The 70,562-nt window shown below is 31.6% G+C and overlaps 6 protein-coding genes across 10 annotated transcripts; 3 read left to right on the top strand and 3 right to left on the bottom strand.

The window, feature by feature from the left end:
• Positions 1–2,297: 2,297 nt before the first annotated feature.
• LOC109804175 (HAD superfamily, subfamily IIIB acid phosphatase) lies at positions 2,298–6,626 on the top strand. The gene is made up of 3 exons (XM_020365961.3): positions 2,298–2,754; positions 5,967–6,176; positions 6,261–6,626. Exons 1-3 carry the CDS (start codon positions 2,390–2,392, stop codon positions 6,436–6,438), a joined length of 753 nt encoding a protein of 250 aa, XP_020221550.1. The 5' UTR covers positions 2,298–2,389; the 3' UTR covers positions 6,439–6,626.
• Positions 6,627–7,246: 620 nt separating this feature from the next.
• Positions 7,247–8,970, bottom strand: LOC109804174 (Leucine-rich repeat (LRR) family protein). Its single transcript, XM_020365960.3, has one exon. The coding sequence runs from the start codon at positions 8,704–8,706 to the stop codon at positions 7,432–7,434; it is 1,275 nt and encodes a 424-aa protein (XP_020221549.1). The 5' UTR covers positions 8,707–8,970; the 3' UTR covers positions 7,247–7,431.
• Positions 8,971–18,875: 9,905 nt separating this feature from the next.
• On the bottom strand, positions 18,876–25,752 carry NAC075 (NAC domain containing protein 75). 5 transcript variants are annotated; one of them, XM_083072178.1, is made up of 7 exons: positions 25,734–25,752; positions 24,074–24,365; positions 23,573–23,750; positions 22,585–23,162; positions 21,281–21,571; positions 20,205–20,300; positions 18,876–19,589 (listed from the first exon to the last, which is right to left on the bottom strand). In XM_083072178.1, the coding sequence occupies exons 2-7, from the start codon at positions 24,197–24,199 to the stop codon at positions 19,500–19,502; spliced, it is 1,359 nt and encodes a 452-aa protein (XP_082928304.1). In that variant the 5' UTR covers positions 24,200–24,365; positions 25,734–25,752; the 3' UTR covers positions 18,876–19,499. The 5 variants fall into 5 exon arrangements, with proteins under 5 accessions (XP_082928304.1, XP_020220271.1, XP_020220273.1 ...); XM_020364682.3 differs by lacking the exon at positions 25,734–25,752 and adding an exon at positions 24,749–25,110; XM_020364684.3 differs by lacking the exon at positions 25,734–25,752 and adding an exon at positions 24,749–25,110 and having other exon boundaries at positions 24,074–24,340.
• A 12,286-nt stretch (positions 25,753–38,038) lies between these two features.
• Positions 38,039–42,776, top strand: PFK1 (phosphofructokinase 1). Its single transcript, XM_020365959.3, has 13 exons — positions 38,039–38,567; positions 39,113–39,159; positions 39,276–39,315; positions 39,538–39,600; positions 39,693–39,830; positions 40,195–40,353; positions 40,440–40,493; positions 40,620–40,688; positions 40,781–40,910; positions 41,049–41,314; positions 41,731–41,779; positions 41,881–42,035; positions 42,379–42,776. Exons 1-13 carry the CDS (start codon positions 38,340–38,342, stop codon positions 42,568–42,570), a joined length of 1,590 nt encoding a protein of 529 aa, XP_020221548.1. The 5' UTR covers positions 38,039–38,339; the 3' UTR covers positions 42,571–42,776.
• Positions 42,777–46,675: 3,899 nt separating this feature from the next.
• On the top strand, positions 46,676–48,336 carry LOC109804018 (SNARE-like superfamily protein). The gene is made up of 4 exons (XM_020365755.2): positions 46,676–46,868; positions 46,989–47,075; positions 47,850–47,918; positions 48,020–48,336. The coding sequence occupies exons 1-4, from the start codon at positions 46,728–46,730 to the stop codon at positions 48,152–48,154; spliced, it is 432 nt and encodes a 143-aa protein (XP_020221344.1). The 5' UTR covers positions 46,676–46,727; the 3' UTR covers positions 48,155–48,336.
• A 4,520-nt stretch (positions 48,337–52,856) lies between these two features.
• On the bottom strand, positions 52,857–57,510 carry GGT4 (gamma-glutamyl transpeptidase 4). The gene is made up of 7 exons (XM_020366136.3): positions 56,971–57,510; positions 55,919–56,256; positions 54,914–55,432; positions 54,223–54,458; positions 53,782–54,046; positions 53,367–53,504; positions 52,857–53,296 (listed from the first exon to the last, which is right to left on the bottom strand). Exons 1-7 carry the CDS (start codon positions 57,056–57,058, stop codon positions 53,024–53,026), a joined length of 1,857 nt encoding a protein of 618 aa, XP_020221725.1. The 5' UTR covers positions 57,059–57,510; the 3' UTR covers positions 52,857–53,023.
• Between the last annotated feature and the right edge of the window lie 13,052 nt (positions 57,511–70,562).

Below are 70,562 nucleotides of genomic sequence, written 5' to 3'. Positions count from 1 at the left end.
TCTCTCTCTCTCTCTCTCTCTCTCTCTCTCTCTCTCTCTCTCTCTCTCTCTCTCTCTCTCTCTCTCTCTCTCTCTCTCTCTCTCTCTCTCTCTCTCTCTCTCTCTCTCTCTCTCTCTCTCTCTCTCTCTCTCTCTCTCTCTCTCTCTCTCTCTCTCTCTCTCTCTCCTTAGTAGGTGAATCTTGTTCAAGTGAATATGAATAATATAAATTATTAAGTACAAAATGTAGTTTAAAAATTACTAAGTTGGTAATTTAATTTTCAAGAATTATGTATTTAATTAATATATTTTAAATTTTTTTTAATTTTTGATAAATTATGAGATAAAATAATTAAATTAAACTGCCTATTAGTATTTATGTAAAATATATAATTAAATTTAATTATTTTGTTACATAGTTTATTGAAAATTAAAAAAATTTTAAAAAACGTCTGAAATTGAATACGTAATTTTTGAAAATTAAATTACTAATTTAACAACTTTAAACTACATCTTGTATTTAATAATTCACTTTATTTACATTCATATAAATAAGAACTTTTATTCATATAGGGAAGAGTATATATATATATATATATATATATTAATACTTTTTAATAATAGAGAAAATATAGATAGATTTAGATAACACTATACTAATATTTTAGAGTAATAAAAATAATAATCGGAAAAATACATAATATAAGTAAATATTTTTCCATTTTATATAAAATCCAGAAAAATCTTATAAAATTTAAACCAAAATAAGGAAGTTTAAAAATCAGAATAAAAATCAGAAAACATTATACTTCTACGTAACGAAAAACAAGTTTATCAATAAATATGATATAAAAATAATTTTTTTTGTTATTATAATTTTATTTAATTTACTTTTAAAAATATAAACAACTGTAATACTATAAACAAACTACGTAATTTTATACAGTAAAAATTATTTTAATACATAGATAAAAATACAATACTGATAAATATAGAATTTATAAATATATATTCTAAGTATAGTTGTTCAGTAATTAAACCTACCACAACTTGAATTAAGAGAATTGGTTCTATAGTTCAAATTACTGTTTAAATGAATATAAACTTTTCCATGTTAAAACTGAAATTCCTATATGATATCATTAACCCCATTGGTAGGACCAAAAGATCGTTCTTAATTAATAAATATTTCAGTTACTTATAAGGTATTTAAAACATGGTTAGCAAAAATATATAAATATCAATATTTATTATTTTGCTTAAACTCCATTAAATGTTAAGATTGACCCATATGATTATAACTATTTTTTTTTAATATCTTGTAAATAGTAAGTCAAAACCATTATTTTACAAAACATTGGAGGCACCAATGAAAAATACTTTGTTGGCATTTTGATGGACAATTAACAGGGGCATACAAATCAACAATTTTTAAATATTTGGGGACATATAAATTGAGGGAAAATTACTTGGGACAATATTTATAAAAAATAAATGTTTATAAACATAAAGTGCAATTAAACTTCTATTAAATATGTCATGTCATTAATTTTTTTTTTAAGAAACAAATTAATTAATTTCTGAGCACGAAATAAATATGGTAATATTCAATATCTGCTAGAATGAAATACAAATTTTATATTTGTTGAGTGAGAAAATGAAAATAGATATAAGGTACAACATATATAGCTCTATCACTATTCACTATTAATTGATAGATTTTTTTAAAAAAAATTTAATGACAATTCTTCATCGGTAGTTAAAACTTAAAATTAAAGATTTAATTTAATAAGACACTTTAAAACAGATAAAAATATTAACATACCATGTTACCATAATAAAAAAAAATTATTATATCATAGTTTTCAGTCAGTTACTAAATAAATTTTTAATGACAAAATTTTAAAATTACAAATTTCTTTCTAAAGTGCTTTTAACTATACAATTTTAACTAAATCTGAAAAAACTATTCAGACTTACATATTAATTTAACATTTTAAAAATCGTTTAAATGTTCCCCTTTCATTAGTTTCATTTAAATTATTGTAATTTTGTTTTCACCTATACACTTCCTCAACGACTACTCTCGTAATTGGACGGAAAAGATAAAAACATAACGAGTTTGAAAATTAAGAAATTTAATTAAAACTTTTGTTAAAATAAAAAAACCAAATTAAGATAATTAATAAATAGGGAATTAAATAAGTAATTATACTATTTTAGTTATGATTTAATAAGAATAAAAAAATACTAAAAATAAAAAATGGTTTCGTCCAATCATTGTCCACTAAACTTGACATAAAACGTGACATATTCCACAAACGAACATCTTCTTCGTCGGTTTTCATCATCTAATTTTCAAAAGTCGCCGGAGAGCGGAACCGTTCGGAGGCTTCTCAGTTTTCCGGCGATGGATTCCGGCGCGTGGTTGCTGTTCCTTCTGTCGGCCTCGACGATCGGCCACCTCCGTTCGGAACCGATGCTGAGGCTGCCGTCGGAGAAGGAAATCCCTAGCGATTACTGCGATAGTTGGAGGCTGGCGGTGGAGACGAACAATGCCGGCGCGTGGGAGCGCGTGCCGCCGAGTTGCGTGGGGTTTGTGGCGGAGTACATGAGCGGAAAGCGGTATCGGAGGGACTGCGACGTTGTCGGGAAACTGTCGTCGGCGTTCGCGAGAAGCGTGGAATTGGTCGGAGACGGAAGAGACGCGTGGGTGTTCGACATCGACGAGACGCTGCTTTCCAATCTGCCTTACTACCAAGAGATCGGATTCGGGTAAGTTTGTTAGCATTTTGCAGCTGTTAGATTTTGATTGAATTGGAATAGATTCGTTCATTCGTTTATTAGGGTCCCACTGTTTGCCATCTATCATCGTTCAAATAATTAGTGATATTGTTAATTATTAATTATATATAAACAAAAATATTGAACACCCAAGCGCGGGAATCAACAGGTATAGCATTGTTCTTATTTACTTAATGATCAACTTAGATAGAATTTGTTGTTCCTTGATTAATCATCTCAAGTTTGAACCTGGGTAATTATAATTGCATTAGATATTTAGAGAATTTTGTTGTACATAGTTTTATGAGCCTTGAGCATGATGATATTTATTTTATTAAAGAATTACAATGATATCAACAAAGTTACGATCTACTACCTGTGCATACTTTCCTAAACTCATCATTAAGTGAACCTAGCGGTTTATCTTTGGAAGAAGAAAATAAAAATAAAAATGTTGTTTATATATATATATATATATATATATATATATATATATATATATATGAGGAGAGTTCAAACGACACCGGTGTAACTTTTACTAAGTGTTACACCGCTCAATAACTTTATATTAAATATGAATTTTGTAAATTCAACCGTTAGATTAAAAGTTCTTTCCTCTTAGATCATATATACAAAATTTTATATTAATCCAAGATGATTCGATACTTCATTCTTATAAAACAAAATTGACGTAATATATTTATTTTAAAATATACTAAAATATGAACACTTTGATTACCCTCAAGTTGTTGTTCGATTTTAACAAAATTTGATATACACATATAAAGTGATATGAACTTTCAATCTAATGGTTGGATTTACAAAATTCATATTTAATATAAAGTTATTGAGCGGTGTAACACTTAATAAAAGTTACACCGGTGTCGTTTGAACCCTCCTCTATATATATATATATATATGAAAGGTTCAAACTACACTGATATAATTTTTACTAAGTATTATATTATTAAATAATTTTATATTAAATGTGAATTTTATAAATTTAACCGTTGAATTATAACTTCATATCACTTTATATGTTTATATCAGATTTTAACAAAATTTGAATAACAATTTGAAGATAATCAAAATGTTCAAATTTTATTATATTTTGAAATGTATATATTATGACAACTTTATTTTATAAGAATGAAGTATCAAATTCTCTTGGATTAATATAAAATTTTGAATATATGATCTAAGAGTAAAGAACTTTCAATTTAACAGTTGGATTTATAAAATTCACATTTAATATAAAATTATTAAACGGTGTAATAATTAGTAAAAATTGCGTTTAAATCCTCATATATATATATATATATATATATATATATATATATATATATATATATATATATATATATCGAGAAAACTAGTTTATATATACAAGAAATGTAAGTTTTTTTTTTTCCAAGTATATACTCTTTTGAGTTAGTTTGAATTTATTAGAAATTAGTATTTTAGTCTACATAATGTACATACTAAATATTTATTAAATGTAACTAAAACTTATAATAAATTATATATAAATAAATATTATGTCTAAATATATAAATTATATTTAAAATTATATAAATAGATATTTTTAAACATATACATTGTATTTTAAATTTACAATAAATAATATATATTGTAGCAAATATTATTTTTATTTATTTTAAATTTATTTTAAAAATATTGAAATTTAACTAATAAATAGTTATAATAAATAAAAACCTAATTAGGTAAGAGGTTAAAAAAAAATCCTAAAAATTCTTTTATAAAAAAAAAATTCGTAAAAACACTCTCACGTAAGATATAGGTCATGTTTAATATATAGAGATTGATTATAAATTTTTTTGAGTCTTATTTTTTATTTATCTATGATTTTGTAATTTTTAATAAATTTTAACCAAAGAGTGCGTTGCTCTGAAAATTTTTTGTTATGATAAAAAAATAAGAACTATAAATCTAGAGTGTATAACCATAAATGATTAGGAGGTGATATGTTTATATTGTTCCATTAAATGGTGATATGTGACTTTAGGAATTTTATTTTTAAGATTTAACACATAAAAAATGTTTTCTTTAGTCTTGGTCTATTTGTTATAGGACTAAAAAGAAAAAAAAATGGTATAAATTATAAAAAAAATATTTTTAATTATAGAAATTAAAAGGTATAGTTCATAAAATTATATGAAAAAAATGAGTATTTAATCATAAAATAAATCTAGATAACTTAAATAAGTATTTTCAAAAGCATCTTTGGTTTGTATTTTAAAACAGCTTTTAATTAATGGTGCAATGAGAATCTTTTAATGTATAAAAAATGGTTTGACGCTTAATTATTTGATAAAAATAATTGAGATGCAGGAACAGGATCATTGTATTGAATAAGTATTTATGTGTAAGGTACTCTTATAACTGAAGAAGAAAACTTCTCAAAAAAAAAAAAAAAAAACTGAAGAAGAAATAGATTAAATTGTAATTTGTTTTAATAAGTTATCTTGAATTTTCTTTTGAAATAAGTTAAAACAGTTTATCAATGTATCGTAAACTTTTTTAAACATTTACACAAATTCTTATATCATAATAAATCTAGATAACTGTAAATAAGTTTTTTCACATGCATCTTTGATTTGTATTTTAAAACAGGTTGCAATGAGAATCTTTTGTTGAAAAGTTGCTTTTGAATAAAAGTTTTGATGGGATATTATCAAATCCGATTACACATCAAAGGAACCAAATCCTAATCAAATCTTTGATGTATAACACTTGAGCAACTAGCTTTTAAGAAAAGGAAATTTGAGTGTAACTGTTTAGAAGATGGCTTTCTACAATTGTAATTTTATAAGGGTTGTGTTGTTTTGACGGATTGATTTCATTGTCCAAAGGATGACTGAAAATCTGCAGTAAGGTAGAATTGAAATTAGGAAGGGCAGTTTATCAAATATCAATGGCTCTCACATCAATGGAATTTGGGGGACTAATGAATAGATGCTATTTAATGCGCTTGTTTTTACTAGTGGGAAGTTAATTTTAGCAGGAAGGCATGTGTTCTTTCTTTCAATTGCCTAAATGAGTGAGTGAAACACAAGGTAAAAAGACCTCACAATGACGCTGGTTAAAATCTAAAATTGATTTTCTCAATCAACACAGTAATTGTTTATGTGAATTTCTTTAACTTGATTATGGGTTTCTGTTTCTAACTTTGGACTCTGCAGATTTGAGCTCTTCAATGAGACTTCCTTTGATAATTGGGTGAAGTTAGCTGCAGCCCCAGCTTTGCCATCCAGTTTCAGTTTGTATAACGAGCTTCAGGAATTGGGCTTCACGGTATTTCTCTTAACTGGGAGGAGTGAATATCAAAGGAATGCCACGGAGACAAACCTTCTACTTTCAGGGTACAAAAATTGGGAGAGGCTCTTCTTGAGGTATATAAAATATTGGTTCTTGGAAATATATATGTCTTGTTCTGTTAAATAAATTTCACCTGAAATTCCTTGTTAATGAAACAGAGGGTCTTCTGATCAAGGCAAACCAGCTAGTACTTACAAGTCTGAGAAGAGAGCAGAGTTGGAGAGCGAAGGCTATAGGATCCATGGGAACTCTGGGGATCAGTGGAGTGATTTAGGGGGTTATGCAGTGGCCGCACGGTCTTTTAAAATCCCAAACCCAATGTATTATATTCCTTAGAATAGAAAATGGCTTCTCAGAATTCTGTATTTTTGTTCATGATTGCCTGTTGTAGTGCCTGTCCATGATTTTTCATGTTAATATCATGCTTGTTACAACAGGGATTCTGAGTGGTACTAGTTTTTATGTGTTGCAGTTTGCATGTTTCGAGGAATAGTTCTAAATATTTTTAACTCAACATTTTCATACTAACTGTCTTCCTAAACTAAAAAAAAAGTATTGAATTTTTTTTCTTTTCAATATTTTCAAGTTATTACATATATTTACTTTTTCTTTTAGTATCTTCATTTAAATATCAGCTGAATTTACAAGAGGATATAACATTACTTTGTTTTGGGCTTTAGAAGGATTTCACCAAACAGCAATAAATTGTTTAAACTTCAAGCTATTAGGTTGATCACACAACGGCATTTCTGATGCATAATCTATGCAGTAAGCATATTTATCACTGCATTAATACACCTGTCTAATAATTGTTTATCTTTAAGTATAACCAATCCGCAGTGTACAGTCTATTTCCAATGCTATCCCCACTTGTATGATTGAAGTTGAATTCAGACAGGCGAATCTTTCCAAGTAATTTAGATATAATGTTGTGATGCAACCTAGTGCATTACAGTGGTGTCAAATTTTACTGTTCAGAAGCAATCAAGTAGGGCCTTGTCGAATGCGGTTAATGAAGTTGTTGAAGGAATAATTGGAGAACCCGTGATAAACCAGTACGAATTAAAGTAACCAAAATCAAAGAAACATGTCACGGGAAATATAAACTAACCTATCCATCTTTTATGATGCGGATCAAGGTAGATACTAGAAGCATCACAAATAATTTCCTTTAAAACATAGGCATGTATTAACCGTGCTCGCCAAGTATAACTACGAATATGCACAAGGAATCTTTGAAGAATTAAATTAGCAGGATGTGAATTAAGATTGGTAGCAGTAATTAATGGAACAGCCATGACCAACCTGTAACTAATAATGCAATTACCATCAAGGGGATGATGAATTGGGATCAATGTGCTTAGACTTACTTACAGCCATTGAACCACAAACAAGAGGCCTTGGTGTGGGGATTCTGAGACAACTTAGGCTACCACCTGGGACGACAGAGCACTCAGGTTGAGGTCTCTGCATGTCCCTCCCAGGAATGCAATTTAGTGAGAAATCAAAACCAACATTCCTAAAGAAAAGCCTTGAGCATTGCTGGCTGAACCCAGAAAAGAAATTGTAAGCAACAGTTAGATTTGCAAGGCTTCTCAAAGAACAGACTACATCTGATAACTCCCCAGAAAGCTTGTTATGTGCCACATTGAGAACTTCTATGTCTTGCAGGCAAGATAGTGTGTCTGGCAAATGACCCGTGAGTGAGTTGAAGCTCACATCCAGAACTTGCATCTCTGTGAATAGCCCTACTCCCTCGGGAATGCAACCAATTAACTGGTTATTGAGGAACAGAATCTCCTTTATTTTGGAACCCATGAAGCCCAAACTTGCTGGGATGTTTCCACTCAACTTGTTGTTGGCCAGGTTTATCACTGAGGCTGGGGAACCACCCAAGTTTTGTGGAATTTCACCTTCAAATTGATTGTTATTGAGGAATATTGCATCCAGATTCTTGCTGAAAAGTTCCTGAGGGAGGGCCCCAGAGAAGTAGTTGAATCTGAGGTCCAAGTAGATGAGGCCTGGCATGTACAAAGTAGCAGCAGGGAAAGGACCTGAAAGCTGGTTATTGCTGAGGTCTAACTCTTCCAGAAACACCAGGTCTCTGAATGCATCAGGAACAGTGCCAGTGAATCTGTTACTGTTGAGGTGGAAAAGAGACAAATCAGTGAGTAGAGAGAGCTCTTTGACAAGAGTTCCTTGCAGATTTGCATGGTTGAGATCTATGCCTGCAACAACTGGGAAAGCTGATGCATCCATTTCATCTTGAGGATTTGCACAAAAGACCCCTTTGTAGGAACACACATTAGGACCAACCCAACTTTCTAAAATCTTAAGAGGGTCTTCAGTGATTGCACATTTCCATGCCTGAAGTGCTGTGTAAGCTCCTTCAGGCTTTGGCACTGAAGATCCAGGTGGCTCAGGGCTGTTAATCCCTCCTCCAACCCAGACCACTCCACCACCTCCACCACCACCACCACCATTTCCATTGCCAACACCAACACCTACACCTACACCACCACCAACACTGAAGGCAGCTTTTGTCGTACTTGAGTGGAGAACGAGGAGGAGAAAAGCCAGAACCAGAATGCAGCTATTCTCCATTTTTGGCTGAAGATACCAAGATGCTTATTCAAGGGTGCTATGCTTCTTAGCTAACTAAGCTTGTCCAAAATCCAAATAAGGTTGCAGCATTGAAGAGAGAGAGTGGTGAACTGGTGGGGTTGATTACCCTTGAATGTTATGTTTCTCATCTTATTCACCATTTTCTTTTTAGTTTATGTAATGACTTTGTTTGAGGCATAGCTTTGTACACCTTTTTCTGTACAGATGTTGACTTCCTTTAAATTAAAATTTCTGTGTCAAAACAGTGGTGAGGTGAGAAGGTATGACTAATCACCACAACTTCTATGCTGCTTATTATTAGTAGCGACAGACAAACAACCGATCTTTCAGATGTTGCTGTCTTATTTAGTATTTACAGAGCTGAATAACAATAAATAGATAATTAACGATGAAAAATAACAATAAATATATAGATAATTAACGATGGATAGAATTTCACACTTTTTATTTTCTTTATTTTTTTTTAATGTCATGTCACTTATTATATTTGTATTTCACTTCTCTCTCTAGCGTCAATAATGTCCAAAAATCTGTTTTCTACATAAATACTCTCAATCTTATATTCATAGTACTTAAACTTAAGAGTATTACGATTATGCAGTCTTGTTAAATATTTAAAAATAAAGTTTTTTGGACTATGATAATCTTAACAAATTCGACTATGATTGTCTTATGTAAAAATATATCTGGTTTATGTATATGTGCGGCATTTCTTGTTAAAAGATCTGTTAATTTAATACTGTTGGCAGTATGATGAAAAACCAGGATAGTGGTGAAGGTTGCACATGTTATCTAAACAAGATTTTGGTTATTGTAATTTAAGAAGGTTAATAGCATTAGTGAAAGCTGCTTGACACTTGTTAGTACAAGAAAAAAGGGGTCAAGATGATGTGTATGAGCATTAGAGCATAATATAGGAAAGTTGACACACTTTCTTCCTTTTGGAAACCCTGCAACATTTAAGAAACCTGATCCTGTCAATCTCATTTTGTACCAAGCAATAAGGAGAAAACAAAAAGATGAAAAATACAAAGTACTTTAACCGAGGGGCTGGTAGAGGGTATTTAATTTGTGATGGTTGCCAGTTGGTAGCTACTAGCTACCAATTGTCCGTGCCTGCTCCATTGCTTCATAAGAATTTTTTAGAAACTCTAACAATTTTCCATTTACTTTTAGAATATCCTTGTTTTTTCTCCTAATCAAACCATGCCTAACAAATATCTCGTTATTGCTATTCCCGCATAATAATGAAAAATTTAACATAACAAAGAGACATAATACTTTCTAATTCTCGAGTTGTCATCGTGACAAATTAGTTTATTGAAAGTTTTGATTTTTTACTAATATCCTATTTGATAATTAAAGTCTTAAATTGAGTTAGATATTATTAGATTTTGATTAATTATTAAGTAGATATTAATGCTTAGTTTGAGAATTTTAAGAATTTTAAATATGTCATTAATTTATGATAATCATAGAAGTGTCATTTATTATTTATTATATTTATTTACATGAAATTGAAATAACAACCAAATTAAACCTTTCCTAAATTATGGAGGAAAATTTAAACAATCAAAATAGTTTGACTAAAGGGCACAACATCATGATCATGCGACATACACAGTACAATACAAAAACTTTCCCAACAGTGGCCGGATTTTATGTTTTCAAATGATTTTGTGAGTGAAGTAATGCCTTCCAACTTCCAAATTTGTATGAACTGAAATTTGTAAAGTTGAAAAAAAGTTCGTGACATTCAGTGTTCAGTTCCCTAGCTTGCTTATCTAAATGATGAGGACATGCTCCAGCAACCAATCATTAGACTGAGCAACTTTGGTGTTAAAACTGCAGAGGGAGAAAGCTAGCGCACGCCATTTCAAAAGCAACTACCTTCCAACTTCCATGGCTGGTTCATATGTTCCAATTATGTAACAAAGAAAATCCCAAAAAGATAATGGATTAAAGGGAAAGATTCCTCTTGTTCATCTCTTGCACAACATAAGTTGAATTTTCAAAGCATGGCCACCACACTTCATGTATACTTTATAATGGTATAGTGCTATTCACATACTCAAATGAAGAGAGTGAACAAGTCTAACACATGAACATAAATTTTGCATTCATAACAAAATAAAATTAAGGTAAAGTTTGTTTTTTATCCCTCAAAATTTTCAAAATTGATGTTAGTCCGTACATTTTTTTTAAAAAAATAGTTTTGGTTTCTTATCTTTTAAACTACAATTTTTTTTTCTCCATAAGTTAGGTCAAAGTAAAATATATGACCAGAAACAAAATTCACTCTATTTCAAAAATATAAGAACCAAAATATTATTATTATTAGAAATTTCATGTCAATTAGTAATATAATTTTAATAGTGTATATAAGTAAAAAATAATCTCTATCACTAGTGAAAAAAAGACTTTTAAAATCGGTTATTTTTAACTTTTAAAATCAGTTCTGTAACCGATTTTGAAAGAGCTGATTTTAAAAGTTAGACTTCTAAAATCGGTTAAACAACCGATTTTAAAAGTTAACTTTTAAGATCGGTTGTTTAATAACTGATCTTAAAATTCTGGTTGGGAAAAAAAATTAAACTGGAACGGGCCGTTCCAGTCTAATCAAAAGGACTAAAAAGTAATTTTCAGTACGGGCCGTTCTCCTTGAAGAACGGTCCGTTCTCCTTGAAGAACGGTCCGTTCTCCTTGAAGAACGGTCCGTTCTCCTTGAAGAACGGTCCGTTCTCCTTGAAGAACGACCCGTTCTCAAGGGAGTACGGCCCGTTCTCCTTGGAGAACGACCTGTTCTTCTTGGAGAACGGTCCGTACTCAAGGGAGAACGGTCCGTACTCAAGGGAGAACGGCCCGTTCTCCTGGCAGAACGGCCCGTTCTCCTTGCAGAACGGGCCGTTCCAGGTTCGAAATTTACCCACACTGAATCTACAACGAAAATAGAGACGAGAAAAACATGAGAAAGCGAAAAGAGACACAACAAGAACATGAGAAGACGAAAATGAAAACGAAAACGACAACGAAATTTACCTTATTGGAGACTTTAGAAAATGAGAGCGTCACAAATTAAAAAAAGTAATGGAGGGAAAGATTAAAGAGAATGAGAATGAAGTGGAATATAAAAGATTTCTGACGATACTTTTAAAATCGGTTATTGAAGAACCGATTTTGTATATTACATACAAAATTGGTTCTGAAGTAACTAATTTTAAAAGTGCTTTAAAATCGATCATAGAATAACCGATCTTAAAAGTACTTTTAAGATCGGTTCTTTTATAACCGATCTTAAAAGTACTTTTAAGATTGGTTCTTTTGTAACCGGTCTTAAAAGTGTTCATGTTATTTACAAATTTGTCACCGCGTCACTTTTAAGATCGGTTACCTTGTAACCGATCTTAAAATTCTGATTTTAAATCCAATTTTTACACTAGTGTATCTTACAAACTAATTTTATAAGATTTATAATTCTTAAAGATGATATCAAAATCTATCATAACGATCGTCGTTAAATTTATCAGATCATCCACTATCCAATCATTATCGACTACCTACAAATATTTAATTCGGTCACCTTTATATTCAAGATGTTCAATACTAATAGTATGATTTTAATAGCATATATTAGTGAGGAACAATATTTATCAATTTGTAAGTTCAATTAAACTTATAATCCACCTTCTTAAGTTTAAAATAATTTTTACCCATAAAACCTTTTCTTCTTAAACATAATTAAGTAACAAACAAGTCCGAGTCTAATCACCTGGAAAATTAAAAAACAGAAAGAAAGTGACACGACAATCTATAGGAGAGTAATATGACGAGTCTTATTAACTAAGCATTAAGTAATTCTAAAATTGTGAAGCTATTAAACTGAAACTTTTTGAAAGCCTCGAGGGTTATTTATTGCCAAATGCAAATAAATGGCCAAGACATAACATTAGGCGAGTCTATGTGTATTAGGCTATCTGTTACATTCTTCACATTCTTTGTTTCTGGCCTCAATATCTATTTCAACACTTTGAATTTGGAATTTGCATGTTCAATATCAATAAGGTTAGTCGGTTAGGTGTGGTGTGGTCACGTGTAATTATTGCAACATGGGTTTGATTTAGGTCCCATCTATAATACTTTGGGGGTTGTTGCTGCATAAATGTTATGTTCCTTTGCCTTTACTTCTCTTTCTATTCTCATCATCGAGATATTGGTGTCCAGCATTATCCTTGTTGGATTAGGACATGGCCAGAGAAAATGGTACATCAAAATCTCTTTTGTGATTGTGAAGTTGCAAATTTCTATGTTGAGAAACAGTAGATCGAGTACGAAAAGGAGAAAGGAACGATTTGTGCCTATATTATGAAGCTTGATATTAAAGTTGGATAGAAATGTTTTTCATAAATTTGATTTTGAAACAATATACGTATTTGGAATGTGTTATAAAATTAATTTTAATTGTAAAATTTGCTTTTATGTACGCACAAAAGGAGGAATCGATTATGAAGATAAAACATTCAAGTTAAAAGTTTAATCGGTGAATATAAGTCAATAATGATTATCGAATTATATATATGTATACATTTTTATCCAACACAAGTATATATTTGTGTTGTATGACAACGAAATTTGTTTGAAAAACTAAAATATAAAATCAAAATAAATATAAAATATGATCCTTAAAAAACTTATGTGGCTTCACCTTCAACTTGTCATCACACACTATTAAACTATCTAACCAACATTAGAAATCTCATCTCAATTATGCACGTGCGACAGTTAGAAACTTTTATGGTGTATTTAGTGATATCAAAATAGTTTATTGAGTTAAGTTGGATTTTAAAAAAATAAATCAAATTTGTTTAATCTGATATGTTAATAGGTTAGACCAAGTTAATAATTAAATATGTGAATTTTATTGATTCAATATATTTTTTTTTTTGTAAAATTTAAGTATAAATAAAAAAATTAACCAATTTGACTTAACATGTCAACGAGTTAAAATAAGCTAACAAATGAAAAATTAGTTTGGAAATCATAGCAAATCAGAGGTATTATTCATGGGGTTGATGGATCACAAAAGAAAACACAAGTACTATGATACTTGATTTGAATAATAGTATAAGATTAATTTTGATGGTGTACTTCTTTCTTCTAGCTATATCAATTTAAGTGATAATAATGGCATGATTTGAAGAAACTCGCGTTGTGATTTTATACTTCTCCATGGTTAAGTATGAAATTAATGTTGTCTTCGAAAAATAAAATACTATCATTATTAAAATAATAGACCGAGATCAAGAGTAAAAAAAAAATACAAAAGTCAAGAGATTAAAAAGTTATTTTAGCCTTTTCTCGTGCATAGCATTTTGACCTTTTCTAGTTTCTTTAATACATGGCCGTCTTGTCTATTCATTTGGGCTTTTCTGGCCCATCTTGTGTTCCAAGACCAAAATAAGAGCTTACACAAACTACACACGAACATTGTAGAAGAAGGCTTATACGCATTGTTTTTATTTTTTTGGTCCATATATACGTATTTTTTATTGGCCTAGTGCTTCATAAGGGTATTTTTTGTTTTTGGGAGAATTTTATGACCTATTTCAGAAGGGTGATGATATATACACCTCCTATTTTTTATAAATACACCTCCAATTTCTTTTTTTAAAATAAAATTTCTAAAATATCATTCTAACTAAATATGATTATGTTGATGGAAACGTTAATTTTAGCATTCCGGAAAAGTATTTTCCAGAATAGTAAAATTATTGTTCCAGAAAGTATTTTCCGGAAGTATGTTTCTTATTTAATTCCGGAAAGTTCTTTCCGGAACATTAAATTTAGTATTCCGAAAAATATTTTTCGAAATTATGTAACAAGCACACTTATGAAAAATACTTTCCAGAATAAAAAATTTATTATTCCTAAATATACTTTCCGGAACAAAAGCTTTATTATTCTGGAAAACACTTTCTGGAACAAATAGTGAGAAGAATTATTTGGAAGAAAAGATGCATATGATTTGACACATTTTCCTTCAATATTGAACTCACTTACAACTTATAACAAAACTAAAAAGGGAAGAGGATAATGTAGAAACTAAAAAGGGGAGAAGGGGAGGTATGAAGGTGCGAAGAAAAAAAGTAAAGAAGAAGAAACGGGGTGCACAAAGAAGAAAGAATAATGGTGAGAAGGGAGGTGTGAATCTGAAAAATTATAAGTTAGAAAAATAATAAATCCGGAAATGTGCTTGTTAAAAATTATGGAAAATATTTTCCGAAATACTAAATTTAATGTTCCGAAATGAACTTCCCGGAATTATATAAGAAACATACTTCCGGAAAATGCTTTCCGAAATAATAATTTTACTATTCCGGAAAATACTTTCTGGAATGCTAAAATTAACGTTTCCATCAATATAATTGTATTTAGTTAAAAAAGATATTTTAAGAGTTTTATTTAAAAAAAAGAGATTGGAGATGTATTTATAAAAAATAGGAGGTGTATATATCATCACCCATTTCAGAATCAGAAAGGCTTAAGAGTTATAAAGGTGGGCCTAGCCCTGATATGGGTGGGACCCATAAAACAAAAGTGGGTTTCGATCCATTAAGAGTTTTTTGTTAGCAAAACAAGAATCATTATCTCGTAATATATAAATAAAAAATTTATTCAATGATAGCATGGACTACTCTATGATACTATATTAAAAAAATTTACGATTAAAATTTATTATTTTAATGGAAGATTGTACATGCTAAAAATTTGTCACAGCTATGAAATGTATATATAGATTCATCTTAATTATACTACTTACACTTTTATCATTTTATACTACAATTTTTTTTATGAAATGAAAAAAAGTTTCATTACATATACCTGTTTATATATAAACATAACTAAACATTTTTTCATTTTATTTCTCAACGAATTCGTGAAAATGGAGAATCTAAAAACTCACATAATGGTGCAATTGACATTTAATGGCAACTAACTATATTTTTTTTTTATTTCACACACATCCTTTAGATGTAATCCTTTTCGAATTGGGTAAAATCACTATAGATGATAAAACTTTCTAAATATTTGACACAACTATATATCCAAAACTCAAATTCAAGAATCTAAACCATTGATTAAGCTTGAATAATCTCATACTAATTGATAGTGACAACTAACTATGTTAAACTATTGATCTAACACATATTAACACCTCCTTAATAGTTAAAATTCATTACAAATTACAAAATTATGAGAGAAAATCATTAAATGAGACAACGAGGTCCACTAAATTTTTTAATTTCCAATAAATTTTAATTAATAAAGAATGTGTTAACATTTGTCATTGATGGATAAGATTGTTCATATATAAAACAACTTTGCATATCTATGTGATATTATATATGATATGATATTATATATGATATAAACAATAGTTGGAGGGAAAAATGAAGGTGTGAAATTAAAACCCCAAAGTGGTAGGGTCTTCAAAATGGAAGCAGGCCCAAAGCTGGGCCCATGTGGAAGAATCCAAAAAAGTTGGGAAACAGGCATGTTGTTATATTCCTCTTTGCATAACCACCATTCCACCTGCGACTTCTTTATGGGACCAAATCTCTGGCACACCGAGATCGAAACCCTAACACTGCTATTACCCTTCTTCTCTCCATATATCATATATCATATCTCATATCCTCCCTTCAAAAGCATCCAAAATCTTCCATAAAGTGAAAGAACTGAATATCACCTTTTTAGGTCTCCTTTAAATTTTAAATGGCATGTGGAAAGAGACCCTTCCTCTTGCTAATTTCATATCACCAACCCACCATCTCTCTTTTCTTTCTATTCTTGTTTATTTTTATACATATATTAGAACATGCACACAAACCTAATTACTTAATCCTATGGATCAATATGAGAAACAGTGACAATGACAAGATTCTCTTACACATTATACTCTAGTGCATGCAATTAATAAATGAGATGCATATCATTATTATATATAAATGGATCATGTCTTTCCTTTTCTCAATATATACTTATTTCTCTCTCACACAGACACATACCCCAATGCTTAGAGAAGGTAAGAGTTATACGTAGTCATTTATATAAAAAGAGCACAGAAATAAAAGCATCTAAAAAGTTTATTCTTGTCTTCTTATTCCCTCTTTATTCCCTTCAGAAACTACAATGAAGTTGCCCCCTCTTCATCTTGATTTTAGCTTTATCATGCATGTCCCATGAAAGAAAAGATAGCATTAACATGCACGTTACTCTCTCTCTCTCTTTCTCTTTCAGATGGGATTAGTTCATCTTTTCTCTGTAACATTGCAGGAAAAAAGATCGAATCTAACGCAGAATAAAGTAATAAAGAGGTGTCTGTCTCCTAGTATCACTCTCTTTCTAAAAAATTAAATGACAAATTAAAAAATTAAAAAGAAAAAAGAATCTCACCAATAAACGTATAGCTATTCAAAATCAAACTCAAATTTTTCGATCAAGAAATTTGAACTTCGGGTTCCCTCGTGCTCTATAACAGACACAAATTTGTCCATAGATTCCCTCAGAAGTAATTAAAGTGAAACTTCCAAAATCATTTTAAATTAAAAGTGAATAATTTCACACACACGTATACATATATGTGCATGTCATAGTCATAGTCATAGCATGTTCATAACGTTACGGTTCAAAGAAGAGATCGTTCGTCAGTTTATGGGGACCATGGTTTTAAATTGCGGTTGCGGTCGCGGTTGCGGTCGCGGTTGCAGTTACTGCGGTTGCGGGTATTGCGATGCGGATTGCGGCTGTTGCGGTGTGAAATTATTAATTATTTTCACTAAATATAAAAAATTTATAATTATCAATATATATTTTATTTTTAAGGATTTATACATTTTAATTCCTTTTTTTTTTTAATATTCTATTATTTTAATGAATAATTTAATTTATTTTAAAATTATAGTATCAATTTATCGTATTGCGGATGTATTGCGGTACATTGCAGATGTGTTGCGGATGCAACACCGTTACGTTGCGGAAAAATGTGTGATTTCCAGTATCATCGCAATTGCGGTCCGATGCCGTTGCGGACAAGGCCGCAACAGCAATATTGCGGCCGCAACACGTGTTGCGGTCCGCAATTTAAAACCATGATGGGGACCCATCAAAACCTAAAAGATCTTCTTGAACTTCATCTCTTAAAGTAAGTTTTCTTTCTACTGGGAAAACATATCAGCACCAGTAAAGCTTAGATTTATATGGTAGTGGATGTGCATGAGATTAGATAAATGCAAATTAAATTATTTGGTTGCTTCCATCCTCTATATTAATTCAATATAAAAAGCACGGAACTGATTGAAATAATTAATGAGTTATTGTGAAATTATATATATATATATATGTGTGTTTTGATTCACATCATTGAGTGTAGTTATCTCTACAATCAATAATATCCGATGCCAAAAAAACAAAATCTTGTACAAAAATTCAATACTATAATATTTTATTAACCGGCGTTCTTATAGTACTTTAAGGCATATATACCTCCTCTTATGTACCAAGTTTTTAAAATATATAATTTTTTTTATAACGTGTTGGCTTATAAAATTAAAGTGATATCTTCTATTATAATTTTTATGTTTAAATTAGTCCTTGATTAAAAAATATAATTGTAAAACCAGTTAAACTGACTTTTGCTTAAAAATATACAAATTAAACCATTAAACATATTATTACTGGGTTATATATCTTAAACCTCGTGAAAAGTGGATTCGATAAACACGTTGAGAAATTTAATTAAGTAGTTGATTTTTTTTCTCCTATCCACTCCCCCATTTATTTATTTATTTATTTTTATCGATCCACTCTCTTCTATTTTCATCATGCACATATTTTTGTGACTGACAGTTCTAATTTGCACCACGATAGTAACTTAACCTGGGAATTTTTTTTTATCTCGTGAGGTTCGACGTAAAGTTCTCGGTAATATATATTTTTAAAAGAGAAAGCGAAAGCTACGTGATTCCTCCCCAAACCTTTCAAAAATGTGAAAAGAAGTAGAAAGTGAAGCGTAATGAGAAACACTTTTGGACATTTCATTTTTCTATATGAAGAATATAATTATATATAAATATAAAGAACAATTAATGTAACAAACAAAGTGATGATGACTAACTACAGCACAATTAACAAGGTGGTTTGCAGTTTGCACAAACTCATTGGTATATTTCTGGTATAAAAAACAAGAAAAGTGAAATTATACAAACATTTCAAAACAATAAAATAATAAGAATTATACGAGGGGATGGTATAGTAATCAAAATAGTGATGATTTTCATGCAGTAGGATACATTTACTTTGGTCTTTAATTTGGTTCTCCCTCTCCATGTGTCAGAAGTGATGACTATATAGCAGCCTTTCTTGGTTTTTTCTTCTCTTTTCTCTTTGATTTACATTCTTCTATCCTTTCTTCTTTCTTTCCAGCTTGTCCCATTGCACATTGTTATAGTTGCAGCATATAAGAGTAACCAAAATTTTATAACTCGCCTCCATAGGAAAAGAAAGAAAAAGGGGAGCGAACTAGGGATATTATTTCTTGGCCTTTTGTTGAAAGGAAACTTGAGGGAGGCTTCAAGCATTAATGATGAAGATGACTATGATGCTGTCTGTGTGGTTTTTGTTTTTTCTCTACAGTCCTCTCTCTCTCTCTTTTTTTTTTTCTTTTTTTTCTTTTTTTTTCCTTACTTTTTTGTTTTGTTTTTGCTCTCCCTCTCCTACCCATGGTGATCCGGGTTGTCTGGATCTGGCCAATAAGAAGAGTACTTCAACCATTCAGCTTCTTGAGGGTTTGTGATTGACGACTCCTGTAAGGGAATTGTATAGTAAATGAAAATATTAGGGTTAGGGTTTGTAGAATATAATTAATTTAATCATAATCTTAAGTGACAAGAAGATAATTAAGGAAAATTGAAATTAACTTGCTAATCATGAATATGCCTTTCCACCTCATGTGGTCAAAGTGTCAAACATCAAATGGCGTTTTGCCTAACAAGACCAGTAATGTGAAAATAAAATATGATTAAGTTGATTTTACTTTTCCCAATCTTAATTAGCTATTGTTTACGAGAATAAAGAAAGAAAAAAAAAAACAGAAACAAAGAGAAAACTAATGAACATTATAGTAATAGTTTAATGAGAAGAAAAAATGATGTTAGCAGAAGTTTCGATCTCTTATACAATTCAAAAATGAAATAAAGAGAAGGTCTTTTTCCTTTAAACTTCCTTGCGGCTTCGATTGATGTCCCACGTTTTGTTTTACTATTATGCAATGGGAAGAAAAAATTAACCTCAATATAAAAAGCAAAAATAAAAAGTATTTTAATTTTAATTTTTTTTATTATGTGCCCTCTTTTTTCTTTTCTCTAGGCATTATGACACACAAAGTTCATATAATTCCAAGTCAAAAAGTTGTTTCTTACCTCTTTGATTTCAGTTGAAGTGCAACCCATGATGAGTTCCTCCAAACCAGACGCAGACCTTCCTCCAAGCTTATGATGATGTTGTTGCTGCTGTTGCTGCCATGTGTACCATAGATGCATTTCCAAGGTCAACAATCAAATTCAAAACACACATCTTAATAATCATCGTGTTGAACAATATTCAAAAAGTGAAAAGACAGTTTCATGCCTGTGATTTACCAAGCACTCTCACAAAAGCTAACCTTAGTTATTGAGTCTGACTCATGCACAATACCATGCAGACTCACTCCTTTGGATTTTCACATGCTAAGATGACTTGTTTTATTTCCACTACTCAACTTACCTTTTCTTTTCTTTATAATAATAATAATAATAATAATAATAATAATAATAATAATAATCTTTCTTAAGTTTTTTAATCCCAATTAAGCTATCATATATTGACCTTTTATGGAGTTTCAAGAAAAAATTATGGAGTTTATTCGCGTTTATGAAAGTGATTTATGCCTTGTCATAAGCTTTTTTTTTTATTTATGTTATTTTAATAAAATTAATAAAAAAAAGTATTAGAATAAGTTCCTCTTATCTTATTTTAATAAGTTATAATTTTACAGTAAAATTCATGGTATAAACTCTTATTAACAGCTTTTATTAAATAATAGTTCAATTTTTTTTTTTATCAGCATATGTAGTTTAAATATAATTATTTATTTACTTTTTTATCTATCTTTTAACTCCTTTTCGTATCTTTTTGTTTCTTTGTTACCATATCACTTATTACGTCAGTTTTACTTTTTTTTTTTTTGGTTTTCTCTTCTGTTTCTTTTTTTCTCTCCAGTTTCTCTCTTCCTTCTACTCCATATACAACCCAAATGAAATGTATATATATCTTTAATCTTCAATTACCCTCAGTTAAAATGTCTATCCAAATGCACTTTTACTCTTTTTTTTATTATTGTCACTACTATTTAGGTATTAGCTAGCTATAATACTTCTCAATAATGAAATTGAAAAGGAAGAAATTTACAATCATGCATATAATCATGTTTAAGAGGTGGGATTTGAGTGGTGATTACCTGGAAATTTTCATTTTGGAGCATTATTCTAGAGACATGGTAAGAGTTGTCATCAAGAATGATGGATGTGTGATGGAGGGGAGGCGGGGAGATAATTGTAGAGATGGGATGTGACGGCCTACTGATATGAAAAGCTGAGTTTGAAATCTGATGATGAGCATGCTGATGCTGTTGATGTTGTTGTTGATGATGATGAGCTACATGTTGTGGTCGTTGCCTTTCATGCACTTCTTCACATGAACCTGATGCTTGCACCACTTCTCTTGCTGTGGAAGCCTCTCCTATTCCAACCTGCATTGTCCACCATCATATATATTTCACTATTAATATTTCGGTTCTTTTTATAAGACACAAATGATTGTGTAAAGTATATCAGAAGTAGTATATATATCACTTCTTCGAAAGAATGAAAAAAGACTATATCATATACATATACACCAATTTTCTGACTAGCTAGATACTGTTAAACTTGTATTTGTTGCACTTTAACGTGTTATAAATTGTTGTTTTGTTTCATTTTATGTATATACTCTTTGGGAAAACTCACGTTTTTGGTAAAGTATGCAACAAAACAAAAATGAGGAAATCGGTAATAAAAAAAGAGGCCAAAAAGACTATATTATATACATATATCACCGATTTTCTAACTAGCTAGATGCCAAGTCAATTATCAACTTTAATTAGCTTTAACTTTGTTTCCTTCGTTGTATCAACTCGTGTGGGTGTTGCCTTCTGTGGTAGGTAAACAGCTTCTGGTTGGTTGATACTGATTTATGATTCAGGTACAATTTCATGCGGTGTGTGCAAGCAATATGGCTATATCAGCAGTTACCTTAACCCTTTCATGTTTTAGTTTCACCTTTTTGGTGCAGAAGAAAATTTGAATTTCAACAAAAGGAAGTTGAAATTCAGTGAATCATGTCAGCTTCGGTCAGCCATATAAGTGAAACATCACGTTCAATTAATTAGGGTCTAGTCAGTAAATTTTTCCAAAAATACTTTTAGAAGAAATTTTTTTTTAAAATATAAACTAAAATTAATTTATACATATATTAATTTTTTCCTGTTATGTTCAAAATCCTCTTATAATTTTTTATTTTATTTTCTATTATAGGTGCTTTTGATTAAATTTTTCAAATCAAACCCTTAAAAGAGGTGTCCGATATTATGACTATGCAAGTGTACGTCTCATCAAATGTTTTTGATGCTATATATATATATACACACATTAAGGGAGCACGTTTGAATGATATGCATGATTGATATATATGATTATATTTATGTGTGTGCAGTGTGAAGTGTACCTCATCAAAGCTTTTCCTGAAAGGGATGAAGCTAAAATGATCGGGTTTTAGGTGTTGAATATCCAAGGGGTGATGATGAGTGAAACTCGTGATTGGAGGAACACCAACAACAGCAGACATCTCATCTCTGTGAGTAACAATTTCCTTTGAAGAACAGCTTCCACTTCCACTGTCCCTTCTACCACTGTTGTTAGGTTCTCCACTTCCTTCACCAGTTGTTGCACTTCTATCTGACCAATTGCACTGCCTTGGCTGTGTTTGGTAGAATATCTTCGACACCACAAGTTCCCCCTCTTTCTCTTCCTCATGCTGCCCCAAATGGTATTGGTGCATCACCCAGTTGGTTTTCTCAGGCTTTCTGTTCTTCCCAAAGTTGGTGTAGAGGACAAGAATTTTCTTGCAACCCTTTTGCTTTCCATTCACCATCACTGGCCTGGTCTTACCAGTCTTGTGCCACCTGGTTTCTCCACCTTGCAAGTCACACTCGTTTTGAATCTTTCTCCTCTTTCTTGTCCCAGTTGTGTAAGCCTTTGAGGGTCTGTGGAAAAAGTGCCTGCTCAATCCATCTCTTGTTACTCCTGTTGTATGAACCACACACCCAAAATCAAAGTTAGGTCGACTTAGGTGAACCGAAAAAAAACAACATCCTTATGGTAATTAGTATAGTTTAAGTTTCTTCTTATTCTTAAATACCAAAAGAAGTTTTGGTCTACATATTTAGTAAAACCTAAATGAGAATTAAATAATGATATGGATAAGATAGTTAGAAAATTATTAGGATTCTGGTTAGTTATAAACTTCAAAGAACTTGTAAAAATTTCTCAACTAAAAATAAAAAACTTCTTTCAATAATGAAATTTAAAAAAAAAAAATTAAACTTCTATGTAAATGTAAACAGACTGATTAACACTCATAAGAGTAGTGAGAGTTGGAAGTTAAAGTAGATGATTTGATTTATATATATTTTGACTGTATATATATCTCACACCTGGAAGTTTCTCAGGATGGGTATAACAAATTCCATCTTCTCCTTCAATAGTGGGAATGAACTCATCTATCAAAGGGTGTGATTTCATGTTCTTTGCCTCCACTTTGGCTTCAAGATGTTCTATTAGTTCTTGGTCTGTGGGATCAAACTTCACTCCTGCTGGTAGGCCTAGCCAGTCCTGCAGTCTCCATGGAAAAATTCAAGTGAAAAACCAAAATTAAAGCTAAAGAGAGAAAGAAAGATAAGAAGAGCAAGAAGAATAATACAAAGGAAAGAGAAAGTAAAGAGGGCGAAAGCCTTTAATTAATAACAAAAAATCAACACTCAAAATTCAAACCCCATCAAATGAATTAATAACAAAACAGCAACAAGAATACTAATATGGCTAGCTATACTTTCTTTTTCTTTTACTTGTGTATGATACATATGATTCTTGTTCATATTGTCAAAGGCTTTTGAGTGAAGGAAAGAATATTATTGAGATATTTTAATTTTCCGTACCGGCTTCCCTTCAAACTTGTGTCCGCAACCGGGGCACTGCTTGGATCCACACAACTGATGCTCTTCAAGCTTGGCATCTATCAGATCAGAACTGCTTACAGAACTCAAGTTGCTCATCTTACTCATCCTGACACGTGTGACCGATTCTGTGCGCGTGTGTGTTTGCGCTATCTCTTTTGATGTAACCAGATGATGCCTTCAAATGTTGCAACTACTCCCTTTTTATGGAACAGTCCACAACTGAGCATGTCCGAGTTTAATTCTTCTCTATATCACAGCAAAATCCAAGACCCTATTGAGATCCATCAAAACATAAAATCCCCCAAAAAGATAAAGAAAGGAACTTGGATGAAGAATTTCAGTAACTTGAAGGCCAAAATATATGTATATATATGCTCGAGAAGATGATGATCCGATTGAGAAAAGAAGAAAGCATACATAAGCAAAGAGAAAAATCTCGAATATAGACAAAAATGATGATCGAAAATCCTAACTCCCTAGCATGTTATACGCGACAGTTTCATAGAGGAAATTAAATCAATCCTAAACCAAAAAAAACTGCAGAAGCTTGATGAGAATATGCAGGAAAGAAGGAAAATATTCGGAAAGGATAAGATAAAGAAGAACATGGAGGAAGGAAAGAGGGAACAGTTACAATAGGATTTAGATATAAACCTGCTTTAACCATGGAAAACAGCAGAATTCCCTATCTAGCTATAGCTACTTTAACTGAAGGCAGTGAGAAAAAAATAATAAAGGAAAAGGTGGCTGCAGCTGCTTCAAGCACACATATAGTACCTTTAACTCTTTGCTAACTTAAGAAGTGCATGGTATGTAGGCGGTTTATGAGAGAGAAAGAAAGAGAGAGGGAAAAAGAGAAGCAAAGAAACAGGATAGAAAGAAAGAAAACCCGGGTTGGTTTTTTTCTGACTAAAGCTCAAAGTCCAGCCTCTCTCTTCTCCCTCTATCCTACTAGTATTACACCTTTCTTTCAGCCTTGACTACAAAAGCAAAATTAAAGCCACAAAACGGCCACATAGCTGTTACTAATAAAAGAATACCAACCCAACAATTCATTTCCTTCTTTTATATATCCCAAACAAAGTAATACTAAACACTCCTCTTTCATAATAATTTTAATTAAATAATATAATTTTATCATTAATTCATAATAAGATAATTTTATTCTTTATAATAAATACTCTTAATTGACTTGAACAGAAAAATTTTATTGACTAGAGTAGTCGTTTTAATTAATTTAAATATGATTAATATTTCTGGTAATAGATACATGTGTGTGTGGTGTTTATTAAAGAAAAGAAATTAAGGCGAAAACATAGTTAAAGAATTAGAATTAAGTATTTCTATAATACATTAATTGGTTTCTATCACTAGTTATTAATTACATATTATCTTTCAGCAAAAGTTAGCAGGAAAAACTATTAACTAATAGAATATCTGATGTAAATAGTCACTTCTTAATACGTGTTACAAAGTTTGGACTTAGAGTAATAACGACGACATGAGGCAGAATTAAGGTCTCATTATTTAAGCATAACAGATTAATGTCAGACACATATAATAAAGCCAAGATTTTAAGGGAGAGAGAAAGTGAGACACCCAGATGGAAATAAGGGAAAAAGGGATGATAGAAACTCACATGGGTTTTGAGCTGGAGTGCTGATCATGATGCTTTTGCCATGAATGTTTTGCACACACACAAGGGAAGAGAGAGAGAGAGAGTTTTACAAGGTTGCTTGATAAGCAAGACAAAGCTGTGTGTACTTGATGGACCACCACCTCTTCTCCTAATTACTAGAATTTATCTTAAATCATATTCTTTTAAAAAAAATTAAAAATTTCTGTAACTTGGACCAGAAGCACCAAATAGTTTACATGCTCAAGGTAATAAAAAGAATGTACAGTTATAATTCTTGAGGGTGGTACTATTATTTTCCCCTTCTTTTTGCCAATAATTTTTTAATTTACTGGTGCAGGGGGAAAAAATAATAATTGTTGGGATGGTGCTATTATTTTCCACTCTCTTTAATTTTGGCCTTGTGTTATTTCTATTCCGAGCTTATATAAAGTATTGGTCACTCGGACACAAATTATGTAGTTCACATATATAAGAAGTAAGAAGTAGACCCACAGCACTTTGTGGGTCCAGCATGGAAATCTTATGCCCCCATAAAGTATCTTAATCAGATGATGGCTAGGTTTCACGTTTATAACAGCATTCTTTGGAGCAGTCAAGAGAAAAATGATGGAGGGTCCCTAATGATGTTTGCAGTATAGATAGATGGCTATGATTGCCCCTTTGTCTCCTGTCTTTTCCTTTTTTCCTGTTTTTCTTTCTCTTTGCAAATTGATAGCTTTGCTTTTATTTCATGGAGCTCACTATGAGAATGAGGAAGCATAATTTTTGCCTAAATTTCACAGACACGCCTAAGGAATATATCCTAACTTAAGGGTATACAGGAAAATTTGGAATAAACAGCGAGAAAAATTATTAAATACTATAACACTTATCCTATCTAAAGGGTATGTAGAAAAATTTGGACCAATTGGAGTGAAAAATGATTAGATAGTTTAGAAATATAAATGTCCATAATCTCCCTTAATTGCTATATGATATTCATCTTATTTTTAAAGATATATATAGAGAAATTTGGATTAAACAACAAGAGAAATTATTATGTAGTTTAAAAACATCAAGTATTTATAGTCTCATATTTCAGTCAATTGTTATATGATATGTATTTAAAATTTTCATCAATTTTTGAAAAAATTAATAATACTTAACGATATATATCAGATAAAAGTTATAGTGTCTAAGTTATCATTAGACAATATGTAATTCAAAGTCACCAAATAATTTATGATGGACTAGAAAAATTGAATTTGTGTAACATGATTTCACATTTTTCATTCTTACCAATTAGAAAGGTGGGAAAAAAGAAAATAAGAGAATTAAATTGTTGTAATTATCCGTTTAAGTTGACCTTGGACGAACCAACCCAAGGAGCCCACATTCAAACACAGTTCCATCTTCCCACAACCTTTGTTTGCTTTGCATGAACCACAAAATATTCTACTGTTTAATAATATTTGTTCACCCATAAAATGGTTGGTGACACAGTTCCAAGGAACATCACCTCTTATAGTAATGATAATTATAGTAGAAAAAGAAGGATTTATTATACACAAAATATTCCAAAATACTCTCTTTCTGCATAATTCAAATCTTTGAGAATATTTCTTAAGGAGGTAGTACATTAGTACAATTCTTGATACGGTGTTTATGTATATTCTAGAGTGCAAAAGAAGGTTTAGCCCCAACACTCCGAAGTTGTAGCATTCTTGCAGCAATGGGATATTTTATGCTATCCCTTAGATTGCTGGTTTGGTTTACACAACTAATTCAATTATAAAATTTTAATTAATAATTATTCCCATGACCGAAGGTTATTAACATGAATAATTAATATAATACGGGAGACATATTTGGTGGTATCATGAGTGTTCTCATTAAATAAGTACAAAGTAGTAATTAATAATTAGGAGGTAATTAAGAATGAGAAAAACATTAATTGCAAGACAGCATGGTATATCAACTGGGGACATATTAATCTGATTGGCAAAGGTCACACAATAAACTTTTCCCATCTTTGGGGGATAACAAAACAGTGTTTCATCAGTTCCAGCTAGGACTTTCTTCATGATGTCTAGGCAGTGATATATTGAATGAACTCTCAATTTTTCTGATTAAATTTTCATGTAGTTTTCAGTTTTCACATCACCAATTTAAGAAGGTAAGATATATCTATTTGTTTTCAAGAGGCAGAGGACAAGTACTTCTCTAACTTTTGTTTAGTGTGGGACAATTTACAATTATTTTTCTACATATATCTCTCATTAAATTATTATTTTTAATGTTAGGAATCAAACTATTCTCTCGTTACAACGAGCTATAATAATATAAGTGTGTCAAATAGATGGGTGGAATAAATTTTGAATTGAATTAAATTATATTATATTTATTATGTTGAAAAATAAGTATAAAATAAAGTTCAATAGTTAACTATATATTCTTATACTCGGTATAATCTCATACTGCCTTTTAAATTTTAACTAATATTTTAACACATACATCACATAAAATAAATGTTTATTTGTATATAATGAAAATTTATATTAAATAAACATTTTGGAATATAGAAAATATATTATAATTAAAATTCAAAATAAATAAATTTTGAATACATAAATGATATTTTGGATTTACCATAAAGAATTAAAATTATAGCATAAGGAAATCTTTAATTATTATAAATTTATTTAGAAAATTTATTAAAATTCAATTTAAATACAGAGATAAAATATGGTAGATTTAAATGAAAAAGATCAAATATATTGGATGGTAGTGTGAGAGAGAAATTATTTAGATAATTGTTGGAGAGCCTGTGAAATTATATCCAAAATAGAAAGAAGAAATTTCTGAGAGGGTGGCCCATAATTTGACCCAATTATACTTTTTTCTGTGTTGGGCCTCATTGCTTGTGAGGCGGAATTCTCTGGTGGGTGAGAGGTACAGAGAACTTCACAGAGCAAAAGTCCACCAACATGAACATCAGAGTCAGCTATACTTTATTATCTTTTATTTCTTCACACAACTCCAAAAATGTGACTTATGAGGAGAAGTTATTAGGTGATATAAAATTAATCATTTTTTATTTCATTACATTTAATTAAATATTATTAATTTATTTTATAAATTGAAAAAAATTAAATATAGAAACCGAACATTTGGGTGAGAACTATTTTGCGTGCAAAAGTAAAAAAGAAATAAAAAATGGATAAGTTAAATGCACAAGTGGGTATGACCACTGATAATATTAGTTAGAAACATTTGATATTTATTATTTTATATTGACAATAGTTTCCTTCTATATTACTCCTGAACATATTCTTTTGACCAACTGGAGCCAGACTATGACTTAAATTCATAATGGCCCTTGACTGGAATTTATACATGAAACTAAATTCATAATATCCAAAAGCATAGTTTGACTTTGACGTATGACTCTATATCGTTAGTTTTAACAACATTAGTAGTCTCTATAAATTTTTAATTAAGAATAATGTATTATTTCATGTAGATGAGATGAAATAAAATAAGAAGTTACCAATCAATCAATCTATTAAAGAATCTATTTGAATATAAGTCATAAATATTTTTAAGAATTTTTTTTATCAAAATAAAGAATTTTTTTAATAAAGAAATTCTTAAAAATACTTTTAAATTTATATTTAAACAGACTCAGATATTTTGGCTGTCATAGCAAAATCCGAAGATTCTAAAAGAAACAACATATCAAATCTAACAAGAATAGACGAGTCTTCACTACAATTTCTTATTTGTAATAAACCTACTCAGACCACCTATTGGGCTTAATATTAATCCTTTTGGGCCTACTCGCGTCTGGGCTTCCTCAACTTTGGTCATAGCAATGAAACGTCAAATGTTGCGCTGAACTCGAGAAAATAATTGGGTGATGATAAATACACCTCCCTTTTCATATAAACACACTTCCTTTTTTTATTTTATAAAATATATAAAATCTCTAAATTACCTTTTTTTTATAAAATATATATATAATTTCTAAATTTGCACCTGCACCCCTCTTTATGTAGAAGAGCTCCTGTCGAATAAGGTTAAAGGGGACTATATTATTCAAAATCGGTGTAGATTATGTAAACTTTATGTAAAGTGGTTTTTTATGTTTAATTCTGCATAGATTCTCAGAGTTACAATTTTGATTCCCCAAATATTTTTTTTCTCCTTTCAATTGAGTCCTGAAATTTATTTATTCTCTCAAGTTTGCAACATGACACAATGATGTTGTAATGTGATTGATTTATAGAAAGAAAAATGTTGGATGGATGGCGAACCTTAACTTGGCGGTGACATGTACGTATAGATAGGAACCACTCAATTATTTGTTTTCTGTGACTTGGACCATCTTTAATAATGAAAATTTTTCATTGGCCCATCTCTTTTCTGTTTTCATTAATGAAAAATGTGTTTAATAATAATAATATAAATAAATAAATAAATAAATAAAAGATGGCAATGGTCCTCCATCTTGCTACTTTATTTTGTTGAATATATATCCGTGAGGAGGAACCAGGTTCTGACGAATGTGTTTTGTTTTTATTAATTTCCAAGTATAGAGTGAGCATAATTGCTTTTATACACTTTATTTATAATTTGGTTGAACATCATCAACTTCATGTGATAAGTGATTCAATCCTGTGTGGTGTGGATCTAGAATGCGACTTTCCATGCACCGCGGAATAATATAATATACTATTATTTTCTATCACCTTCCACCATTCATGCCTTTATTTATCTGTATCCATCTTAAAACAATTATATAATTATCAATCTATAATCATACCATACCAAGTACAAACTCTCAACTCTCTCTAGTTTCGGATAGTGCTTACAAGTATTGGAATGAATACAAATATAGTTACAATTTAGAAAGTAAAAATTAGTAAATATTTAAAATTTTAATCTTAAAATAAATAAGATATGTGTAAATATACATACTGAGAATAAAGATCACTACTAGATGATTTTTTCCTTCTTCTTACAATATAACTAGATGATTAATTATATAAAAGACTAGCTAATTAGTTTTTTTTTTTCATGGCATACGTGAATATGGATCCAAGATCTGATGAAATTTATCCTCTATACAATCAAATCGATTTTAGTGATTCAAAACTAAATAATTATGAGATAAATTATGAAATAAGTAATTTTTTTCCCCTCATAATGGCCGTAATTTTAATATTTAAAAAATACTTTAAAAAAGTATTTTCACTTTTTAATATAATATTAATTAAATTTTTTTAATTCATCCTTTCATAAGTTATTTAACCATTACTATTAAAAATAACACATTTATTGATGTAATAAAAAAAGTTTAATAAAATTATATAAAAATGATAAATTTATTGTAATTCTGAGTCTGGATGTAAAATTAAAAAAAAAAATAAAGAAAAATTATTGTGTGTCATGTAACACGCGTGACAATGTCTAACTTTAATTCTTACATTATTACTTGTATATTTTTGGTAAATTTTTATACAATATTGTTGGATATGCGCTTTTGGACATACATGGATACATCATTCATCTAATAACGTATATTTTTTTTAAATAAAATTTGCCTTTTCAAGATGCTTGTCATGCACCAGTTGCGACTGAAACAATGCTAAAATAATTTTGATAATAACCTCTGAACTGAAGTCAACAATGACATCGGCTGACAGATTTAAAGTTTTATATATATATATATATATATATATATATATATATATATATTCAGTTTAAAACAAAAATATCCACATGTGTTGATATATATATATATATATATATAAGTGATAATGTAATATGATATATATATATATATATATATATATATATATAAATTAAAATATAAAAAATAAATAAATAAATAAATAACTAACCAAGATGCACTTTGTGAATATTCATTTATAGAGAAAACCAAATTATATCGATATGTATAACTTTTACTGATTAATATTTATGGTAAATGTTGATAATCTAGTGTAGAGCGAAAAACGACTAAAAGCAATTACGTGATAAAACTTATATAGGAGTATTGTTGGATTATTTTGACTAAATAAAATTTTCAATTAAAATTAAATTAATTAAATTAGTTTGACCATTATTACCTTTACTTCAAATAAAAAAGTTATAATTGATTTTTTTTAAGTTTATCACAAAACAAGCATATCGATCATTACAGTAAGTAAAAAAAATTAACCATACGTAATATATATATATATATATATATATATATATATATATTATGAACTATTGATTGAGATTTTATAATAATCATTCAATCATTTATTATAACTTGAGATGATAATTGTTCGATTTAATATATTTAATGGACTTGATTAAATATAATAAATCCGTTAAATTTATTGAATTAAATATTATTATTTTAAGTTATAAAATAAATTAAATAATTATTATAAAGTTTCTATATTTCATGTTTAATTTATATATATATATATATATATATATATATGTATATGATCAATAATTTATGATATATGTTAAATTTTAATGATTCAATTATTAAATTTTAAAAAACATTATGCATAGATAAAAGTTATAAGTTTTTAAAAATTATTTGATATTTTATTTTATTAATTCAAATTAATAAATAATTATAAAAATATTTTATACGTTAATTTAAATCTTCATAACAAAGTATCATGTGATTTACATTTTTTTCAAAATTTATAGACTTATTTATACATTAAATTTTTTTAATTTAACGATTGGATTATTAAAATTCAACATATTATAAGTTATTAAGTGAAGTAATTTTTATCAAAAATTATTTTTAGAGTAATTTGATCCCTCTTCTCTCTCTCTTACTCTCTCTCTCTCTCTATATATATATATATATATATATGAATGAGTTGTTTGTTTGAGTAGTGCATAATTTGATCTCTTTAAATGAAATTTTAGGTTTGACTCTTATATGTAGAAAAGGTGTAAAGAAAAAATTTCATTAAAGATGATCAATTATGTTTTCTAATGAAGATTAATTATTGATAAAAATTAGTAAATATTTCATACCAATAACAATAAAAAAAAATATGTATAAACTAAGTTGTATGTGTAAACTAGACTTAAAGATTAAACAAGTCTAGCTTAGTTGGTTGAGTTGGATGTATGAGATTTTGAAAATTTCTTTAGTATTTGTATTTTTTTTTTTATTTCTCATCAGTGTTCTAAGACTTTACCTTAGATAAATTTAGTTCCATCAGTCGTAAGATGAGTAAAATCTGACTAAAGACTATTTCTGCCAATAATTAAACTTGAGCACTCTCCAAATGATTTATTCTTAAGTTTATCACATTAACACTTATATTTAACTATTTAGTTCTTTAGTATTTTGTGTTTGATTTTTATGGAAACAATTTTTTTACAACATTTGAAAGGAAAACTTAATTTTTATAATAGCCGCTGAATTTAACGAAAACTAATGGTCCTATTAATTACATTTAATGAAAATGTAAATGGTTTGCATTAATATTATTTGTTGTATACAATTATGATATTAAATATTAAATTTTTTAATATTATAATATTAAGTAGTAATTACATTAAATATGTTACAATTTATGTTTAAATTTAGTTTTTTTGAAGAATTAATTCCTTTAAAATATATTTACTAAATAATAATTAAAATCAACTTTTTTTTTATTAATATATATATTGTTAACTTTAAAATGATTTACAATACATTTTTATGATTAATAATTAAAGATAAAAAAATAGAAAACATATAGTAGTTGACTGAACCTCCCGTCTTGTTCACACTCAACATAGGTTCAAATGGTAACAATTATATTAAACTAAGATTTCAATATAAACTTTGTCTTAGCTCATGATAGAAATGTTCCATTTGGAAAGTCATTTTAGTACCGATTTAGCAGTGATTGTTTAATAACCTTATTTTTTTTAAAGATTTGATAATATCTTGTATTTAATCTTATTCAGCTATATGTAGTAAAAATATTAATCAAAATTTACTATCTTAAAGTTTTTATATAAGAGTTATATGATGATTCATATAATTTATATATCAGGGTAGAAAATAAAATAATTGAAATCAACAAATCTTCTTATAAAATTATATAAATATGTTGTATACATATATAATCTACAACGACTACATAACTATATATAAAATAATTTCTAGTTATCGGTCAAGTGCCTATATATTGATTATGCTACATCAAAGAAAAGAGTCATCATTTTCATGACTCACTACCAACCATCTAAGCAAACTTGATAATTTGTCATGCTCTTGTACAAAATATGATTATTACTGTTTCAACTATAAGGAAAAAAAAAGGATAAACTTGTGAAATGAAATCAACCTACATTCATAACATCAATTTACAATGATACAGCATAAAATAATTTTAATCAACATTTAATCTGACTTTACATATCAACTTCAACTTATAAATCACATCACCATACCAAAATCTCAAAAACCTATAACATCACAACATAATAAGAAAACTTGAGATCCATAAAACTTCTTACTAGTTTTTCTCTAAAATTTCTTAAAACATGAACTTATGGAGTTTATGTCTTAAGAAAAATCTTATATACTCTTCCAACTTAACTATACTTGAAACTATCTTCGAGACAACCTTTCTTAGGATTCCTTGACCACCAAAGTTCTCAAACAACATTATCAACAACTCACAATTAATCATTTAAGTAAAGTAAAATACCGGTAATATATAGTGTTATAGTTTCAAAATTAATTATTATGGTGAGCGAAAACAAATAATATAATCCTATGATCTATATATAAATAAAAAAATGCTTAAATTTTCTTGACTTAAATATAAACATATTTCAACCAAGACAACCTTATTTAATACTCTTAATAAAAAAAATATTTCTAAGATAATAAATAAAAATATTATTTACGATAAATATAATTAAAAATATTTTAATAAATAAAGTATAATGCATATTTTATATAAAATAGTCAGTGTTCTTACAGGAGATCGGTCATAGGGACGATCTGCTGGGCAAGATCGGTGAGCCTCCTTCGCTGGATACGGTTGTTGTTCTAAGTGGGGGTGGTACCTGCAAAAGAGACTCCGATGCTAAAGTTAGTGTTTGTGGATGTATGGGTCTCATATAAGTAATGCACGTACCTTAGTATGAATTAGGGTTTTGCTGGGCCTTGGGCCTGAGATCGGTTACGATTCGTTTAGATAGTGGGCCTTGTCTTGGCCGATGTCACGCGACGCATATCCTATGTCAAGACACACGGTGTTGCCGAGCTTGAGCTCGGCTTAGTTATCCGGATAGTACACTAGCCCCCCGAGCTTCGAAGACCATGGGTCGAGGAGTTAATGCCGAGCTCGACCAAGGGTCGTGACTCTTCGCGTACGCCTGTCTGTCATGACGCCATGTGTCATAACCGTCACCTCGTTCCCATAACGCATGGGCGGCGTGTTAATGGGAGGTGATGGTTATGCAATGATGGTGCACCTTGCCATGATGGGTCTCATTAAATGTGTCGTCAGTTGCGCTTCCTTGCTGACACGTGTCACAACTGTTTGAATTTTGGGAACCCTTTTTCTCTCTCTCGCGCCCTTTCCCTTTTCACTTTACTCTTTCGTTCTCTTTCTTTCTTGGCTTCTTGCGTACGTCGATCTTTGCACTTTTCCTTTCATCGTCTCCGTTTGCCTTTGTCGCCACCGTTTCTAGCAGTTTTGTCATGGTTAGGGTCAATTCCAAAGGAGTACCAGGTACTTCATTTTCTCTGTCCTCTCCTTCCGCTCTTTCCCCCTACTAGTCTTCTTCGTCTTTCTCCTCTTCTCCAATCTTTCCTGTTCTCGATGGCTGGTGGTAGTGGTGCTGCTCCGTCCGAGCCGGCCAAGGGTAAAGGTAAGGCGCGCGGCAAGGCGGTGGCCGTCGAGGCGGCCGCCGCCAAAAAGAAAAAGGGTGGGAACCAACCTAGGGAACCCTTCCCCGTCATCTCTGGCTACGAGTGGGTCAGGGGTGACATCGGAGAGTTCCGGAGCGTCTTTAAGTCTTTCTTGGAGATCAATGCGATGTAGAAATCGCATAGGATCTGCCAATCGTCCATCTCTAAGCTCATCCGGCTTGAACCTTGTCAACCCGGCGAGCGTGTATATATGGGGGGTACCTCTAATCCCCCATTCTTCTATATGTACCAGTTTTTCTTCAGGGATTTAGGCGTGTGCCTTCCCTTTACCCAATTTGAGTGCGATTTTTTGAATTTCGTCAACTCGACTCCTTACTAGTTGCACCCTAATAGTTGGGGTTTTTTGAGGGCTTTTCAGGTCTTGTGCTCGACCCTAGGGATAAGGTTATCTCTTCCTGTTTTTCTTCATTTTTACCAACTGAAATTGGGCGTGCCTCCCTATGGTTGGGTGTCTTTGAATGGGAGTAAGGCTGGGGGCTATTTTCCCTTTACTCCCAATCGTATAAGGGTTTCAAGCAGGAGTTTTTCCGGGTTCTGCCTGTGGAGGTCGACTCACTGGAAGATGAGGTGTTCCACTTTAGCGGGTTGCCGAGGTTCCCTCTCTACAGGCAGCAGGCTCCGGTCAGGTTTAACAGGTCGGCCAACCTTAAATTAACGACCTCGGATGCTGCTGTCATTAAGGACCTAGAAGCGCTTCCTCGTCCCTTGATTGCAAGCTCGTTTTGTCGCTTGCTAACTCGGCGTACAAGGAGAAGGGTCTAGAGAGTGAGTATCTCGTCTTTTTTAGTTGTCAGGTTCGTAAAATTTTCTTTTACTGATGTATTTGGCTTTTGTACTTGCAGGCATAATGGGAAGGAGCAAGTGGCACGAGCTGAAGTCTCGGTACAACGTTGTCGAGATTGAGGTCCCTGCGATGAAAGGAGAAGTGCAAAGATCGACGTACACAAGAAGCCAAGAAAGAAAGAGAACGAAAGAGTAAAGTGAAAAGGGAAAGGGCGCGAGAGAGAGAAAAGGGGTTCCCAATATTCAAACAGCCGTGACACGTGTCAGCAAGGAAGCGCAACTGACGACACATTTAATGAGACCCATCATGGCAAGGTGCACCATCATTGCATAACCGTCACCTCCCATTAACACGCCGCCCACGCGTTATGGGAACGAGATGACGGTTATGACACATGGCGTCATGATAGACAAGCGTACGCGAAGAGTCATGACTCCTGGTCTAGCTCGACATTAACTCCTCGACCCATGGTCTTTGGAGCTCGGGGGGCTAGTGTACTATCCGGATAACTAAGTCGAGTTCAAGCTCGGTAACACCGCGTGTCTTTACATCGGATATGCGCCGCGTGACATCGGCCAAGACAAGGCCCACTATCTAAACGGATCGTAACCGATCTCAGGCCCAAGGCCCAGTAAAACCCTAATTCATACTAAGGTATGTGCATTACTTATACGAGACCCATACATCCACAAATACTAACTTTAGCATCGGAGTCTCTTTTGCAGGTACCACTCCCACTTGGAACAGCAACCGTACCCAGCGAAGGAAGCTCACCGATCATGCCCAGCAGATCGTCCCTATGACCGATCTCCAATAAGAACAATCAGAATTAAATGTATTCGATTATTTTTTTTACTATAGATTTAATTATCTTTTTTAATTTATTTAAGTTTGCGTGAAATTAATTTCTTCTTCTTCTTCTTTATATATAAATCCAGAAAGAAGATATTAATCACTAAATAGTTGTCGAAAACATGTACCCACAATTATAAGGCTCTCGACTCTATTAAAGGGTATGTGAGTCCTATCCGGTACACATATAAATACAAAGTAATAGCTTTAGAGAGAGGGGAAAAAAAAAAGCATAAAAACAATGGAAGTTACACACATATCTCATTCTCAGGTTTTGGACCACTATTGAAGTTCAAGTAATTCACAGATTTCGTATACAACAGTTACAAATTCCGCGAACGAAAAACTGTATTAAGAACCCATCCCTAATTTGTACCAAATCCGTTATTATATTTTCCAAATTCTTAATTTAACTTTGATCCAATAAAAAATATAAAAAAGCGACTTCGTGACAATCAGCAGCCCTCATAATTGGAATCGAACCAACTTGATTTACTGTCACTTAATTTTTTTTAAAATCTCGATAACATTAAAAAAAAAAAATGAACACTTGACATTGTAGAAGACAATAGAGTTGGAGATGGAGTGAGCGAAGCATGGTGTGTTCCTGTTAGAGAAGAGACAAGAAACAGGAGTTAGAATTTAAGCATGTAAGAAAAGTAAAAAAAAATAAAAAAATAAAAGTAAAAGACAGTAGGAACTCGGAATCTCCAAAGTTTATTCTAGAATAAGCCACTAGTCCTCCGTCACTGTGCTCCACGCCGACCCTCAAAAAAGCTGTGGATGCAAGCGTAGACCTCTTTCTTTCTTTCTTTCTTTCTTCCAAAACCCTTCTGCCACCTGTTTTCACAAGAAAGTTCTTCCCACCCTTTTCTCCTTCTGTTTTGGAACCAACGCTTCTTCGATTATTATATCAAATTCCATCTTGGTGGGTAGCACCCTCTTATTCCTTTGGTCAACTCCGTTTACTATAAATATGACCACTCTTCCTTCTTTCTTCTTCAACTCCGATCACCTTTGAATGGATCATTCTAATTCCAATTCCAATTCCAATTCCAATTCCAACCACATCAACAACAACAATAACAACGGTTTCCTTCATCCCAACCTGCCTTCCCAACCTCCCACGTTGCCATCACGCGCTGCCATGGCTTCAGCTCCCACCTCCGACCCTAAGGTCGTCACCGGCACAGCCGGTTATATCCTCGAGGACGTTCCACATTTGACCGATTACATTCCCAATCTTCAAGTACGTTCCCGTTTTCATCCATCAACCATGCCTTTCTGTTTTTAGTCGCAGAAAAATAGAAACTGAAAGTAGAAAAAATTGAATTTTTGCATAACAAAGTTTTTTTCTCTCCTCTTTTCATTGTTTTTTAAGTTCAATTTCATTTTTTTTTTCTCTGGGTCTAAACGGGCTTACGCTACCGTGAAAAGCTGCTTCTTGGGTAACCGATCAGCGATCGTGTGTTCCTTGTTTTGTTCTGTCTTACCTTTCTCCTCGAACGACACGAATATTTTATCGTTATATAAACTAACGACTTTTTCTTTTTTCTCTTTTTCTTTGCCGACACCGAAAGTTAATAATTGAGAAACTTTCTGTTATCGGCTTCGGATCAAAAATGAATAATTAGTTCAACAAATTTCTTTTTTGGTGTAAATTTTTATCTTCTTTTTAGTGAAAGTAAGTAATGCTATGCTACGCAGCTTTAAGAGGAGAACAAAAATATTGATGGCAATTTACCTAATTTTTTTTGGTACAAGACTAATTAATGTGTGTTGGTGTTGCTGCAGACATACCCTAATCCTTTGCAAGACAACCCTGCTTATTCAGTAGTTAAGTAAGTGTTACTACTTCTTATCTTGGGTTGTAATTACTATTGCTAATTCAGTAATTCCCTTTACTTTGTTGCTTGATTGATGTTTGATGAATTCAATTTTACTTGCCGTTTTCCAGGCAGTACTTTGTGCATGTTGATGACAGCGTTCCTCAAAAGGTTGGTATTGGGTAACCCTTTTAAGTGACAATTTTAATTGATTATTATGAATCGATTTTAAGTAATTAGGAACGAATGGTAACTGTATTGGGTGAATTTTAGACTTTGATCCAAAATTTTGTCATCTAGAGTTGATGGGTTTTATATTTATGTTCGCAGCTTCGACACTGTTACCTACTTACCTTAATTTATATGTCATTCATCTCTTTTTTATTCCGACAGGTTGTTGTTCACAAAGATGGTGCAAGAGGGGTACATTTTAGGCGTGCTGGGCCTCGTCAAAAGGTATGTTTCTATTGTATATGGGTTTATATTTGCGTTAATTGATATGTTGGTACCTTACATTTTATTATGCTCTTCTAAAATTGGATCTTCAGGTGTATTTTGAAGCAGATGAAGTTCAAGTTGCCATTGTTACATGTGGGGGTCTGTGTCCTGGACTCAACACTGTGATTAGGGAATTAGTGTGTGGCTTACACCATATGTATGGCCTGAAGAAAGTTCTTGGAATCAATGTAAGTGAATGTATAAGGCATTTACTCTCTATCTTTCTCTTCTTTCTTTCTTTTTATTGTTATTTTTGGGGTGAGGGGCATTGAAACTCAAAACAAGTTCTGGGCTTGTTTCTTACTAATATCACCCCCTAGCTTTCATTCCTCTTTCTTTTCAAACAAGCCTTATTGCATAAGGGTGGTTATTTATGTGCTAACTTACACTTAACTTAAAAGGGACCAATGCATTATTCTTGTTTTGTGGCAACTAAACAATTTTTTCCTTGTTTGGTGTCACTTTAAAGTTATTTATTCTGGAGTTTATTTTCCACAATAACGATCAATTGCTATCATGCTTATTAACAAATGAAATTGTTGTGATGTGAAGGGAGGATACAGGGGTTTCTATGCTCGCAATACAATCACTTTAACTCCAAAAAGTGTGAATGATATACATAAGCGTGGGGGAACTGTCCTCGGAACCTCACGAGGTGGACACGACACCAAAAAGATAGTTGACAGTATTCAAGATCGGGGAATCAATCAGGTCTGTGTTCTTTCTAAGTTTCTATTTAGCCGTATATCTTTTTGTTTGTGTAGTAAGTACATCAGATTAATATCTCTGAATTTCAGGTTTATATAATTGGAGGAGATGGAACTCAGAAGGGTGCATCTGCAATTTTTGAGGTATCTATCATTTACATGACTCTATCAGACTTGTGGGTTTAGGAGAATGTAAATGAACTTTTTACCAAGATCATTTTGATAATTAAGATCTGTGAAATTATTGATTGAACCTGATTATCCATGCAGGAAGTCAGAAGGCGTGGTCTCAAAGTTTCAGTTGTAGGAATCCCCAAAACCATAGATAATGATATCCCGGTAAGTTTTTTCTTCTTCTACATTGTAGCTTTAAACCCCATTAGCATCATCAATTGATACAAATTATCTGCTGTCTCTTTGTTGCTTAATAGGTTATTGATAAGTCCTTTGGCTTTGACACTGCTGTTGAGGAGGCTCAACGAGCTATAAATGCTGCACATGTTGAAGCCGAAAGTGTTGAGAATGGCATAGGTGTTGTCAAGTTGATGGGTAGAAACAGCGGTATGTTTCTTAGTTAAATGCATATAATGCCTCCACTCACATGCTTAAGGGTTCAATTTTTAATTACGTTCAATAGCCTAAGAATAATGAGAAGCTTATATTTTGTTTCTTATTTAACCTGACAACTTATGCATGCAGGATTCATTGCAATGCATGCTACACTTGCAAGTCGAGATGTGGATTGTTGCTTAATTCCAGAGTCACCCTTTTACCTTGAAGGTCCTGGTGGACTTTTTGAATATATAGAGAAAAGACTCAAAGAAAATGGACACATGGTTATTGTGATTGCTGAAGGAGCAGGACAGGAACTTGTTTCTGAGAGTGTGCAGTCCATGAGCAAACAGGATGCTTCTGGAAACAAGCTTCTTCAAGATGTTGGCCTATGGATATCCCAAAAGATTAAGGTTGGATTCTTATTCATTCTATTTGCATTATTAGATGCCTCTTGATCTTTGTGACTGCATTATCCTCTTAATTTCTTCGTTAAATGTGAACTGAGCTTGTTTTCTTCCTTAAAACCATGCTTATGCTACTATTATTATTAGCTGATCTGTCTTGCTTCACCTACTATCAATGTCACCACTGTTTATATTTTCTAGGATTAAAAATCTATTTGAATACAAGTTTAAAAGAACTTTTTTGAATGTTTCTCTATTAAGACAAACTTCGTATTTTTAGTAAAGAAGCACTCAAAAGTTTTTATAAGCTTGTGTAACAAACTTATATCAGAATATCATTTAAGTGATAGAAATTAGACCTTACAGAATATTTTCTATATTATTATTTTCTGCTGCTTACCTTGAGCATGTTGACCTTCCAGGATCATTTTGCTGAACAGAAGACACTGCCCATAACACTAAAATACATAGGTTTGTAAAGATTAGACTTTCATGGAGTTGTATGTGTGCAAACACAATGAAGGGAGCAATGGCTGAAAGAGTAATGCATTCTTCTCTTTTCTGTTTAACAGATCCAACCTATATGATCCGAGCTGTTCCAAGCAATGCTTCTGACAATGTGTACTGCACACTTCTTGCTCAAAGTGCTGTTCATGGAGCAATGGCAGGTTACACCGGCTACACAAGTGGACTTGTCAATGGAAGACAAACTTACATACCCTTCTATGTGAGTTCATTTGCCATGATACTTGTTTGTTCCACATAATAAATAGGATTTAGGGATTGTATGAATAAACTTCTTTTTAAAAGAACTTCTAGCCAAAAAAATATGAAATAAGTTTCCGTATGTATAAATTAAAAATAAATTTTTGAAGAAACTAATATTAGAGAATTTTTTTATAAATTAACATATGTATAAGCTAATTTTGACTTATATAGAAATTCATCTCTTTTTTTTATTTTTTTATTTTTTTCTTTCTAAAAGTACTTCTAAATAAGTTTATAAGACATTTATTAACATTCAATAACCCTTGTAATAACATTTCATGTTTTGTTTCATTGTTATGCAGAGAATCACTGAGAGACAGAACCACGTAGTGATAACTGACAGAATGTGGGCTAGGCTTTTATCTTCAACAAATCAACCGAGTTTTTTGGGTGCCAAGGGTGTGAATGAAGGGAAGGAAGAAGAACCATCAAATCAGTTACCGGATGGACATTGTTCCAAAGAACTCAGCAGCATTTATCCCGCAGCATGCTAGTTGTTATTGTCATTTTGTGATGATGCGTTATACGTAGTATATATATAAGAAGAGCTATCTTTTTTGCCCTTGTTTGTCAATAAGATGGCTGTGGAAAACCCAAAACTCAGCCATACACGATGAAGATATTAATCAATATGTTGTGTTGTAGTCTGTAACTTTTGAATGAGACTGCTTTATCTGGAAATGAATTTCATTATTAAAAATATCTCATCTATAAGCCCATTATTTGTTATTAGTAGTATAACTCTTCATATATAGACTGTTAAAAATAAATTTACACTACTCAGCCTCTTCGGATTTCAGATAGAAATGGTTAACCAAAAACCCATCTCAATGTTTCTTCTTGCATACTTATCTCGTTAAACGTGTGGAAATGTGTGTTGCCAACATAAAAGACATGCACTTAATGATTCCATTTATGCTCAAATAATTACTATAATATTATCTTTTAATATATATTTTTTTTAATAAATAAGTACAAGTTATGTGTCATTTTATAAATATGTAATTAATAGAAAATATAAACATGTATGATGATATGTAAGTTTGGTTTGAATTGGATTTAATTGATTGTCAAATGTTATTATTATATTAAGTGAACTTCTTCGTCTTGTTCTTATTCGCATAGAAAGCTCCCTGGTCAAAATTGTTGAGCATGGCATGCGATCAACCGAAGGTTTTTGACAACATATGGAAGCAAAAGAAAATAGTTTCTTATATGAATTGCGAGAGAATTGAGATTCCAGAACTTGATGACCATTTTCAGTTTCCAACTTTAGAAGCAGCCTCTCAAGTTTTTGACTTCTAGAAATTAGAAGACGTGTGTGACCAAATGTCTCTCTAGTGCACTACACGAAACACCCACTCTTTCATAATCAAATTTCGTGCTTCATCTAAATTCTACTTAGGTTATCCCATCATGATGATGGAAATACCCAATTGAAATAAATGCGTAATATCAATATGTCATCAATTCAATTCATTCTCGTCAATCAAACAATTTCAAACATTGCGCCATCTCTGTTGCAAATGAAGTTTATGGAAAGCAGTTTTGCTTCTCGAAATAGGGTGTCAATGTGGGTTACCTTCAATTGCAAAAACGGGTAACTTCCCTTTCATAACATAAAAAAACAAGCTAAGCTTAGTCTTAAAAAAAAAAAAACTTAAGCTTGAAAAAAAAAATAAAGAAAGAAAGGGAGTGGTGATAGACAGAAAAAAAAAAAGAAAAAAAGGTAAGACACAGAGAAAATCAACCCATAATTTTTTAAGATTTAACTTCATATAAACTGGGTTTATAAGTAAAATGAATAACCAATGAAAACAACTTAACCCACTCCAAAATATCATATTTAACTTCACATAAACTGGGTTTATAAGTAAAATGAATAACCAATGAAAACAACTTAAATCAGAGGTGTAAAATGAGTTAATTCAACTTAGACCGAACTTGATGAACTAAGGTGTGTAAAGTTGGTTAAATTAGATTAAACCATATATTTGTGAGTCACTTGTTTATTAGTTCAACTGGACTTGTCATCTTATCGATTCGGGCCAAATATATTTATTTATTTATTTAAAAAAATCATTATATTAAATAGGCTTAATTTTTTTGGGACAATATTTACGAGGAAAATTTATTAAGAAATAATTATTTTTATAATTTATGATTTTTAATAAATTTTTAAAAAATTAAAAATACATTAAAGAATGTATTATTATTATTTCCCTTTGTATAATTGATTATTTTTTATTTTATAGATTTCTTATATGTGTTTAATATTGTTCTTGATTAGAATTATAATTTTATTTTAATCACTTACATTCATATTTAATTAAAGAATGTATTATATGGTTATACCATGAAATTCCAATTTTATAATCGATAAATAATTACTATAAAATTTAAAAACTATATTTAAATTTTTTTTGTTTTTTTAAAAGATCATAATGCAAAAAAAATCTACATCTAAAATCAAAATTAATTATTAACTTAATTTTTAAAAGTAACATTAAAAATTCCAATTAACTAGTGCAAAGTTTTATCATTATTTTAAGAATGATAATAAGTTAAATAAGGTCAAATTTTAAATATATTGATCAGACTTGTTTAATAAAATTAAGTTTTATGACCTATTAATTTGTTTAAAACCTTATTTTATGTTATGTTAACAAGTCTGTAAACTTAATTTTAAATAAGTCAACAAATCTATTTTTAAATATGTGTGAGAGTTTTTTTTTTCTTAATTTATACAATAAAAAATAGTTTATTTTATTATTATTAAAATTTAAATTTTGAAAGAAAAAAAAAATTAAAGTAAGAGGGACAACTTATATATACCCATATACAATCATGCATGAACTGTGAAAAAAGAGGATAATCATATATAAAAAAAATTCTAAATATTCTTTATATCCCATTTGAAATAGTCTAAATAATTAATCATGAAAATGAAGGAAAAGAACAAGGAAAAATATTGCTAGTTTATTTTATTTTTATTGAATGAATGGGGCTTAAAAGCTCAAATTAGAAACCACGAAAGAAATTTATTACTAAAGTATCATCTTACAAAGCAAAAGAAAGTATAGAGGGAGGGTGATCAAAAACATATAAACCCTCCTAGTTACAAAAGCAAAGATTGGCCATACAACCAATTACTTGGTTAACTTCTTTAAAAATATGATTACACTAGAATTCTTGCTCTAAATATATCAATTCATTAATAGAATTTACAAGTGTTGCACAATTGTGAGTGTTACAACATATCTCATTGAGAAATTTGACTGCTAGTGTTGAGTTATATTCAATTTTGACATTCTCGTTGAGCTCTCTATTCTTAATAATGAGAATTCCAAAATAGATCACCCACATTTTGGCTATTGCCTAAGCTTGTGACTCCACCACAAACTGCCTCCTTTCTTGTATTCCAAATGACTTCATCACAATTCAACTTGATAGACTCGGGGCTACGGGTGAGAAAATGGGTCGTGGCCTACGGGTCAATTCGTAAAAAATTAGTGGGCTGGACCTATCATGCTAACCCACTAACTCGCCAAGCTTACCCTGCTAACTCGTTGGGCCAAATGACGGGCTGGTCCGTCACAACTTGCCATCCCACATTTGAGGTTCTTGTTAAAAAAATAGTAATTTATAAGTTTGTAATTTGGTTTTGATTTTGTTGTAAGTGAACTAATTTCTATTTGATTTAGTTGTAAGTTTGTAATTTGTTTTTGTTGAACATTTATTATGCACAATATGTATGCATTTTCAATTTCATGTAGTTATATTTATTTATTTGTAGTAATTTTTTTATTTGAACATAAGATACATTTTTTTTGCAATTTTTTTAATGGTATGTGGACTAGCCCGCCAGCCCGCCCTTAGACGGGGCAGGCTAACATTCCCAACCTGTTTTTCAATGATGGGCTAGCTCGACTCGACCTATTTTTTGCGAGCCATTGGCGGGCTAGGCCAAAACGGGTCAGACTGACCTTTTTTGCCACCCCTACCTGTGGGGAAGGAGTTCTATCTAGTAGAAAATGATCTATATGGATCATCCGAGGGTGCTATACTAACTAGACCCTTAAAAACATTGTCAATTTTATTACATCTTTTATATATAGATCTAACTAGTACATACTTACTCAACATGTAAAATGTAAGTTCAGTGAAAATGTAAAAAAAAAAATAGATAATTTGATTTTATTTTAATTACAAATTTATTTATTTATTTATATTGTTAATAATGTAATATATATATATATATATTAAATTTTATTATATTATATAATTAAATAATTTGATTTATTAAACTTAATAATTTTTTTTTATAAATTTAAGTCTAATCTTTTAAATAAATATTTTTTTTAAGATTTAAATTTTACCTTTTTATTAAATAAATCACGTAAAATTTTAAACAGATTAGATACACTCTTATTTAAGGGCTAATGTATTTTCAATCTTCAACTCTCATCATACATTAGCAATAAATATAATTAATTAAAAAATTGAATATATTTTCTTTTTGTGAGATAAGAATTAAAATATTAAAAAGAGGTGAGTATTTTAGAATAAAAAAATAAAAGTAAGTGTGGAATAAAATGAATAAGAAGGTGTTGGGTTTGGGAGCGAGAGAGGGGGTTAGGGCAGAATCAGAATGGGGATCCGATTCGTGTTGATGGTGAACAAGCAAGGCCAAACTCGTCTTGCTCAGTACTACGAATACCTCACTCTCGATGAGAGACGCGCCCTCGAAGGTGAAATCGTTCGCAAATGCCTCGCCCGCAACGAGCAACAGGTTCTTCAATTTCCATTTCAACCACCTAGATCCACAATTCAAATCCATGCATGTGCGATTCAACTATATCTCATTCTTTCTAATTCTCACTCATTAATTTTCCTCATGCTTCATCCACAGTGTTCCTTTGTTGAGCACCGCAACTACAAAATAGTGTATCGCCGCTACGCCTCTTTGTTTTTCCTCGTTGGAGTCGACGACGATGAGGTAAACAAATCCTTTACTCTATGTTCGCCTTTTTTCGATTAGTTCGTCCAAATCCGAGTAAAATCATGTGCAAACTAAGCAACTTTAGAACATGAATAATTGTGTGAAATACTCTAGTTATTAAGTTGTTGCTTATGAAGTTAAGTGTCATCTGCTCTAACACATAAATTGTCTAAAGAAATTGGGAGGATATTTCACTTTGCTGGAAAATATGAACAGACTGAACTGGTGCAATTTTTATATGTATATTACTTTGATTTAGCTCTCCAAAGTGAGTAAGTAATCACAATTGTTGATCAGAAAATTAACAACTCATTTTTTATTTTCTCATCAATGACTTGGATTTAGCTTCTCTATAATGATTTTCATATATACTAGAAAACAACTTTATACAACTGGCTGAAATTTGTTGAAATTCATAAAATTGTCTTGATCTCATTCCTGTACGTAGTTTTCAATAAAATTTGATCAATAAGAAAGTGTTTTTGAAAAAGTGTGTCACTAACACTTTTCAAATAGGTAATCACAGTTGTTGATGAGGAAATCAAAAATCAATTGTTGATATTCTAACACATTTATCATCTGTTTTTTGTGTATGTATATGTAACATCGACTACTGATTTTCTAGTTAACTATCGAGATTACTTATTTTACCCTTTAAAACGAATTGTTTGCTTTAGAAGAACCGGATCAACATTTCTTTTGTGTAAAAAATGTGTTATATTTCAAATTCTTCATGATTTCTTATTCTACCTTCTATGGATAATGTTGCAGAATGAGCTGGCTATTTTGGAATTTATACACCTCTTGGTTGAAACCATGGATCGTCATTTCGGCAATGTGGTAAGTCCTGCATTCCAAACTTCTCTGTTTTCTTCCTTTCTATTTTGAGTGTAGATTCAAGGAGATTTTTTTTGATATTTCTCGTCCAATTGTACTTGCAGTGCGAGCTAGATATTATGTTCCATTTAGAAAAGGCACATTTTATGTTGGAGGAAATGGTCATGAATGGTTGTATTGTGGAGACAAGCAAATCAAATATTCTGACTCCAATTCAGCTGATGGATAAAACATCTTGAAGGAGGAAAAAGAAAGAATGCTCAGTGATTAATGTATCATTGTTGACTCACTGCTTTCAATTTCATTGTGTACAACAAATTAGGACACATAGGACCGCTTGTTTAGGCTTAAAAAAGTGATTTAAAAAAAATGATTTATTTTTAAGAGTGTGAATGAAAATACGAGTGTAACTTTGGTTTTATTTTCCTTGCCCCTTTTATGAATGATTATTCACTTTTCTGTTTATTCAAATGGCACTCGGTATTAGCATAATCCCTGACAATAAGAAAAAAAAAGCTAAATTACTCGGTTGGTCTCCCAAAACTATTTTAGAATTTTCAAGTTGGACCTTGTACTATAGCCTTTTTTAGTCATTTTTGTAATATTTTTTAATTGAGTTCCTAGAGTTTTGAAAACTGCCATGATTTTAAGATGTCAGGAACTAATTTCAAGACTTATAATGCTCAATAATCTTATATTAAATATGAATTTTATAAATTTAATCGTTAGATTGAAAGTTTTTTATTTTTAAATTATATATACAAAATTGTATATTAATTCAAGATGATTTGATATTTTATTTTTATAAAATAAAATTAATATAATATATTTATTTTAAAATATATTAAAATTTAATTATTTTGATTATTTTCAAGTTGTTGTTCAATTTTAAAAAAAATTGATATAAATATATAAAATTATATGAATTTTCAATTTAACGGTTGGATATATAAAATTTACATCTAATATGAAATTATTGAACGGTGTAATATTTAATAAAAGTTACACCCGTATTATTATAACCCTTCTTTTATATATATATATATATATATATATATATATATATTTATATTTATATTTATTTATTTATTTATTTTTTAAAAAAAAGTAGTAAATCTTGCTCAAGTGCCATGCCTTCCGTGAAGTAAATGTCAATGCAATTTTACCTTTAAATCAATATAGTGACACGTTATATTAGTTGATTTCATACTCAAGAATTTAAATAATTATTAGAATCAGTTTAGTGATGAGACTTAAAAGTAATTTGCATAAGATTCTAAGTTCGACTCCTATTATCGTAATGTAATTCGGATGAATAAAAAAAAATACTCATGAACCTAAAATAAAGCTTCAATTTCCTTGAAAAATGGGAATGGATCCTAAACAAATGCGAACTGTATCGAGTGGTTGTCCTGTTCGAATCATTTTTACTTGGCAATTTCGTTTAAAGGAAAACGGGAGAGAAAAAAATAGCTTCATATCCAAAGTGATATCAATAATATATTCAAGGTTAAAACCCTTATTTGGTCTCTTATAATATTTTTTTTATTTTAATTTAGTCTCATTTTAATTTTTGGTTTCAATTTGGTCCTTAATAATTTAAATTATTGCAATTTGAGACTCCTGTCTAAATGATTTCAACGGAGTTAACTGTTGGTCACGTGGATGCCAGGTGGATGCCACATAGGTGGACGCCAAATTTCATGAATACACCTGAAATCAGAACTGCCCGTTCTAAAACCAGAACGGCCCGTTTTGATTGTACATGTTATGTGTTAATTTTGTAACTAGAACGGGTTGTTCCAAATGCAAATTTAACACACCATGATTGCATCAGAACGGGCCGTTCTGAAACAAGAACGGGCCGTTCTGGTATTAGAACGGGCCGTTCTAAAACGCCAACTTCATGCATGCGTTGCCCAAAATGCTGCAATGTAATTCAAAAATTGAAAATAAAAGTTCATAACATATCATAAATTCAAAGACAGAAACATGGTTCAGAAACTGAAAACAAAAATTCAGAACATAACATATACTAAAAAAGTTCAAAGAAATTATTAAGAAAGGAAATCATCTAGGTAACGCTGAAGGAAAACCCTAAGCCACAAAAATTCAGGTTGTACCTCTTCAAGAATAGATTGTTCTTGTTGGAGTACATCGTCAATGACTTCAAGGGGAAACATCGTTTCGTTTCATCCTTGACTGTATAGTGTCAATTTGGTAGTAAGTGGTTCACTCCAGTTTGACTAACAATGAAATAAAACCTACTATCATTGTCCTTAGTGATACACTACATCGTCCTTAATGATACACTGTATAGGCCAAATATTTAGCAATTGAAGTTATCAATCTCCATTGACAATATTACCAAATCTAGTATTTGAAATGCTTTGTACCTTGGGTCTTTTTCCTTGCACGATTCACAATCGTGAACTATAATTATCGACTATTTTGGAACCAGAACGGCCCGTTCTGAAACTAGAATGACCCGTTCTGGTTACACTATTAGTGTGTTAATTTTGCATCTGGAACGGCCCGTTCCAGGTACAAATTTAACACACCAAGAGTGCAACCAGAACGGGCCGTTCTGGTTTCAGAACAGGCCGTTTTGGTTCCAGGTGTATTCAAGAAATTTGACATGCATGTACGTGGCATCCACTTGGCATCCACGTGGCCAATAATTAACTCCGTTTAAATCATTTGAATGGAAGTCTCAAATTGCAATAATTTAAATTATTGAAAACTAAATTGAAACAAAAAATTAAAATAAGACTAAATTAAAATAAAAAAATATTATAAAAGACTAAATAAGGGTTTTAACCTATATTGAAAGAAAGACAGACTCAAAGCTAAGCCACTGTTTTGGGTAAGCACGAAGCATTAACATGTTATGCAGTCGCATTGGATCTATGTTTGAAGTAAATCTTTAGTACTCTTGTAATACTCATTTCTTTGACATTTATTTAATATTCTTAATTTGATAGTATTTTTTTACAGGAGCTTAGTATTTTTGTTAAAAAGAGTGACGAAGAATTTTTTTATGCACAAAATAGAACACACTCTGGGAGTGTTTCCATCTCTCAGTGCCCTGAGGACACCAATTCTCTCACAAAATGGAACTTTCCCATTATTTATAGAAACATGCTGATAGGAACTGATAGTTAGGGACAGTCAATCGTAGAAAATAACTGCTGCTAGTTATACATTAGAAATATACATATGATTCAAGTAGGATATGTAATTAGGAGTGTGAAGTTATTTTAGATTTGTGAGCATTTGGCAAGTATACCAATTGATATATATAATAATAATTATTTAATAAAATTTTGGTACTAAACAGAAAATTTAATAAAAATTTAGAATTGTTCAATAGGAATTTGATGGAAATAAAATAACGAAGTAATTGTGAAGAATTTAAATTTAAGATGAGAATAGTCATAGATTTGATTCATTAACTTTTTTATATAAATCCTCTTAATTTTTCAATTAATATTGAAATTATATAGCTAATTTGATAATTCATAATTATATTTAAACCCTAATTTCATAGATGAGAAATTCTAGATTTAAGAAAAATTTTAATTCTTTGATAATTTTTATTAAATAATCATGCATTAAAATCAGGGATCAAAAGTTGGTTGATAAGGTTTATCTAAATTGCTAATAAATGTTACCAAAGTTTCATTTAGGTCATAATTTAAATAAATAAAAAGGTTTCCCAACCTCAATAAAAAAATTATAAAATTATGTATTGGTTGATTAGGCCACAACAAACATTAAGTACAAGAATAAAATGATTAACCGAATAACAATTTTATTAAATAAAAGCACAAAAAAATTACATAATTTTAATAGTTACCTCAATATCTAACTGTATAGACTTAGTCATTTATGACTAAGGATTACACAACAAAAGAATGATCTTTGAATGATCCATGTTATAAGAGTAACCTCACAAGAACTCTCTAATCTCTTTAGAATTATGCTAACAAAAGTATTGATGAATTCATAAATCTCTAGAGACCCTATTTTTTATAACATTTTCTGATGGACTTTTTATTTTTAGGTTAGATGTGCTTACTCAGAGCGTCCATGTAGCTCACTCCGAGTGAGCTTGTACGTGCTTCTAAGAATGCTCCTTGACTTTAACCACTCAAAGTGCTCATGATAGCTCTTAAAGAATTGTGTTGACTCAGAGGATCCAAATAGCTTGTTCTGGATGCTCTGAGCGAGCTAGTGTAGTCCTTGTAGGTTGTTCTCTGACTTCACTTGTTTAGTGCACCCTTGTGGTAGCTCTAAGCTAATTTCACGCACTTTAAGTGAGTATCCTACTCGCTTTAAGCGAGCTAATCATCATCTCTAGTTACTCTTTGACTTAGTTCATTTTGAGCTTTGGTTTGGTCACTTTGAATGAATTTTACTCACTCTGAACGAGTCTTCTGTGTGGCTGAGCTATAGATGTCCTTTGATATTTGTAGTTTTCAAATTGTTCTTTTCCTATGTTCTAACTAAATCAAAGAAAAATATTTAAAATATATAATATTTAAATAATTAAATTTTAATTAAAAATTAACTCCAAACTAAATGTTTTATAACCAAAACAAGATTTATAAGCATTAATTATATTAATAACTGTCTAAATTAAAATATATATGCATATTTGATGATTATTATGGACATAGAATACTATGTAGGAGACTTTTGTAAATGGGAAGTGTACTGTTGTAACTGTGTAATAAGAGATTTTGTCATTAGAACGACAAGTATTCCTGTATCATGTGCGATTATATAGATCAATATTGTCTTTTTATTACTTTTACTAATTGATGTTCTATTACATGCCTTGTTCAAACTATTTTTGCTCATATAACCAGCTCAAGGGTTATCTAACAATATTCTCGCCCATAACATTCACCTTTTCCTCAAGTTGCATAGCAAAGGTAGCTAAACAAAGTTCAATTGGAATTTCATTTGTTTGAAGTGTGATGATCAAATCAATTTTTTTCCTTTGTCCATGATGGTATTGATACAACTTGGCTAAAAATAATTTGAATTTTGTATTGAAATGCCCTTGTTTTACAATTTTGAACCTGAATTAATCAATATAATTAGACAGCAGCTGGACATCCACCCTTTCTAGGATCACTCACGGCTGTTAGGGTGCCATGCTTTGTATATGAATTGGTGTTTTCACCAATTTTCCTATTAATGTTCATAGGCGTTTTGAGAGTATGGACAATAAGCTGAGTGACAGCGAGTGCTTGAGACTCATTCAGTTGATGACCTCTCTCTTCTAGGAAAAGCCTACTTTCTTCTGAAAACTCAATGTGATTACCATCACGAGCAATCAAGTTCTCATAGAGGACTATATTTGGTATTAGCTGCATTAGATAAAGATCCGAATTAGATTGTAGTTTGGAGCATAAGACAGCAAGAAAGATTAGTTAGTACCTTGGGATAGATCCTTGGTCTCAAAACTGCATCCAAGGGTTTCATTCCCAAGATGTAATGATTAAGAAACACTTGAGTTACTGCTGCAATAATGTTCATTCCACCACTGCCTCCAAGTACCCCAACCAATTGGTCATCCTGCAAGAGGAAGGTTCACTTGTAAGAATCCTTACTCTCCAAATGTAAAGATGTTACTGTTTTTTCTTGGTTACAATTGAAGGCACAGAGGTTTGATCATATGACCTCTTGCAATATGACCTCTTGCAAACCTTTCAAATTCCTCACCTCAAAACCTTTCCTAATGGCTTGCTAAAGTTCCATTTTGTATTGAAAAAACTATTGTATCCCCCAAAAAAACCTATCAAATTGCAGCCATTTGTAGCAAAATTCACAATGAGCAAACTACAGGCAATACCTTTGTGATGATAAGAGGAGTCATAGAAGACAATGGTCTTTTGTTTGGTTCAATAAAATTTGCTGGAGCTGGAGGTAGTTTATCAGGGGATATATCAGTTGGTGTAGAGAAGTCATCCATCTCATTGTTGACTAAAATACCTGTAGAAGTCGAACGAAGCCCAGCTCCGAAATGATAGTTTACTGTTGTTGTCAGTGATACAGCATTTCTATCAGCATCCACAATGCACATATGGCTTGTTCCATGATCTCTAAGTTGACTCCACCTGCTCAGCATGGTTATGAATAACCTTTTGTTAACAACTTAGTGAATTTCAACATACTCACTTCGATACTTTTTATAATACACTATCATTTGTTTCTTATAAAAAAAATTGGAGGTAGTATTGAGCATAAGAGAATGTTTTGGTTCAAATCACCATTCACCACTAGTGAACCTCACCCGTTCATATAGTACTCTGGAGGGAAAGTAGTGTTATCAAGTATCTTTTGCCGAATATTTTTGGCAAAAGATGGGGAAAGCATTTTGGATATAATATCATCAATGTTCTCAAAGTTGGGGTCACCCAAGTTCATTCGAACTGCAAACATGTGTTTCATAGCTTCTATTAGTCGATGTAGACCAAGATTTCCCCTTGCAGCATCAAGACTTCCGTAACTGTCCAAGATGTTCAGAAGCTGTTCATAACAATTATTAGAATATAATGACATACAGCAAGTAAACAAAAAAAAATGAAACGAGAAAAACTGTAGCAGCATTCTGTATTGATATTACATGTTGGTTCCCATGCTTTGTTCTGTTAGAGATATAAAACTCATTCATATGTTAGACTAATGAAACTAACATGGTTTTTTTTGTCTATGGATATGGTTTACGTAATGTTCCATAAATAATAATTAAAGACTAATCTGTACTTACTCGAGATGACTTCCACTAACCAAACATTATTTTAACAAGAATGACATATTCCAATTATAACAAAGAACTGAAGAAACTAGCATGTTTGTGACATCATGACATGTTCTAATTGTTGTACCAGGCTATTTCCATGTTTTCAGTAATATGAGAGGATAATGTCAATATTTCTACATGGAAATAGCATGTAGAAAAGAAGGGATAGGAATTTACACACCAGAGAAAGAGCAAGTGTTCCAGATGAAGGAGGTGGCATTCCATGTAATGTGTATCCCATCACATTCACAGTCATTGCATCTGTTATTTCCACCTTGTAATTGCGTAAATCCTCCATTGTTAAAATCCCACCAGCATCTCTGACATCCTTGACTAACTTTTCACCAATGGTTCCATTGTATAAAGCTTGTGGCCCTTGCTCTGCGATGATCTCCAAGCTGCGACCGAGTTCCACATTCCTGCACGTATCCCCTCCCTTCAACAAAATTCCATTGGGAGCATATAGTTCTCTTAACCCAGGATCATTCATTATCTTATTTGCATCTTTTGCCATGTAACTTCCAAGAGTAGGAGACACCACAAATCCGTTTACAGCTAGTTCTATAGCTGGTTGGAATAAGGTCTTCCAAGGCAATCTTCCATGCTTCAACCAGGCTGCATGAAGGCCAGCTAACTCACCAGGAACTCCCATTGACAATGCACCTAAGGTCTTATCTGTAGGATTGTTCTGATACATATCCTGTTCATTGACATTCGCATATATACACAAATGTAAGCTGCACTGTTGTAGATTTCCGTGAATCAAAATGAATGATCATTATGAAATATTATTTGTTAGCATTCAACATGTCCAAGTAAACAACAATAGATGTCAAGCTTAATCTATTTAAGGTCTGCTCAGATAAATTTCTCCAAAAATACTTTTAGAAGAAGAAAAAATGAAATAATTTTTTCTAAAAAATTAAGATTAGCTTATGCTTAAGTTAATTTGTAGAACTCTTTTGTATTAGCTTTTTTAAAATATGTTTTTAACTTATGTATAAACTAATTTTAACTTATAAAGAATATAATTTTTTTCCCCTTCTACTAAAAGTACTTGCAAACAAGTCTACCCTCACAAGTCTTATATCTTATAAGCAAATGTTAATTTGGTCCAATTGCTTTAGTAATGTCAAGCATGAGGTTTAACAACTTTAACGGTTTAGCAGAAAAGTTAACTTGAAACCTGTGAAGCAGCCAATGGAGCAGTTTCTCTCATGTCAAAGGCTTGGGTTTGGGATGTTGAAGAAGATCGAACCACCATGAAAGAGCCACCTCCTATGCCACTTGATGCTGAGAAAACAACACCAACGCATAATACAGTCGCCACTGCAGCATCAACCGCATGTCCACCCTGCCTAAGCACTGAAACACCAACTTCAGAACATCGAGCATCATCAGCAGCAACAACTCCCACCTCCGATTCAACAATTTGTCCCTGGTTAGATCTCATTCCCTCATTATGTTTGTCTGCACCTGATAGTATCCCATAACTAGTGTTGCCTCTCATTACTAGTCCAACAACTGAAGAAAAAAAAATTATGATATACATTATTAGATATGGTTTATCGATAGCAATATATGATAATCAAATTGCGTTAGGGTGAAACAGATGATTCAGCACAGATGTTCAACATTCCAGTCACCCTAGAATGTATAACTTTTCGATATTCTGTACTTGGAATGTATAAGTTTTCTATATTCTATACTTGTTTTTTCAAATATCCCATATACTTAATTCAAATTATTAGGGAATTTGTTCGCACAATCTTCATCTTGAAAATTAGGAGAATTAAGCTATACTTAAAATTATCTTTGTCTCTTCGAATTGATGTTGGTGGTTTCTCAATTTACTCTTTAGTTAAAGTAATTATTATAAAATTAATAAATTTAACGATTAATCATTTATATGATAATATAAAAATCTGTACCCCTGTCAGTGAATTCTAACCAAATTCCTTTTTTTTTTGGACCCCTTAATCAATGACTTCAAAATTCATGCGTCAAAACCATTCATCCCAGACAAAATGTCATCTTTCGACTTTCCCCGGTATGAATATGGAGAACAAAGTGAATGAACACAACTTACAAAAGAGGGTCATTGTATATTTTGATTCTAAGTCCAATCTGGTGGTGAATTGCAAGAACTTGATGGAAGGTGCTTTATGACAAATTCTTTTTTCTTCGGAAAATTAGTCCCATACATAAAAAGAGAAATGAACCTAAAATGGAACTTACATGTGACAGCCACGAAGACACAGAGGAACATCTTGAGTTTATGTTTCTTAGTCAAAACATCGTCTTGTAACAACAAAGGAGAATCCATGATGGTGTGCTGAGTGCTCCACAAGGACGATGATAGTGTTGTGTTGGAGCACCCCAGTTCAGTTGAGAAGCAGTTAATGAAATGGGTGCCTCTCTGACCGGTGAATGTTCTCAATTTCTCATCTCAATAGTTGGAATTGAATTGCAGTTGGAAGCACACCCTAAACTTCTTATAATGTTCTCACGTCATCTTTTTGTTTTCTTAAGGATTTATTTAACCAATTGCATCAATTTCACGTGGCGTGTGTTTTAAAGAAAAGCTATTGGTGTTTGATATGAATATATTTTGGGAATAAGATAATATAAAGCTATGCATTCCATGATGATGGGCGTTCAGATAATTTTTTAATAATAAATACCCAGTTCAGGTCCAGGTTCAGTGAAGGTTACAAAGAGAAAATAAGACGTTTATGGTAGTTTGTGGCACTGTGGTGTCATGGTGTGGCACTGGATTTCTCTTAAGTAGGGATTAGTCGATGACGATTCATGTATCAAATATGCATTTTAAGTTGAATTTTAGTACGTCTGAATGTCAATTTTAAGTTCAAATGTGGCGTTCAAGTTTCAATGAAGTAATCGCGTGAATGCAACAAATTCCATGATAAGTGTTGGTTGTTAAGACACACACGCCATTTAAAACATTACTTTTAAATTTTAAATTTTAAATTTTAAGATAAGATGTTTTATTTTTAAATTAACTTTTACCTTTTAACTTTTATAGTTTTAAATAAATCATTTTAATTCCTATACTTACATTTTAAATCCTTTTTAACTTTTGTTGATTTTTTATTATTTATAATTATGTCTCTTTTATGTTAATATGATAAATATTTTCACTATGTTTTACAAAAAATAACAACACAATCGTGCTTAATTAAAAATAGTAACACATTTTCATGAGACCATAGCAATAACTCGTTCTTCCTTGCACAAGAATCCTAATACACCACACTCCATTATAAGAAAAGTGATAATATGGTTTTTTTTTTTTACTTCATAAGCACATTGACGAAGAGAGAAAGAAACCTTACACTAATCAAAGAGTCTTTATTTTTTTTCTTTTCAGACCATTAAGTAATACATTATTATTTAAAAAATTAAATATATTGTTGCCACATAGATTTAATAAGTATACATTACTCATATGAAAATGACTTACAAAGAAATTAACAACAAACAGTAAAAGAAATTAAAAAATATAAAATATAGAGACTAAAAATATTTATTTTAAACCATAATAAAAGGTAAAATAAGTGAAACTATAAGGACTAAAAAAATATTTTAATCTAAATAAGACTCACGTTATGTAATTTTGTGATGTCTTGACTTAAGGGGGGAGAAACTTCCAGAAAACTAAACACTTCTTTACTTTTACTCAGACTCTTAAAGGATCTCTAAGACTTGGAGTAGAGAATTCCATGATGCAGCTACGAGACTTAAGTTGTTAAAGTTTAGAGCTATTTCCTTCTCATTCTCTTCTTCCACCTCGGAGCAGCTTGAAGATCATCCATCTTCTTCGTTCTCTTCTCCTTCGTTCTTCTCTTCTTCTTCTTTCTCAGAGATCTTGAAATCTTGGATTTTTATGATTTGTGGGGTTGTTGATTCAGTTAAGAGCTCAAAATTGGTAGGATTTCTATAAATTTGAGTTGAGGGAAAGGAATTTGAAGTTTGCATGTGGAAACTGAAATCTTGATGTTATTGATGATCTCTTTGAAAACTTGATGCATGCATGTTAAATTTCTTGTGTTTTCTAGGTTGTATGAACGAATTGAAAAGAGATTATGAGCATAGATCATGTTTAGGGGGAAAATTGATGAAATGTAGGTGAAAAACAAAGGTGGGAAGCCATGAAAATGCAGAAAACTCTGCACTTTGTGCTAGAGCATTGAACCAACACTGAAGCTGTGAGAGAAAATAAGGAGGCAAAGATCCAACGCTATAGCTCTGAGTTGGGTGTTGTAGCCCTGGGAGGAACTGATTTGGCTGAGATTTAGTGCTTTAGCTTTGAGTGAGTGTTGCAGCCTTGGGAGAAAATGAAGCTGACAGAAATCCAGTGCTACAACGTTGGGGATAGATGACCGAATTTAATCTTAGGATCTTTATGAAAGTTGTATTTTTGGATGTTAACTTTCCAATGGCGTTAGAATCACCAAAAAAGGAGGTCTAGAACTCTAATTATGTCTTTTTTAGTGAACATAGGTCAAGTTGTCAAGATTTATGCAAATTGTTGCGGTCTTTACCATTTTTAACATGATAGATGAGGGAATTAGAACCTAAGTTCTTCATGAAAGTTGTATCAAATCTTCTTGTCTTTCATATGAGATAAGGATGAACATGATAAGAGTAGTAGAACTTCCTATAGATTAATTATTTTAATTGATAATATTAAATTTATCTTAAATTTATGAGTTTAACAGTCATACATTATAAATATAAAAAAAATTTACACAATCAACTAATAAAAAAATATGATTTGTACAAATTTTAAGACAAATAATATTTATTATAATACTCAACAAATTTATAATTTATAATGCGTTGTAAATAGAAGGTACTGTAACACTTTTTTACATTATTAATATACGACCATTAATCCTCAAATTCACACTCTTTATTATTTTTTTTAAGAATTGTAGTCCTAAAATCAGTATGGTGTCATTTTAATCTGTCGATATAATAGTATTAATTGAATTTTTTTATGTATCATTCTCTTTCTTATATTTATTAATTCTTTTTCAATATAAAAAAAACATAAAGCAATATTTATTATAAAATCGAGGGAGAATATTTTTTCTAAACTACTCCTAACATAGACTCTTATTTTATCAATACTTATTTTTTTTCGTTCTTCCTAGAGTATCCACCGTCGACAGTAATGACTAATCTCCTCGTTAGGAGGGAGGTACCTCAAAGGGTGGGATAGCTGGTCCCAATATTTAACACGGTTGTATACACAAGGCAGGATTCGAATCCCTAACCTTACTTAAGCGTGGATCAATCCCTATCGTTAAACCACACGCTTGGGGTTTATCAATTAAGAGTCTTAACTTTGATTAAGAATTTTTCACGTAAAAAACAATTAATTCAACAATGGTTAATTCTTAATTATAATAAAAGAAGAAACATCAACGAAAACACTTTTAATTTAAGTCTCGTAATAAAGAGTCATTTAAATTTTTGGAATAATAATTCAAAAACTTTTTTATTAAGCAATTTAGAATTTGATTCTTATTAATTATTTATCTTTTTTACTGCAACACGTAAAACTTAATCACTAAACTATAGATTTTTTATTATTAATTACTTCTATTCTTTTAAATTAAGGTCACTTTAATATAAAATAATGTTTATAAAATTTATTAAAGTTCATAGTGTGAGACCCCGTTCTCTCTCTCTCTCTCACCTCCTCCTTCACTTATTTTTCTTCTCCTCTACCCTTACTCATTTCTTTTCTCTCAAAAAATTCCTTGTGGTGAATCTTGGTGACTCTAGGTGCAAGCGGTAGGAGAACTGATTCCTTGTCCGAGAGCTGAGTCCCCAAGCTTGTTCTTCCTCTTTGTTCAAGCTCTCTTTCGTCCCTTTCTTCCGTTCTTCTTGTCCCGAAGCTCCAATTTCTGGATTCCAGGTAAGGGAAGCTAGTCCTTGGGGTTTTGTGTGGTTGAAAATGAGTTATATGAACTCTTGTGGCTGATGATGAGTGATTATAATTGCTGTGTTGCTGGAAACTTGGGGTTCTTGGAGTTTTGAGGGTTTAAGTCAAAAATTTGGATTTTTGCTTTGATTTGTTGTTGCATGCACATAAAGTTGGTATCTTTGAACTCCTTGGTGAAAATGTGACATTTTGGCTGGATTGCATGCTTGTTTGCTGTTAAGATTTGCAGGTTTTGAGCAACTTTTCGAACTTGGGGAAGTTACTGATGAGTTCGCGCTGAGCGCTGTTCTTCGCGTCGGGCGCGCGACCACCAGGAGACTCTGTTTAGGCAAGCCCGCTGGGCGCAAGGCTGTGTGCGCTGGGCGAGCTTGCAAATGGGGGTCTCTGGTTGGCCCGCGCCGGGCGTGACTCGAGCTGCGCTGGGCGCGATATCAAGAGTAATATGTTTTTGGGATACTTGGACTGCGCTAGGCGCACTTTTGGACTCGCGGGGCGCGGAGGCTCCTTGGGAGTCTCTGCCAAGGGCACGCCGGGCGCAATTGTGAATTGCGCTAGGCGCGAGACCCTGGTAGGTCTCTGCCTTCCCCACGCTGGGCACGGGTTAGGCTCCGCTGGGCGCACGAGACTCCTTGAGTCTCTGCCAGACAGGCGCTAGGCGCAATTTGGAATTGCGCCAGGCGCGGGAGAGCCTTGGTGCTCTCGGGTTGAGTCGCGCTGGGCGCAACCTCGAGTGCGCCGGGCGCGCAAGGAGATGATGATCTATAGGATGGTGACTGTTGAGTTGTGCCGAAATTGTTAATCAATGATGTTATATGCTGAACCAAGCGAATTTGATGAATATGTTGTGATGATTAGGGGATAAAGCTGAGATAAATATGTTAGTTGTATTAGAGGTGTATTGTTGAGCTAGAATCAATGGATTAATAAGAGAAATTATATCGTATAGCGGAATTATAGACCGTTGGGCTGAATTGTAGAAAGTAATAATTTTGTTGAATTGTTGTGCTGTGCTATGCTGTACTGTGCTGAGATATGCTGGGTTGGGTGATATTATAGCCGCTAAGTCGGTGCTGTTGTTAGCCACACATGTGGTGCTGATTCTAACCGCTAAGGCGGTGCTGTTGTTGCCGCTTTGCGGTGCCGTTATAGCCACTAGAGTGGTGTTGTTGTTGCCGCTTTGCGGTGCCGTTATAGCCACTAGAGTGGTGCTGTTGTTGCCGCTTTGCGGTGCCGTTATAGCCACTAGAGTGGTGTTGTTGTTGCCGCTTTGCGGTGCCGTTATAGCCACTAGAGTGGTGCTGTTGTTGCTGCTAAGCAGTGCTGATATTGCCGCATTGCGGTGCTGATATTGTTGAGTGGTATAAGCTGTACAAGTGTGCTGATAACTATATCTGTTGTTATTTATATTGACAATTATATAATTGTATGCTGAATTTTAATTTCACTAGCTTACCCTTTTGTTGTTTTCCATGTTTTTGGACTGCGATGATCATACTATGTATGGGAGCAGGGCAGGAATAGAGGTGCGTCTTGTGGTGAGGTTGGTGGACCTTGCAGCTGTTTTGCTTGGCGATGTTGTTTTGCTTGTGGCTACGTGGGATAGTAGCATTTGGTTGTATTTTTCTTTAGTACACTTTAACTCTAGTCAGACTGGAACCTTGTATATCTATATATTCTAGATCCTATATTCATATACTTGTTCTATCTGTCTGGTGTTTCTAGTGTGCTATGCCGGGCGTAGAGACCAGTCGGGTCGTTACACATAGCCTATTCTTTAATTGTTAATAAAATAGCGTTATTCTTTTATTATTTATATTCAAAGAAATTTCTATAAAATATTGTTTATATTAATTGCTACAATCCTTTCTTAATAGGATCCGGATCCTCTGATTTTGAGATATCAAAGTTATGGTAACTTAACACATCTCAATCGTTGGATTTGTAATAATAGATCAGATTGTGACACGTGTACAAAATATATTTTAACTTAAATGTACACGTGTCACAATCTGATCTACTATTACAAATCCAATGATTTAAATGTGTAAAGTTACCCTAACTTTCCCTCTCCAAAGTCAGGGGATCTATTTCCTTCTTAATAACACATCATTGTCAAAGTGTCAGTTTCGTGTGGGTATTAAAAACATCAATAAATGACCTATATTTTATATTTTATATTCCTTTCTATGACTGGTTATATACTCTAGATCAAGATTATGTTCTAATTTTATATTAAAATAGTATATATTGTTGAAATTTCATGATGTATTTACCTCTCATTTTGTACAGATTCATAATAAAAAAATTGTCCATATCTAAATGGAAGCATTAATGAGTGTAAATTATTTTTACATTTGCTTATCAATTAATAAAAAAAATATCATTAATATCACTTTTAATTATTTATTATAATTATAAAAATCAACAAATTCATTATATAATGATAACTTGCGAATTACGGTTTTAAAATTATTTTATACTCTCAAGCATTATCTCATTTTTTAATTGTTTGAATCTTATAAATGTAAAAGAAAATAAAATCAAATCATACGTATGCTATAGGAATATTGTCACACAGATAAATAACAATGTGATTTTTATTTTTAATGATACACCAAAACTAAAATCACAAGTTTTGACGAAAATAAAAAAGAAAATTCTATGATACTTTTTTTAATTGAGGAAATATCGTTATAGTTAGAACTACCAATTTCATTCTAAATTTACTATGTTTAATAATTTATTTATATAATATTTTAATATTTTAGGATTATTTCTATATTTTTTTGGACACCTTATATTTCTATTTTATTTCTAAATTATTTAGTCATTCTATTTCTATTCTATATATTCTAATTTCTTTCATAAAAGTATCATTATATACTTAAATAGCTTTTTTTTTTATAATTCTTTAACATATTTTTATCTTTTTATCTTAAGTTTTTGAATTTTATAGTGTAAATTAATTTTTCATTTTTATTATTTATTAATTTTTTAATATTTTATAGCATTATTACAGTATCATAATTTTAATATCTATAATTCTATTCTATTTTTTATTATATAAATATAATCTAAATTATTCTTTTTATAATTAAGTTAATTTTTTCAGCTTTTTTAATGATCCACAAAAAAAAAAATGTGTTGAAATCCTATCTTTAAGGATACATAGCAACTTCCAAATAAAAATCATAAAAATGTTTATTAAAAAAATTTCTCAAAGTTCCCAACTTATCATCATAATCAAATCACAAGATCAGCCAATAAGAACAAATCAAAAACTTCGTAATTTTCGTAATTGTTCGTGAAGATCTTCTAAACCCAACTTCTATTTGTTAATATCTCCATAGAATTTTTTTACAATATCTTCGTTAATTTTACAGGATTCTATTTTTCATCTAATTTCCTCTAAATTTTAACTCTTAGACTTAAAATGACATTTTATCACATAGCATTATATTTGTGCAATTTTAATTCTCAAATTTTAATCGAACACCTCAAAAATTATAATTATACAATTTTAGTTATATATTTATTTTTGAAAATTTATTTTTCTTTGCATGATACAAACAAATAATGTGATTAGATTCCATATGCCTTAATTTTAAAATAATTCCTAACTACTAGGTTAATGAATTACTTTAAAATATAAGTAAAATTAAAATTTATATGCTGACAACCAAAATTATATATATTTTATTGAAAAGTTTACGTCAATTAATGATATAATTAAAAATAAAAAAGCGGTTTGAATTTTTACAAATATTGAATTATTGACATAAATAAACAGATATCAAATAATAATCTCATCTTATAATTTACAAAATTAAATAAAACTCATCTTTATAAATATCCCATCATTGACATGAAAGAACATTTTCAGATTATATCAAGCAGTCTCATCATTTTATAGTTTTCAAAAATTGAATCAAATTCAAAATTATGTTCTAAAATCACTGATACATGAAAGAAATCCATAATTAGGCGTCTTCGATACCGTGCATTTGTTATAATTTGGCTAGTATTTTTAATAACATCATAATTTTGATCAATTCTTTTTATAAAGTTGTTAACTTTACTGCATTCATTTGATGCATGCACTTAAAATTTGTCTGTAGCATGTTCTGCACTTGTGCTGCAACATCATTATTGATTCAACCCTATGACCGGAACTTTAAAAAAAAAACTTGGAGGGCCAAAAATAATTAAGTTATAATGTATAATTAAATTTGATGATTTTGATATTATTATTTTTTAAGAGATTTTATGCTTTTTATTATTAATTTCTTAATTAGTTATGTTTTATATTATAAAAATATTTACTTTTACTTTATTGGTTTAAATATGTTTTTAGTTCCTTAAATTTAAAATTATTATTTTAATTCATGTAATTTTAAAAAAATTTATTTTAATCTTTATATTTAAATTTTGTTAAGAAATTTATCAAATATTATTGTATAAAATTTACCTATTGATTTTCTTATTAGTGAAAATATCACATTAAATCGGGTTGATATTACATAATTATCTTAATTAGTCACTTTCAAATATGTTATTGGTAACTTAAGGGATTAAAACAAAACGACTAAAAACAACAATTTTAAATTTGAGGGACCAAAAATAAATTTATATTTATCTTAAATTTGATAGACTAAAAATATATTTAAGCTTACTTTATTTATAACACTCTTTAATTTTTTTTTTTTAATCTCTTTTATATGCTCATCTCTACCGAATCAAAATAATTTTATTTGTAAAAGAAAATTTCAAGACTTATTATGGTATTTTATACAAAAAAAAAATTGTGTGCAACAAAATATATTAATTTTTTAATAATTTTTCAACAAATTTAAGAAAATAATCATATTTTTGTCAAATATATTAATTCTATTTGTAAGTTTTTACAAAAAAAAAAATATTGCAAAAGAAGTTCACAAGGAATTCACATTTCATAAAAAAAAATACATCTGCAAGAAAAATCAACAGAAACTTTCATTTACAAAATGAGGATATACATGTCATAGAAATATTGGGTTAGAAAATATGAAAAAAGAAAATTATATCATGAAATAAAAATTAATTAATAAAAACATATAGTTAATGTATAAAAATATATTAATTATTAAAATTAGTCATAAGGGTTGATGTTATTAAAAACAAAAATTATATAAATCATCATAATAATAATAATAATAATAATGAAAATAATTAAAAATTACTTTCAATTGACGTGTTACTCTGTATTCATTTAATAACTTAAATTACTGACAATTACAAAACAATTTTTTTTTTAAAAAAGTCTTTAAAATATTATAAAATTTTATTAGTGTCAACTAAATATATAAATAATTCATTATTTTAAAACAAATTGCAAAAGTTTTGGGGGGCTATCTAGTCCCCAAAAGCTCTCCACCAGTGCCATTGACGGATGGATTTGGATTATAATCAAAAAGTTATTTGAAGATAAGCTATTAAAAACAAGAGTAAAATACAGAGTATCGAAACTATTAAATTTAAATTTGACGTTATTATTAAGATCAGTTTAATAATAAAGTTGAAATAGTATATATAAGTGTTGGATCCACTCGACATTATGGGACTCGAAACGTTGGATTGATAGCGCTGCCTGAAAAATAAAGGTCAAGTTAACACATGCTGAGAACTGACAAACCCCACGTGGGTGTGCTCGAGATAGAGTAGAACAAGAAAGAAGGATTACTCGAGAATAATCGAAGTGTTGAGACTCTCCCAGAACCAGTAGGTAATTAAGCCAGAGCGGTTACCAAAAAATCAATCGAAGAAACAAAAGACACGTGGGAAGAGCGGTTAAAGGAAGTTACAATTCATGACCACGTAGCAAGCATAATGGATAGCGGTTATGAGTTAGAGGCGTACATGCACAAAAGTAACCACTCTTGATTGTTCTATAAATACAAGGATTACGTACCTTTACAATGGTCGGAAAACTCATACTCTAACCAAATTCTGAAGCATTCTCTGCCTGCACATATGGCTTCCATGCAAGGAATCATCTTTGGGTATGATTACTTCTCGGCCACTTGTCTTTTCTCTTTTTAGGAGTAGGATTAGTGTAGTCTTTCTTTTCTCTTCTCTCCCTTTAATTACGTAGTTATAGACTTTAATCTTGTAATGCTTGAACATTATGTAATTTGAACATGATTTGTATTGCGAATGTATACATTGTTCATTCTATTCATATTGTTATTTGCATGCGGGAACATTGCTTGTTTGTTTTAATCGAAGAACATTTCGAAACAAGTAGTTGCTAAGACTTTTTCATCCTACTCTCCATTCTCGGTAACACGATAACACAGTAAAGCACCTAAATTGAAATACGTTCGTGTGCTAGTCTAAATAAAAAGAACCCAGGATTTGATGGTTAATTCCACCGTAAACAAATTGGCACGCCCGGTGGGACCCGTTTAATTCAGAACATAATTGGACTAGTTTAGGTGTGTGAATTGCATGAGATTAAGGAGTGGGAGAACTATGTCTACGTCTAATAATCCGAATGCAAGTGTAGAACAGCCTAACCCCAATCCTGATAGTGCTACTAATGTGACCGGGGGGGCAAGGTCTCCTCCTGTGTTACTCGAAAACACAGCAAGGCCAAATAATGTAACTCAGGAACTGGTAGATGTCACGAGGGAGTATCCTTGGGGTATGCCACCTAATTGGCGAAGTACCCAACCTATACATGCTGATATGCCAGTACCCTTGATAGGGCCTAATCCCCAAATGCATATATCCCTACAGGGATATAATCCTGGACCAAACGGCATGGGGTTTGTTATGCAAGACCCCTATCAACATATAGGAACGAGTCAGGAAGGTTCGTTAATTCGACAAGGCAGTTACGTACCCACTGGAATTAGTAACCAGGCTATGATGGCTCTTAGACAGCAAATGGACCATAGTAATCATGACATGGTCAATTTGTTGTCAACTCAAATGCATAACATTATGACTCCCCTGTATGAATTGATAAACGAAATAGGGGATAAACTAGGTGAGGGAACACCTTCGAGAGCCATGAGTGCGAACTTGAATGACAGAGAAAACCTTGGGGGGCATGGAAATTTTCAGAATGTAATTCGACCTAATGGGAATCCCAATGATCATTTAGACCAGATGGTGGAAAGAATATTAAATAGGCATGGATTCGATGTAGGTCGAAACGAACGCCCATATTTCGTGTCAGCTTTTCCTGATTATATTACCCAAGTAGAACTACCCCGAGGAGTAAAAGTACCCAAGTTCTCGAAATTTGCAAGAGAATTGACTGAGTCAACAGTCGAACACATAGCTAGGTATGGAGTCGAATGTGGGGATTTAGCAAATAACGAATATTTAAAAATGAAATATTTCCCTAGTTCATTGACTAAACATGCTTTTACATGGTTTACTACCTTACCTCCTAATTCGATACACACATGGGTACAGTTAGAGGGTAGTTTCCATGAACACTTCTTTAGAGAGGAAACAAAAGTTAGTATAGTCGATCTGATGAATATCAAAAGACAAGATAATGAAACTTTGGATGACTATTTGAATAGATTCAGGCAATTAAAATCTCGATGTTACACCAATATACCTGAACATGAATTAGTTAGGATTGCGGCGACAGGGTTAGATTTCTCGATACGCAAGAAGTTAGTAAACGAACAGTTGAGGGATATGGCCCAACTGGCTGAAAAAGTGAGAAGGATCGAACAAATTAAACTAGAAAAAGAAAGGTTGAGAAAATTTGACAAATTTGTTCGAAAGGAGAAGGTAGCGTATTTAGAAAATTCAGATCTTGGGGAAGATTCTAATTGTGAAGTCTCGAGTGAGGAGTTTGAGATCAACTTAGCAGAACTACGCCCTGGCCCTACGTATCAGTGTCAAATGTTAAAACCAGGAGATAATGTAGAAGGTAATTCGAGTAAGAAGTATAGTTTTGATGTAACCAAAGCGGAAAAAATATTTGATATTTTATTAAGAGATAAACAAATCGTACTCCCAGAAAATCATAAAATTCCCCCATTCGAGCAAAGAAAAGGAAAGAAATTTTGTAAATATCATAATATGTATGGTCATTGGACTAACAATTGTGTGCGTTTCAGGAATTTTATCGAAAAGGCGATTACTGATGGTCGCCTTGCTTTTGAGGAGAAAGATATGAAAGTGGACACAGACCCATTTGCTGCTCATACTGGATATGTCGAGCCAGTCTCGATAGGAGGGATCAATATGGTGGATGTCACTGTCGAAGAGGATGACAATATTGAGCCCATTTCTGATGAGAAGCTCGAGGAACTAATGGAAGATTTTGCTAAGGAGCAGGAGCCCATTTATCCTAAAGAGGGGGATAGCTTAGTTGATTTCTTGTCGAAAAAGAAAGAAGCTGATAGAGAAGTGATGTTATGCCCTCGATGTAGTGCTGTATTTGATAGGGCTGCTGCTAAGGCTTTTGAGGAGTCAGATATGATGATGAATTATAAGGCTGAAAACCTTCGACAAAAGCCTAAGCCCAACGTCGGGTTGAATGCTGGGTTAACTATGAGGCAGGTTCACATGCCTCAATATAACGCTCCAGTAGGAAAGATGGAGATGTATAATTCATCGAGGTTTGGTAACACTTTTGTTCCAAATGCTAATCTGCCTATTGGCAAATGGAATGCACCGCCAAGACCTATGGTCGGAGGAATAGGTCGAGGGAAACAAGTGATGGCTTATCCACGGAACCCAGTGCAAGGAAATCTAGGGAAATTCCCAACGGGAAGTTATGGTCGTGGCTTTCGACAACCTTTCAACAATTTGAGTAAAACTCAGTGGAGAAGACAACAAAGGATGCGGAAAGCTACTTTTGAAGGAGTAAAAGGAAATCGTTTTTCGATCCCTGTTCCCCAGAGAGGAGAGTCATCTCAAAAGTTCGTTGAAGATGATGAGGAGGACATGATCGCTGATTGCTTCGAGAGTGGCTTCGAGGACTCTTTAGAGGACATTTGTGGGATAGTTTCGATCTTACCAACTGAGTATGCTGGAGCCATGGAAGCTGTGAATGAACAAGAAGATATCCATCGAGAGGACTTCTTCGAGGACCCCAATTATGAGTCGAAAATCGTATGGGTTAGCCAAATATCAAGGGTTATTCCCAAGTTTAACACTGCTGTGTTCGATTCTCCTACTGAGGAAATGAAAGGACACCTCAAGCCTTTATTGCTGACATTGTTGATTGAGGGGCAAGAGGTAAATAAGGTTCTTGTTGATGGAGGGGCAGCTGTGAACATCCTACCCAAGACAATGCTGAAGAGGTTTGGAAAGTCCTTAGCGGATTTAAAACCTCACAACATAATGATTTCGGATTATGCCGGAAAGTCTTCTCAGCCTGAAGGTATGATTCTGCTCGACGTACAAATTGGAAGTGTGAGGAGGACTACAATGTTCATAGTAACGCCATCTAAGGCAAACTTTAACGTCCTGCTAGGTCGAGAATGGATTCATGGAGTAGGAGCTGTTCCATCCACTGTACACCAAAAGATTTTTTTTTGGAATGATGATGAAGGGTTAGAGATGCTTGAAGCTGATCAGAAAACCTATGAAGTTGGGATGTATTTCGCTGACCAACAACTTACAGCGTTTGCGAAAACTAAACCTTTCGATGCTTACAATTCTAGAATGATGGATGAAGAAGAAGGCATCAAGAAGACGTTTTGCTGGGATGTAAGGAGAGGTTTTGTGATTCGAGCCGAGAAGGATTCGGCTCCACTTGAAGAATGAAGGATAAAGATCCTTACTCGAGCTTTTTAGCTCGAATATCGGCTACGAACGGCCAATATGGCCGAAGAAG

The sequence above is a fragment of the Cajanus cajan genome, chromosome 1 (assembly GCF_000230855.2).
Source record: "Cajanus cajan strain Asha chromosome 1, NIPB_CcT2T_4, whole genome shotgun sequence".
NCBI classification, from domain to species: domain Eukaryota; kingdom Viridiplantae; phylum Streptophyta; class Magnoliopsida; order Fabales; family Fabaceae; genus Cajanus; species Cajanus cajan.
The sequence above is the reverse complement of the archived record's forward strand: the minus strand, read 5'-3'. Positions and strand labels throughout refer to the sequence as shown.

What these genes read in the sequence shown, in the direction of transcription:
- LOC109804174 (XM_020365960.3), bottom strand. Translation starts at nt 8,706, where the DNA reads ATGGAGAATAGCTGCATTCTGGTTCTGGCTTTTCTCCTCCTCGTTCTC.
- GGT4 (XM_020366136.3), bottom strand. Translation starts at nt 57,058, where the DNA reads ATGGATTCTCCTTTGTTGTTACAAGACGATGTTTTGACTAAGAAACAT. An exon ending in TGTCTTCGTGGCTGTCACAT is followed by an intron (nt 56,257 to 56,970) that starts GTAAGTTCCATT and finishes TTTTTTCTTCAG; the next exon opens with TTGTTGGACTAGTAATGAGA. An exon ending in CTCCATTGGCTGCTTCACAG is followed by an intron (nt 55,433 to 55,918) that starts GTTTCAAGTTAA and finishes GTCAATGAACAG; the next exon opens with GATATGTATCAGAACAATCC.
- NAC075 (XM_083072178.1), bottom strand. Translation starts at nt 24,199, where the DNA reads ATGAGTAAGATGAGCAACTTGAGTTCTGTAAGCAGTTCTGATCTGATA. An exon ending in ACAAGTTTGAAGGGAAGCCG is followed by an intron (nt 23,751 to 24,073) that starts GTACGGAAAATT and finishes TGGAGACTGCAG; the next exon opens with GACTGGCTAGGCCTACCAGC. An exon ending in TCAGGAAAAGCTTTGATGAG is followed by an intron (nt 21,572 to 22,584) that starts GTACACTTCACA and finishes TGGACAATGCAG; the next exon opens with GTTGGAATAGGAGAGGCTTC.
- PFK1 (XM_020365959.3), top strand. Translation starts at nt 38,340, where the DNA reads ATGGATCATTCTAATTCCAATTCCAATTCCAATTCCAATTCCAACCAC. An exon ending in GTGCATCTGCAATTTTTGAG is followed by an intron (nt 40,494 to 40,619) that starts GTATCTATCATT and finishes TTATCCATGCAG; the next exon opens with GAAGTCAGAAGGCGTGGTCT. An exon ending in GTTGATGGGTAGAAACAGCG is followed by an intron (nt 40,911 to 41,048) that starts GTATGTTTCTTA and finishes TTATGCATGCAG; the next exon opens with GATTCATTGCAATGCATGCT.
- LOC109804175 (XM_020365961.3), top strand. Translation starts at nt 2,390, where the DNA reads ATGGATTCCGGCGCGTGGTTGCTGTTCCTTCTGTCGGCCTCGACGATC. An exon ending in TACCAAGAGATCGGATTCGG is followed by an intron (nt 2,755 to 5,966) that starts GTAAGTTTGTTA and finishes TGGACTCTGCAG; the next exon opens with ATTTGAGCTCTTCAATGAGA. An exon ending in TGGGAGAGGCTCTTCTTGAG is followed by an intron (nt 6,177 to 6,260) that starts GTATATAAAATA and finishes TTAATGAAACAG; the next exon opens with AGGGTCTTCTGATCAAGGCA.
- LOC109804018 (XM_020365755.2), top strand. Translation starts at nt 46,728, where the DNA reads ATGGGGATCCGATTCGTGTTGATGGTGAACAAGCAAGGCCAAACTCGT. An exon ending in TCGCCCGCAACGAGCAACAG is followed by an intron (nt 46,869 to 46,988) that starts GTTCTTCAATTT and finishes CTTCATCCACAG; the next exon opens with TGTTCCTTTGTTGAGCACCG. An exon ending in ATCGTCATTTCGGCAATGTG is followed by an intron (nt 47,919 to 48,019) that starts GTAAGTCCTGCA and finishes TTGTACTTGCAG; the next exon opens with TGCGAGCTAGATATTATGTT.